The sequence below is a fragment of the Triticum urartu genome, chromosome 4A (genome assembly GCF_056163025.1).
Source record: "Triticum urartu cultivar PI428250 chromosome 4A, HENAU_Tu73, whole genome shotgun sequence".
In the NCBI taxonomy this organism is placed as follows: domain Eukaryota; kingdom Viridiplantae; phylum Streptophyta; class Magnoliopsida; order Poales; family Poaceae; genus Triticum; species Triticum urartu.
This window is the reverse complement of record NC_141876.1, coordinates 616,914,303-616,985,316: the sequence shown is the minus strand read 5'-3', so window position 1 is coordinate 616,985,316 and position 71,014 is coordinate 616,914,303. Positions and strand designations below refer to the sequence as shown.

Sequence of the window (71,014 nt, the reverse complement as noted above, 5' to 3'; positions counted from 1 at the left end):
ACGCATGACACGCAGACCACTGAGGAATCGACACGCACCATTTGGCCATGCAGCTATAGGAAGCTATGTAGAGAAATAAGATAGGTCATCCGGAAACAATGGGCAAAGGCAGATGTTACGATACGAAAATGACAAATACCGCTTTGACAAGTGGCAGCTGCCACGACCCAAACGAATGATACACTGCCCCGTCTCATCTATTATGACGGAGACAGTAGCTTTTAGCAAGGAAAAAAGATAGTACTAACACACCCACCCCCCATTGGCTGATCGTACGGGAGATACGAGAAGAAGAAGCTGATCGTACTAACACCCCCCCCCCATTGGCTGGGTTACAAAGCTGCTCAGCACGATGGGAAAGGAGAATCTAACATTTTCTATGCGGGGTAGAAAATACGAACCTGCCGAACTGTCCATCGTGCCCCATCCATACAGCTATACCCTAGGCGCCATCCTATGCTGCCAACAGCTATACTATAGGCAGGTGCCTCGGAGTATCCATTGTACAAAACCAGGTCGACCAATGGAAAGGAGGCCATCCCAAGAACCAATGGTCGCACGCGAGAGAGACATGACGAGACTAGAGGAACTGAAAACCAACACAAACTGGTAAGCAACACAAGAAGAAAGGAATCCCAAGAAAAGTAAATAATAAATCTAGACAATCTTTTATACAGGCTGTCGCGGACACGCACGCAAGCGCTCAGGACATGTTATAACCACCATTCGGAAGCAGGAAGCAAGCAACCAAGCACACACAACAGCAGACACACTCTTACGTGAATCAACCTTTTTTCGTTTGCGAGAAAAATGGGAGTGATACTGAACATCGAGGTCGGCCTAAACGACCTTGCCTTGGTGACCCCGGTGTTCAAGTGCGCATGCGGCATGCCAGCGGCGAAGAGGGTGTCTTGCTCGGGGAAACATGAAGGGAAGCAGTTCTACCGTTGCGACGTTGGCTATGTGGAGAACAACATAACCGACTTGGACACCGACACGGAGGATCCAAGCTGGGAAAGAGTAATGTTTCATTTTCCCCTAACCCATTCAACAGTTTTTATAGTGGCTTTCTTTTCTATGACGTTTTATACTAATTGTTATCCACTGAAAAACATTTTTCCCAGCACTTGGCATGTGATGTGTGGGTGTTGGCGTAGGTTATAGACCAGTTCACCAAGGATGTTTTTGAAGTGAACAAGCTTTCTGATGCAGACCTCAGGGCATCTCTACTAGGAATCGAAATCGGCAGGTTCACCATGGGAGAAGACTAGGAATGAACGACATCGCACGAATAAATAAGAGTCTTGTGGGAAAGCATTCATTTTCTGTTCCCCTCAGCGGAAACATGTATCATTTTTGCATCTTATTTCATAAGTAGAATTTTTATTCTTCATAAAAATAGAATGTTTTTCTTCACGAGCTTAATTAGCATGGCAATACCAGAATTTCCACATTATCTTTTTCGACATAACCAGTATTATATTTTTTTACACCACATGTACTTTCGAGCGCTTTCAAAAAGCCAAGGATTACACAAAAAGAACAAGTCTCAAACTGATGAGGAATACACGAACACACAACTTTTTTGCGAAAAAACCAAACAAAACGTTCTACACCCAAGTTCACCTGAAGTGCAAAGCATCACAAGCATACATAAAAATTTAAATCGTGCGGTGGACACGCCACTATCGTACTGTTCCTTCTCTTTACCGGAGCCCGCCTGATTTTTCTCGCTGACAGTTGAGAAGTCCCCGTGCACGCCCTGTCAAGGACCAGCACCCTTGGAGACGCAATCGATCGTCACCGTTGAACCTTAAATCGATCTTAAGTAATTGACACCACATCTAATCTATAAGCCAGAGAAGGTGCACCTGACATTCTCCTAATCACAAACGCCGCAAAAGCGGCAGCTGGAGAGGATCAGCCCCCCACCGGGGGGGGAGGGGGATGACTATCTGGTGGTGCTGGGAGGGGAGTTTGTAAACCCTAGCCCGCCAGCCCGCCGTTGTGACATAACTTTTCACAAAGGGGAACCATTTTTAGCGGCACACCATTTTCATGAAGGGGAACGATGCGCGCGGCCTCCAGCCACAGCCGCCATGTACCAAGCCAGATAGAGAACACTAACCATCTGCATCTGAAACAACCATATGTCGGAACCTTTAAATCGATCTAAATGCAGGGTAGAATGCCCCCTCCCCCCCCACACACACACCAAAAACAAGCCCATGTCCCAGGCGAATCCGGAATGGTGGTCGGTTACCATATGTCGGAGGCGCCACCCCCCACCCCAAACCGCCACATCGGACCATATCTACGTGCCCGCAAAATGAGGATGGCTATTTCGCCTACCCTACCATGGAGTCGGCACGCGTGCGGAAAGCTCAGAAATGTAAAACCGGGATGAACGACTAGGAGGAGGGGGAAACGCAACCGAAACCCCCCTCTCTCGCCGATCAACGACAACCACGACGGCCACACGGGCCATGGCAAAATACATCCAAGTAGGATAGAACCCCCCCCCCCCCTCGTGCATGAACGACACAAACCCCGTCGCCCGACGTGCCGGTTCTAGGATAGAAACCTACTACAATGCAAACCAACAAGAGACAATAACTGAACACAGTATGCCAAGTAGTTTGAAACCCGTTTTTAACACGCTAGACTTGGTGTCCAAGAAAGCCGAGGAAGACCAAACAGGGAACCGGGGCGAGAGGGGGCGGTGATGCGTGATCGCACAACAGCAAAAGAAAGATCACCCCAAAGTGCAACCATGATAGGGGGGGGGGGGATTACATAAGCAGCTAAAGTCAAGCATCACGATACAAGAGAATAGTTCAAGGAGCAACACACTGCAAATTAATAGTGTTGGCCACAAATAGAAAAATACCGATAGCAACCCAAAAGTAAACACCAACAGGTCACGCAAGCTAAAGACAGATAGGTAAGCAACAGCGTGACATCCTCGTTTCCACGCGGCAGCAATCACTGGGGCTTGGGAGCGATGGCCCTGCACCTCTTCTTGGCATTGGATGCATCGACACAAGCCTTGTAGTAGCCAATGTTCAGTGGGCTAGTGAGAACCTTGTAAACGAGATCCTTGGTGGTCTGGTACATGCAGAAAGAGTTGGGAGCAGTTGACCCTGACGCGCAATCAACCACGCGAGCGCAAGTAAGTGAGTAGACTCCGCTCGAGTTCCTAAGACACAAACCAAAAAAATCATCAGCCCTGCTAGTAAACATCACTCAAATACTAGGATATAAGAAGATTTTTGTAAAAAACAATGAGGAAAACACACCCTTGGATGTTGATCCCGAGGCAATCATGCGCCAAGGTAGTCCAATGGCCAAAGCCATATAACTTATTATTGTGTATCTGGCAAAGAGCGTCCCTGAGATGTGAGTTTATGGCAAAAGAGGGATTTTTGTGCTTGTCCTCTATGCGCTGGACACTACTACCATACTCCACTGGATCAGCAATGGTAAAATGCGTCTTATAGAAATCCCAAGAATAGCATGCCCAAGAGTTGTTGACTGGCACCACAGCAACAAACTAAAAAAAGATAGAGATATATAAGTGTTTTTTTCAAGAGAAAGAACACGATGGCACACACCGTTTCTACGGAAAAACACACCTCATGGCTTTCGCGGACGTCATACCCAACATTTGCAGTCGAAAGCATCTCAACCAAAGAAGCAACAGAGGTGTTTTTCCCAAGGCAAGCAAGCTGAGTTAAACAAGAAACAAACAAGGTGAGAACAATGAACCAAAAACGTAAGAAGAAACGAAGCAATGGATAGGAAATCTAACAATGTCATCATACCACAAACGAGGCTGATAAGTAATGGCGCGGCGAACGATGAGTTTCCACCCTAACGGCTTCGGCTTGATTAAGGGAACGAGTCACTCCGTCACAAATATTCTTATCAAGGTCAACTTGAAGCATACAAAAATCACTCAAGGCTGTCCCAGAAATACGGACAACAGGATGACCTTTCATCTCAACCCAATACCTACATTTTTTTGTTAAAGACGACGTGATTAAAAGCATGCCATATATGCATTTTTTAAATATTTTTCTTAACATTTTTTACCAACTAAACCGAAACATGTCACATAAATAAGAATGAAAAAAATGAAGAATAAATATTCGTGCATAGATTTTTATGTTGACAGCAAGGTTTTGGGCACGTCATTCACAAGCCACGCAACAGTGATGTTAGCCGTAGTAGACATATGACCATCAAGAGAGAAGCCAGGACGCTCAAAGGCAGAAATCTCAACAGCGCTGCGTTTGAAATTAGCACGGAAAATAGGCAAAGACGAGCCTGGCCCAAAAGATAGCTGATGATTGACTTGGTTGGGTTGGAACGACTGCACGGGCGCCCTACCAGCCAAGATAGCAGCATCAAGCGCAGCCTCAAAGCCCTCAAAACTGTAGATATAAGTAACAAAAAATGTCAATTTTCAATAAGAATAAGAAGGCAGGGAGGAACAACCTAATTTTTCAAGGTGAAAACACACACCTAGTGATAGGGAGCTTGACGACACCACGCGCAACAGAACACGCGGCTTTTGCTTCCATGCACGACCTAAGAAAGTTTGCAGGCGGAGCAGAGCCACCCTTCAGCAGCTTAGCAATCTCGGCAATGTCACTGCTCAGTCTCGACATGGTGGCACGGATATCAGCAATGTCGCCACGGATCTCTAAGATAGCAATCTCGTTGACACCTTCAGAACCCTTAGCAGCAACGATTTCAGGCGCAGACTCACGTAGAGGTGGAACAACAGCATCGACAGGGTCTCCCTACAAATAGTAAAAATATCAGTTTTTGCCAGATAAAGAAGTGATACTAAAAGAAGCAACAGATAAAAACGTCATTGCTAATAGCTAGGGAGCGACGAAAAATCAGTAAAAGGGATGAAAAAGAAGAGAAAAAGACCTCAATATGCTCGCTACCAGTACCGCTAACGGTAGCTAAGGGAGATCCAGCACGGTTCAAATCAGATACCATTTTTTTCACGAGAAGGCGATGAGAGAGAGAGAGGGAGAGCAAGGAAGAAGAGCCGTGGGAGGGGGGAGAGCCGGGGGGAGGATGATGGGGGTAGGACGGGGATGCCTTTTAATAATGGAGCCACCCCCCACCACCACCCTCCCAGGGGGTCGTTTTTTTATTTTTTTGATAAAGGCAACATTACGACCTGCAAGTCAGAGAACCAACAGTTTTCTGGCATACACAAAAAAGAAGTCCGGACAAAATTACTTCAAGCTACACCTCTGGGGGCCACAAGGATAAAAGTATTTTTTAGGGTCAACATTTTTTTTCTTTTTAGAACATTTTTTTTGCACATGCAAAATAGAGGTAGCCAACACAGGAGCATAGAACAACAACTAGTACCTGCTCCAAAGGGACATTCATATCGGTGCTGCTACCAACAGAGACAGGACCAACATTCACACATTCTATGAGATTCTCCAAGGCCTATTTGAGTAAAACAAAGCAAAACAGTTCAGGCTTTCAACATGGACAAACCGCCAGAACCAAAAAATGAATGAACAGTAGTAGCACGGGAAAAACAACCAAAAGAAGTGGAGGAGAAAGAAACCTGGAAAGAACTAGAGTCCATTCCATAGTGTTCCCAGGAAGCAGGTGCATCGCCTGCGCCGGCAGTCTACCAAAAAATGAATGCACTGTTACAGAGAGGCCACCAGCCGGGGGGAGGGAGAATGTGAACTAAATGTGAAGAACAAGAACTAGCAGTTCAAGCAAGGACAAGAATTAAATGAGGTCTAACGAGAAATAAATGCTCAGAGACAAGAGAACTTACTGCATGAGCGATGGCGGCGCGATTGACAACATCGCCAAGACGACAGCCGACATTCACATTGCCAAACATGGTGCCGAAAGAGCAGTCTCCAACTGTGGATGGCAATGGAGCAAGGGCGCTAGTATCGGCAAGGGGAGCGGTTTCCATGATGAGAGCTAGGGGGAGTGAGAATGGAGAACGAAACGGAGCATGCAAACTAGGAGGGAGCTATGAGGAGGCGGAGGGATGCGGATGATGAGTAAAGTGGATATTTGGAAGCAAGCAGAGAAGAAGAAAGCGGGGACAGAGAAGAAAGGGGAGGATGAGACTTTCAAGCAAGGACCCACAGAAAGGTGAACTCAGAGGCAAACGGGCTAGAAGGAACTCTCCGGCACCGGTACAACCGGCCACTTTTTTTCAAAGGAAAATGATAGCAAGGGATGAATGACAGCAACGATTTGACTGATGCTTTTGGAGCAGGTCGGGGAGCAATTGGGCGGCCAAGCAGACTACTACTGGTCGCGCGAAGAGAGACCAGCCAATAAGAAGCTCCTGCAGACGGAAGCCCATACCAGCCATGATGATACAGGCAGCTGACTATTTTTAAACCAGACGACCACGCGAGATACGGCCTAAAAGACATTGGCCAAAGCAAGACTCACGCGACATGCAACAGCTAATAAGAAATGTGAAATAGTACCATCTAGGTTAGTAGCGGCAGTAAAAGGAGCTAGCAGGCCACAGTGTAGGCAACTAGAGAGATGAAATGAAGATATATATTTATATAATATGGGAAAGGACAAATAGGCCTCGTAGGGAACTGTCACGCAACGATAGCAGGCAGGCTTAAACGAGCCAATCAGAGAGCAGCAAAATATATATATACGAGTATATTTTCTTCAATGCATCAACATTGTATTCCAAACGAGAGGAAGGAAAAAAATAGTGCTTACGTACATCACATCTTTTGCGGTTAACTTCCAAAAAAAGGAAAATGATTGCTTTTTTTATGCACCGGAAGAAACTACTACGAAGGCGACAATCGTCGAATGGCGGCCGGGCGGGAAGGGGATGGTTGCTCACAGAAAAGGGTAGGAGGGAGGGCGCGGCCAGACGGCAAGGGTAGGAGGGAGGGCGCGGCCAGAACGACCGGAGGGGGGTGGGTTTATAGTGGCTGATCCACGACTATAATAGCAGGTTTTTTGACCACTACCATTTTTGTGCCACACCTACACCGAAGAAAAATTAGCCTGCAAACAAGACGAGAGAACAATAAACGACTTTGGGGGGTGGGGGGGACGACATATCGTGATAGCAAGGTCGTTGTCAGAATATTGACGAGGGTTGCGCAATGGGACGACATATAGTTGAATCAAGGCTCAACGGGACGACAATGGGGGGGTGCGGGCAGAGCGATCGGGGGGGGGGGAGGGGGGGTGGGGGGAGGGGGATGACATATAGTGATAGCAAGGTCATTGTGACAAGAACGGCGAGGGCGGTGCAACGGGACGACATACAGTTACAGCAAGGCTCATTGGAGACGGACACTAAAGAGAATCAAAGTCAAATGTCGACTGGGGCTACGCAACGGGACGGTATAAAGTTATGGTAAGGGTCGAAGGTGGCAGGTGGGCAAGATCATTCCGGTGGTAGGGAGGCCACGAGCGAGGGGTAGCGGGTGGGGTTATAGTGGGCGACTAGCGACTACAATATTAGGGTTTTTTGACCCCTACCATTTTGCGGCACAGAAGATATTAGGGCATTGGGGGGGTGCGGCAGAGCGATCGGGGGGGTGGGGGAGTGGACGACATATAGTGATAGCAAGGTCGTTGTCAGAAGATTGACGAGGGCGGTGCAATGGGACGACATACAGTTACAACAAGGCTCATTGGAGACGGACACTAAAGAGAATCAAAGTCAAATGGGGCTACGCAATGGACGGTATAAAGTTATGGTAAGGGTCGAAGGTGGCAGGTGGGCGAGATCATTCCTGTGGTAGGGAGGCCACGAGCGAGGGGTAGGGGGTGGGGTTATAGTGGGTGACTCGCGACTACAATATTAGGGTTTTTTCGACCCATACCATTTTTGCGGCACAGAAGATATTAGGATACACACCTACACAAAAGAAGATAAAGCACACAATACAAGGAGTACTGCAAATGACAAAGTCGTCCCGAAAACAATACTTAGCATTAAAAGAGGAAATCCACATTAACGACTAACGCACGCCGCGCGTTGATGAAGTAAACAAGGGGGTAGAGGTGTCAAGTTTCCTTGAAATGGTTGCTGTCAATAGTCATGTAAACCTCGCCAACGCTTGCCAGGTCCATCAAAAAGGGTCTGCACAAAAAAAGATCAATGGAACGAGTCTATACAAACCGAATTTTGAAATAACAAAATTTGATGGAAGCATATCAAAACAAAAAGAAAATCACCTTATGGCCTCCGGAGTGCTAACAAGCAACGAACATATATCATTTATATGGGTTCCGACGTGGCCAGAGCTGCGAGGATAGAACAACACAGAAATTAACACTAGAATGTAACTTTTTCAATAATAAGAATGGTGACAACAGTTTTCAATTCACACCTGCTGGACAACCCACGAAGAGCGTCAAGCACGGCTCGTGATATAGGAGTACCCAGCGACACAGGCTTGCAAATCATGCCAAAAAATTAAGAAACAAACATTAACAAGACCTTTTTTACGAACTGAAAAATGAAAACAAGCATAATTTAGAAAAGGGACGTACAGGAGATGGCGAGGGTGAATCCGGGGCATATGGGTAAACAAATCCGCTTGGCCGTGCGACGGCAATTGGAACAGGATCCAAGTTGGCCACCTTGTTGGTGATAAGAGTTTCAGGAGGCACATTTTTAGCAGAAACAACATTGTTTGGAACAGAAACCTGAACATTTTTTTTCATGAACAAGAAAATCATAAGAACTATATTTTTATAGCAAAATTAGGGGAAACAGTTATAAAATTAGGATTAACAAGATGCGCACTTATTTAATACCTTTAGGCCCATCAGATCAACATGTGCCCTTATAGCACTTAGGAAGTGCAAAGTTATCTCGTTGAAGTCAGTAATCCGCCTGCGAATAGGACGAGAAGAAGAGTTTTATAAAATATCTACCAGCTCCGTTAAAGGGGAATTCTTTTTGTTGTTCAATAAACTTTTTCTAAAAGGGGAAGAGTGAGCATCGAGTAAAGAAAAACATAAAAGAATACGAGTGGTTGCCTACCAACCTGCAGGAGTAAGCGTTAAGTTCAACATTGTTAGACTTCCTATACACACGGCCGACGATCGCCCCATAAGAACCATCACTGCAAAATGAATTTTTAATGGATTTTTAAAACATAATCATTCTTTACATATGGTATTCATCGTTAAAAATGAGAAGAAAAATACCTGATGGAACTAAACTGAGAGCTAAGATTGCCGTCATCAGCAAACCTAAAATAAGGCATTATAAACAAATTAAAAAAATAACGATGTTCTAAATGGTCAGTATATTTACCAAACAGCAGCAGGAAGCGAACCATATAGAACACTTCATAGAGCCGGTGCCATCAGAAATATCAAACGTAGCCTTTTCATCAGAGATGGAGCGGTTCAAGATTCGACCAACTAGCTTAACCTGCCAAAGAGGAAAGCATGAAGGGAATAGGAATGAGGGAACAAGATTTTGTGTGTGTTGTTACTTAGGGAATAATAAAAACACACATTGGAGATGACAGTGTTGTTGACGACCAAACCCAAATGATGGTCGAGAGAAAGACCATCATATATCATCTTAACAGTAAGAGGCATGAGGCTAGAGGACTGCCTCGGAGCTATGTCGTCTCGAACAAGCGGGTGAATCCGATAGGAAACCTAATAACAGGAGGGAAGTTACAAAAGAACAAAAAGGAACTAGTGTAAAGCTTAACATTCATAAAACGATTGAAGCGTAGCAGATACCTGGACGGCAGTCTGGGGGTTTATCACGGGTGCTACATCTCCAAGCTTGGAACAAAACGGTGGGTCATTGCAAGAAGAAGAAGAAGCCATGGGAGACAGAGAGAGAGAGAGTAGGTGGAGTCGGGGTGGGGGCTGGATCCCAAAAGGGATGAAGGGGGAAAATCTAGAGCAATGCGCGCGTGCGTGCTGGGGGAAGGGGTGTTACTGGCTAAAAGCATGTGGTCATATCCTCATACACCACTACTATATAGGAAAATGGAAATCTAGACCATAGGAGGGGGGGGGGCTTATAAGTAAAAACGGCTGATGCCGTCTATATATGAGAACAAAGGGAATAGCAAAGGGGGCTGAGAGAGATAGCAAGGAGCAAGGAAACCACAGAAAGAAACTTCAACCAAAAGTCAAGCTTAGTCAATAACAAGTAGCGAAGGGGGAAGAAGGCGGGCTGATCTTGAGAAAAGGTAAGGATTTCAGCTCGTTTTTTTTCATGGAAACATCCCAAAAGCAGGATGAAATGTTAGTTTATACATATGTCAGGGAAGAAGATGGGAGCAGGAATGATGCCAGCAGCAGCCATGCTACTTACAGCGGCAGCAACGCTGACGGCAAGATCTGTGGGAACAAGCGCTACAATGGCACTCCTCTTGGGGTCCATGACATCTTCAGCTTGCCTACAGATGTGGTACATAATGGAAGCAAGGGAACCGAAGAACACATTCGAAGCAAGACGTCGGCATCGCAGGGTGGCCTGCAGTTTGTTCATGGCGACGACGACTCTATTCTGGACACAGCTGTACATGGAAGCAAAAGTAGGGGAAGGTCTATGGGTTTGTTGTTATGGAATAGCTTCACTAGCAGTAGGGTACACAGTGTACACACACACGAGCCTTGCAAGCGAATACGCTAGTGTAGACGAGCAAGCAGTGGAAGTTGCTAGAGCAAACGATTCATTCTCTGTAGTTTAGCCCAATCAGTAAGAAAAGAGAATGTCCATAGCTTTTTTTTCCCTCTAAGGATGTACTGAATTTGTTATTATCAATGGATACATGGTTTCCCACTGCAAAATTTTATTCAGCTACAAGGAAAACAACTAGTTACCAGATACAAATTTTTCTCAACTCTTAAAAGACTAGTAGTCAATGTCTTGAACGAATTCCTTCGGCGGGCTCCCACGGTTTTCAGCTATATGCATCAACACGTACAAAAGGGACGCCCTGAGCTTAGTGTGGTGCTCAGGGTCAACAGCCAAAGCACCATGCTTCACCCCGTCCCAAGTACGCGAGAACTCCATGGCCTGCACACTCGACTCCGACCTGAAAATTAAGAAACAAAGTTTAGGTAAGGGAAATACACGGAGGAAATATTTGTACAAAAGAAGGAGAGGAAAAAAGCAGAACGAACCACTTGTTAGTCGCTGAAGATGGGAAAGATCGCCTACAACCGGCATCAATGTAAACATAGGACCAACCGTCAACATCAACAAGCCAATCTTCAAAAAAAGTAGAAGAGCATTGAACCAGAGCCAAGTGAAGAACTTGGGCAACCTTTGCATGGCACGACCAAGGATCCGAGCAGGAGGCCATCGAAGGTACTCCGTAAATTGTGATTTGTTTACGCTTCATATCCCAAGCGAAGGCCGTCATGTTTTGAGAAACATGAGCAGCGCAAATAAACTAGCAGATAAAAAAACACATTTAGTAAAGTAGAAACAGTACAGGAAATTTAACGAAACAACCTAACTTTTTACATGAGATTTACCATCTGACAGCGGCTGACATCATATTTTATATGAGGGCCTACGAATTGCTCGCGGAGGGAAGATGATTTAATGTAGTTCTCGTCCGTGAGAACTTTGATCTGAAGGAGAAAATAAATTATATAAAAAAGTTAAGTCGGAAGCAAGGGAGAAAAAGAGAACGGGATAATATGGCAAAAAAATAAATTTTCACTCACAGTGAAAGCAGAGCCAATAAAATGACGCCAACGAAAAGCTGACAAACTGACGTACAACCTAGAGTCTAAAAGGCCGAAAGCACGATACAACAAGTCACATACAATATCTCCCAGTTCTCCGTATGACGAGAACTGCACACGCAACACATCGCCGTTAACCTCAAGCCTGGTAGGGAGGTCGTGGCAGACCCAGCACCTACAAAAAAGATGGTTCTTTTAATGATGATAAGTGACAATGCATCACAGAAAGCAAACAAAAATTACTAGAGTATAAGAGAGCAAAACTAACCCGACTAAAACAGAAGAAGAGCAAGTGACCCATCGATAGAATGCCATAGCAATGGAAATGTCGTGGGAGTATTTCTGAATTCCAAGGACCCAAGGATCGTCACGAAACTTGGCACGACGATATTTACGTTTGGACGGTGGGGGAATAACATTGCCATGTGGGGAAGCATCTAGATTGAGATCAATAGATTCAATAGCACGCTTAGCATTAACAAAAGGTGTGGGAGACAAACGAGACGACTTAAGCTGAATAGGGTGCAAATGCGCGAAGGGGCAGAATCAGTAGTTTTTTTAGGAGGAACAAAGTTGGGTTGAGAAGGCCAATCAGGGGTAAGTTCGAAGGAGGGTGAGCTATCAATAGTATCAGATTCACTTCCTGTGCCTGCAGGAATATATGAGTTTTTTAAATACAAAATAAGAGCAAAAGAACACTAGGAAAATATAGACACGTTTTTTTTAAAGAATGGATGAGTAAGGACAATGACCGGAAACTGGCGTGGTCGACAGAGAGTCGGTAACAGGGGAAGAGCTCGAACCAATCATTGCTCTCATAAGAATATTGGTTTCAGCTTCAATTTGGAGCCGAGCTGAAGTTAGAATTTTCAAGCAACGAGCTCTATGCCTCTTAGCAGCCAGCAGGACATCAAGCTGCAACAACAAATACACACTAAAAAATAAACCAAAACATCGTACAAAATAAAAATGAATATTATTAAACACGTAGACCCACACCTTAACATCATCATAATTTAGTTGATGACAGCTTCCGAGAGAGTGAGCTTGGGAGACACAGACAGATGGAGAGGACGCGGGAGAGAAGGAAGATTTTGCTGACCCGGCAACATAAACGGCACACAGCTTTACGATCGAATTTCCGTCCGGGGAGACAGAAAAATCGGGTAAAACGGTCGAGGGTGCAGCTACCAATGTGTCTGGAGGGACAGACGGGCCTACCGCGTGGGCTTTGCTTTCGAGAATAGTAGAAGGATGTTTGCCAGAACTAGATGGGCCGATGACGTTCTCAGATTGTTTGTCTTTGGCTCCAGTTCTTGACGTATGTTTTTTCTACTGAGTCTTGCCAAGGGTAAGGAGCCAGGAAGGTGTTTCCCTCTTAAATGCAGACAACTCCAACAGGCGAGGCTATAAAAAAGCGGACAAAAGAGAGAGAAAGTGTGTTAAAATTAAAAAGAGAAATTTAACAAGAGAATTAACATAAAACGAAACGCATTTTTGTTAACCTTTGCGGCGCCAAAGATGCGAGTAGGGGTGGACCCTCTCAAACCAACAGTGTCGGCCATTATTAGCTTGGAAATTAAAGGACCATCATAAATAGCAATTCGTGGTCGGACATCTTGACAAGGAGAACTATCGAGGAAGTCCATGCTGTCAAGGTAAAGTATCTGAATTTTTTTCAATATATCAGTAAAAAGCCAATAAACAAACTAAGTTAGCGGTGATGGATTAGATCGTTTTACCTGTAGGAATATAGCAACACCAACAGGAACCTGGACGTCTTGCTTGGCTCTGATTGCACGCCTGGCATCAATGCAAGCAGATACAACAGACTCCAAAAAATAGGACCCCCAGTTGAAAACAGAGATGGGTTCGCTGCTCGCAAGAGCTGGCCAAAAGTTAGTAGAATGAGGAATAGACGAGGAGTCGATCTCAACCAACAAAGCCATGAGATAAACGATAAAGCATTTTATGAAAGTGTCTGGATCAAAGGGTTTCCCATCGGAATTCGTAATAATGGACTCCATGACACGACCGACAGCATCTGCCGGGTTTTCGGCCCCTGCCCTGAAAGACAAATCTTGCCCCAGACGATCATAACCGGACTGAGATTTGTCCAAGGACGAGTCCCAAACTTCTTTACCAGAACATGGAAGACCAAAAACAGTGTTAACGTACTCGGGGAACAGAGAAATACGAACATCGGTAGACAATTTGAGAGAACGTTGCATCACGTCCAGCTTGGAAACAACCCACAGGGTAAAAGAATTATCAACCGCAAGAATATCTATGCCGCACGAGAAAGAACCAAATCCACAAGAAGCGATAACATCCCTATGTTCGTCCGAAAAACGAGATACAAGAGAGTTGAAACCAGATATTGAAGGATATCGAACATCTTCGGAAAGCAAATGAGTAGTAATATTTGGGACGGAGAGATCACGAGCAGAACGCTTAGACTTTGAACGCCAGGCACAAGAAGATTGAGACATGGAGAAAAGAGTGAAGAGACTAAGTACCAAGCCGAGAAGGATAAGATAGAGCCAAGAGATGAAGTGTGAACAACCTACAGGAGCATAGTGCCATATTTAAAGGCAAAGCCAGAGAGGATGGGCTTTTGCCGAGCCGAGGAATTGGTAGTTGGCGGGCGGGAGTGTACAGAACAATTCAAAATTTGAAACAAGAGGGAGACAGCTGTAAGAGATTCTTTTAACATGGTGGACAAAACAAATGGACATTACCCGAAGGACAAAGCACAAAAATTGGAACGGAACGCAGGATAAAGGGATGTTTGTGTACTGATGGGCATGCAACACATGGCGAGTAGGGAAGTTACACATGCGCCTGTAAAAACAGAGGAAGTGATAGGCAACATACCAATACAAGCTTAACTTTATTTTATTAAAACACCCACTCGCCCTAGAGGAAAGTACATCGACAAACTGATAGGAAGCACAACAACAACTGATCAACTTATAAAAAAGAGATGACGACAACTGCCAGTCTAAAACGTGCGCCGGGGGGTGGGGCGGTGATAGGCCACGCAGGGCACCATTTCAAGGGTGAACCCGGCCGTATGATGACTTACGCCCACACGTACTCCTGTTGTGTCCGGTGCAGCCGCAGCTGGTGCACTTGCGCGCTGACGATCCACGAGGCTGAGCAATGTTGTTCAGAGGGCATTTATTAGCGTAGTGCTCCAAAGAACCGCAAGTACGACACTTAGGAGCAGCGTTAGAAACAGGTTGTGTCCCGGGATTCCTGCGCGATCTGCGGGGAGGAGGAGCACCGGCCAGCGGCTTCGTTGGCTTGCGCTTCTTGCGAGCCCCAGGGCTCTCGATGGGCGACTTGAATCTTGTTTTCTTGGGACGCTCACGGGAACGAACACGTGGAGGCGCGAGTACAACACCAATAGCCAAATCAGGAGATGCTTCCAGAGCTGGAGCATCGTCATGTGCGTCCTGATCAGCAATGGTTGAAGGTACAACAGTTATCGCAGAAACGGCCAGCTTTGCACGATTAACATAATCGACTGCAAGCTCAAAAGCTGGACGAGATTTGGTGGCGATGGCAACCAACTCCATGGCAGAAGCATATATAAAGCAATGCATAGCAGCTTTGTCTGACGAATCACCGAGGGCCTGAACATAAGCATCAGACCCGATGGGTATGCCGTCTCGAGCTTCCCTGGTCCACCTCTTCAGCACCAAACCAGATGGGAGTTGAACGACTCCAAGGCCAACAAGAACCTACGATGGGTGAAGTACACAAAATTAGGCAACGAATATGAAGTCTTAAAAAATAAAAAAAGAATTACACGCGGGCAGAGAAACGCACAGCGAGGATGTGACGACAAGGCATGCCTGAATGCTCAAACATCTTGCATGTGCAAAAATAAGTTTCACCAGATTCACTACGAGTGACCTGGAATTCTGTTGTCCCACCATCTGAATAACCTGGACGACTAAGGAGAACAGCAGAAAATATGCCATTCTTCTCATCGTCACGACGGCACACAAAGGAGCCAGCCCGGTATAGCTCCCGATCAAACCGGGAAAAAAGGGCACAAGTGTATATCTTAGCAGCATGCCTTTCTAGGGGGACACCAACGTTCAGGTGGCGCAAGGTCTGAAAGAGGAAAAAACTTCTTCAGATTCTAATTAATATACCAAAAATAGCAAACATAATGATTTTCAGGTTGATACCTGCTTAGTCGCATGTGATTCTTTTGCCTCGTCGGCGACACGGTCCGCGATGAGCCTATTGTACTGCGAAACAAAGTGGTGCATTGGGGACGAAGGAGCAATATACGTCTTCAGAAGATGGTTAGCGCTTTCGCTACGCTGTGTGCTAGTCATCCCAGCACAAAAAGTCTCGGTGAAGTATGGCTTTGCCCACATTTCCCTATTATCATAAGCTCGCTGGAGGAACTCATTATCAGTCAAGGAATAAGAGGATATAAATTCAGCCCAACGCATCTCAAACTCTTCAACAGAAACAATCTCATCGAGCAGGCGATGGAGCTGAGCCTTGAATGCATTATCCTTGGTGTACACAGGGCCCAAAGACTCCTTGGCCTTCTTAAGGACGTGCCACTTGCACCAGCGGTGCCGGGTGTCGGGGTACTCTTGCTCAATGGCAACCCTCATCTGATGGCATTGATCTAAAAAAGTGTACAAAAAATGATCAAACACAGGGCAACAAAATATATAAATTAGATAAAAATATTAAAAAAAGACAAAATACCTGTAAGCACAGTAACAGGTTTCTTCCCACCCATAGAGTGAGCAAAAACCCTGAAGCACCAACGGAAAGCTTCTATGGTCTCTTCGGTGAGAAGAACAGCCCCAAACATAATACTTTGGAAATGGTTATTGACTCCCACAAAAAGCCCGAATGGAAGATTGTACAAATTGGTGCGATAAGTGGTGTCGAAAGTTACAACATCGCCAAAAGCTTCGTAATCAGCACGGCTAGACCCGTGCACCCAAAACAAAGACTTTATACGCCCCTGCTCATCCAAGTCCATCTCAATAACAAGCCCAGGGTCGCTATTCTTCATGTTAGCGAAGATCTCCAAAGTTTTAGACATATCTTCGACTATAGATTCTTGCGCCAAACGGCCGCATAAAGATCTAACAGACTGTCTGCTAAATGGAACATATCCAGTATCGCCGTGCATGGAACCAACAATGGAACAAACATGAGATATTTGGACATTGTTAAGTCTAAGATGGCGCACTAGCTCTCTAGTCATCTGATCTATGCGACTATGGGAGTTCCACTGTCTTTTCTCACCGCAACTAATAGAAAGAGGATGGTTGTGGTCGTCAATAAACTTACGGACATACCAAGAATCATCATCCGCGCGCAACAAGGTCAAGCGCGACAAGCACCCAGTACGAGCGGTACGTGAACAATCGCTAGAGTCCCGACCCTGGTTCAACACAAAATGTGAAAGAAATGAAAAGGCTAGACACAACAAAAATATGTTAAACAAACTAAAGCAAATCCACAGCAGTTGGAAAAAACCTCGCAAGCGCATACGATGTCCTGTCTTGTTTTGCGGCCAGACTTGCCGCATCGACTTCGTCCGTACCGTATCCCGAAGCCCTGCTCCCAGGAAAACATGTTATAGAACTCGTACGCTTCTTCAGCAGACTCAAATACGAACCCCTCAGTAGGCTCGAATATGCAACGCTCGCCACGACCAGAAGCTTCACGCAATGCGCGTTCGACGGCACCATAGTTCCAAGTTGTGGGTAAGCGAGGAACAACTACGCGCCTAGAGGGACAATTAAAAAAATACTAAACGTTATCTAGGTAGAGATAAAAACAATGCTATCCGCTAAAATAACAATCACAGTTGCCCAGGGAGCAAAAAAAATACCTGTCGAGGATGCTCCTGGACTGAAAGGCACCACTAGGATCGGATACAGGAGGAACCATGGGGGCGATCTCGAGTTTGGGACTTGGATGCAGGCGCTGAGCTAGCAATGGATGATTCGAGCTAGCATACAAAGGTGGCGATTATATAGGGGGAGGGAAAACCGAACTTGGCGGGAAGAGTTGGCCGGAAACGTCGCTCCCGCGCAATAAAGGCGCGCACATTACTACTTGGCGCGAAGAGAGGTCGAAGAACACATACGTAATGCAAATGAGGTGGTTGCTGGGGAGAGAAGAAAGGACGACAAGACTACCAGGAAATGAGACAGGATAATGTATGGGACCCATGCAGCCAATGAAGAAAGCTGGTGGCAACATGGTCTGTATAAAATATATGAATTGGACATGCAGGCCAATAAAGTTTCGCCACATGGCAATAGCCATGAAGCTAGCGCTACGATACGTATGGAAACCCATAAGGAGGGGGGCACGCCAATGATGTGTCGACAAGTGGCAGTAGGCATGCAGCCTACATTTTTTACTAGGCATGCGTAGCCCATGCAGAGTACGTGCCTAGTGCCTAGGGGTGTGCACGGACAAGCCAGAGATTCGAACGCGCTTATATTAAAATATAAAGGGGAGACGCATGACATGCGGACCACCGAAAAATCGACACGCACCATTTGGCCATGCAGCTATAGGAAGCTACATAGAGAAATAAGATAGGCCATCCGGAAACATTGGGCAAAGGCAGATGTTACGATACGAAAAATGACAAATACCGCTTTGACAAGTGGCAGCTGGCACGACCCAAAAGAATGATACACTGCCCCGTCTAATCTATTACGACGGAGACAGTAGCGTTTAGCAAAGGAAAACAGATAGTACGCACGCAGCAGCCAACACCGTCAAAGAGAAAATGGGCTAGGCGGCACAGACTAGGCGAGAAAGCAGATGATTTTTTCACAGGCACAGAAAGGTACTATCTTAAAACATAAAAAAAACCGAAGGACTGTGCGAAAAGACGCACTACTTGCAACGCTAATTTCGGCAACACATTTCTTGCAACAGTCATACAATATACAAGCCATAACAGACAAGGTAATGAGATAGAACACGAGATAATATTATTTTTAGAGACAAGCTCTTCGAAACATAACATGTAAATAAAAACATGATACAGATTGCCGAAGCCACATCAGCAGGCACACTTCAGAAACGGAAACAGGATACAAAATGCCGAACCCACAAGCCACATCAGCAGGCGCACATCAGAAACGGTCGTGCTCATACAGCTTGAACGCAGCAGCGTCGCCGCGTGCATAACGAAACTCGCGGTCGACCGTAGACACGCGATGGAAGGACAGTATGACACCGAACGCAGCATGCACTTGCGATTCGAGCATCACGGCGTCCTCGATGCTTCTAGTAGAAACATACATAACACCGGCGGGGCTCTCTGATATGTCGTAGCGCTTGTGGCCGAGCAAAGCCATGAGAGCAGCCGTAGCCATGAAGAGCTTGCCACAAATAGCTGTCTCAGAAGCGAAGTGGAGCCTTAGGAGATTCTGAGCTGGGACAGAATCAACGACGTTGAAGAAGATGCGCAATGATTTGGCTGCATCGACAACGACATCATCGTCCGCAGGGGGGTGAGGGTGACGTAGGAGCGGCAGGGGGACAGGCGCTGAAGGAGTTGACGAGTTCCTTGCCTTCTTAGCTCTAGTCGACCTGCATTAGTGACAAACTATAAAGTTAGCAAAAAAAGGTTGCGTGAAAAACATCTCCAATGGTAGTAAGGACAAACCTGGTGAGAACAACATTGTCTTCATCGCTGTCCATGGGGCGCTGGAGCAACTAAAAAACAAGGAACAAAATTAAGTAAACGATTTTTTTTGTTTGGCGGGGTGAAAATAAAGTGTTCGCACACACGAAGGAAGCAAACCTTCAAAGCTGCTCTAGAGGGAGGGGCCATCTGTGCATGCAAAGAAGAGAAGGAGCGCAAAGAGTGAATGGAAGAGTGTGTGGATTGGGGAGGTTATATAGGGCTAGGGATGGGTAGACTGAATAAACTACCAGCCATATGTGCATCGCTGTCCAGCAACAAATGCATACCAAAAGCCCACAAGCCCAACTACCAGCCCACCATCATGTTCAAGCCCAAGGGGAACTTTACAGGTCAGCTAGTAGCTAGGTTGTGGCAGGAATATGATAGCCTGGCAATCACAGGCGCAGGCAGGACTCTGCCAAAAAGTGCAATGCACGATGGGGCGAATCGAACGGCAGCTGCTGCATGCGTAGCTGCCACCCCTCGGTGCATAGCTACCATCATGCACATAAATTCGCCTCTCTTTATTTGATATATACACAGAAGATCTTTCAATGTCAAAGTCTTCGCTCATGGCCACCTACCGGGAGGTTCAGGCCGCAGTCGCCAATGCCATCGAGTTACATGTCACATCAATATTTGTGGAGTGGGGAATACTCCAAAATAGGTTTTCATTGTACCAAACTTTTATACTTTGATAATTAGTAAACATACAAACATAATTAACATATTTTTGTTCTTAAACAGATAATAATAATTATTATTATAATATAATATGTATTCATTACATCATTTATTTTTCAAACATTTTTAATGATGATAATTAAAAATATATTAAATTTAAACCATGTAAATTATTTACCCCTTTTAGGGACAATACTTTTAGAAGAGCACCCATAAATGCAAGAAAATAAAAATGACAAACTCTTATGCATCCACAAATTAATTTATGACACTTGCGTACAATCATGGCTTCATGGTGTACGTATGTATTTGCATATTATAATGTTCTTAAGTATCTATGGAAAGATAGTGGCTCAACAAATATCTTGGTAGAAGTTTTTAAGTGTACAATTAGATACGACCAAATAGATGGTTTCTAAGGACAACTTATCATCTTAAAAAAAGGGATTAACCCCGGCCTATATCAGATGATCGTAGTTTGGATGATACCCGAGAAGGGAATGTGGCCAGACACTGGACGTCCAAGAGGGTTCACTATCGTGTTAGAGAATGAAGAAGTCCAATTTAATGTTATGAAAAACCAGTCTAATTGCTCAAGGAGAGGGTTTTGTTGCACGTTGGACCATGTGTATGATCTACCTTTAATAGGAAGTTCAATAAAATTCTACTCGCGGACGAAAACATTGAATGTAAACATATCATGCATATCTCCACCAGGCTTGTTATGGTTACAGACGAGCGTGTATAGTTACAATCTCCGAGGAGCAATCAATCTTCTTTGGAAGGGATGTTAATGTCAAAAAGTCATTTGATGAAAGTTTCTATCTGTTTTCCTTGTCATGGACCGTATATGTTAATCAATTTCCAATTATGAGCTGATTGTGTGGATGTAAAATCAATACCCAATGCAAATGGCTCAGAGAGGAACACGCTACCGGTGAAAATGCTACTATTTCAAACCATTACTATACCCCTAGATGCACCTCTAGAAGGATGAACGCAAATTTATCAAGTCGCTTAGGACAAATAGCCTTGAGGGTAGAGGCATCGAACACCTGCATTTTAGTTTCTTGCAAACAAATAATAGAGCAACCACTATCGTTGATTGCATTTGACAGAGCTAAATGTTTCTTGGGGGAATTAAGACCACAAATGTTCCAACAGTGCACAATCCAGTTCTACAAACGTACCATGAGCTAAAGAGATAACACAAGCGATTAGTTTGAAGAGGCGGAGCCTTCCTTCTCCTTGGTGAGCTCATTAACGGATAACCCCTCTGCTGGGATTGCATAGAGCTGTGTGCCAATGGCCTGCATAGCTGGGATTATAGTAGGAGGAGGAACAACATTGTCCTGAGCATCATTGTATTGGCCTTCAGAGATAGAACTGAGTCCAGCAGTAGTTGGCACCAGACGGGGCTTCACCTTAGATTTTCTTGGGCGGGAATCTGTGGGTGGAGTGACACGAAAACCACCGTACTTATTAGCACGATTGCTACTCCTGAGGCTTGATGTATCAATAGGAGCCTGCATTTATCCTTTTGCGCTGCCTATGAGTAACATTCTCAGTCGTTAGACTGTTGGAGCTATGTTCGCGACCTGCAACATACTACCCTAAGCATCATCAGTGAAAAGAGACAAAATCGGTAATTGATGCTTGAACCCCAGTTGCGGACAGCAAAGTGTTGGTTTCCTTGATCACAACCAGGGAGTCAACCACATGCACCGGGTTGACAGTGAGCTCCATATTCAGCTCAGGCAGATCAGTGACCATTGCATTCATGACAATTTCAGTAGCAATGGTTGTCAGGCAAGCATCATTTCGGTTATCCCTTTCGTGGGATTGTGCGAAATTGAGTCTACAACAATGTTGTAAAATTTCATCCTGATTTATCGGTGGAATCTTGGGCAATTTCCGATAAATTGAGACCCTGTCGGATCTGGACGAAAAGCCGCACGAGTTTGAAAGAAAGAGTCCAACGGTCAACTCCGACGTACTTTGAAAGATCCAACCGTTCAGATCCAACGGGAACACGAGATCGAGCGATGATGACAACGAGAGCGGATGCGAAAACAGATGGAGGCCGTGCATAGCACGAGGCATGGATGGCGGCCGCGGCAGAGCAGGCGACACGGATGGCGTCCGAGGAGTGACCCATCGGGTTGGTCAGCCGTGGTCCGGACTTGAGTTTCACTTTGGCATGTCTGGATTATTTGTTAAACGTGATTTATTTTGCTTTGTTACATTGTTGAATTGTGATGAGTCTGTGTTATATGATGGACGTGTATGAATTGCATTGATTTGATTTGAGGAGCGTGGCTGCCCGGCAGGACATTTGAGGAACTGTCCGCTGACGTTTAGGGGGCGTCTGCGTGTTGATGCTCTCAACTCTTAGCAAAGCAAAGAGTATGTTCCTTGCGCCGCCGGTGGTCCTGATTGCCCTGCACCTCCGCAACGGCCTCGTCGCCGGCGTGCACCGGCGCCGTGAACCTCAGCGACTGGCTCGCGGGCAGCGACCCGGGCTGCATTGAAGAGCCAAGAATCGGTCAGGTTCAGGCCGTGATCTCGCCGAGCAGCGGCGCGTGCCCGCAGGGTGTTGGGCGGAATGCCCGCCTCGAGCTCCACCGAGGTCGAGGTCGCCGCCGGCCGGTTGGACGAGCGGGACCGCCAGGCCGGCGAGGCGCATCGGATTCAACTTTCATTCAGGTCAAGTAAAAAAAAAGTTGCTATTTTTAGGGGGGATAATTACTAGTACAAGGAATGAAGCGATTTGCACACGTGTGGATCTGCGGGTCCAGCTTGGCAGCAAAATCCATGGTGCTGCTTGCGCGCCTTATCCTCTCTCGCTCGCTCGCTCGCTACAGCAGCCTCCACTCCTCTCCCCTCCCTCCATAACCATATCACCCGCTCAATCAATCGGCTGCTGTTGCTCACTGCTCTGCTCAGCTCAGCTGGAGTAAAATGTGAAGGGATCCCTGATCGAGCGAACAAGATCTGCCTCACCAATCAAAGAGCATAGGTAGCTGACCTCTGATGAAAACGGATAGGAGAGGAGGAGGAGGGCACTACTGAACCAGACAAACTGTGTTCAGCTGCCTCCTTGGTGCCTGTGAGCTGCTGCTGCTCACTTCTTCTTCCCCGGACATGAATTCCAGCCGGAGCCTGCTCTCGTCGCCGCTCTTCCCCACCTCCTCTCCAAACTTCAGGTCCTCCCCATCCCCCTCCCGCACCTCAGGTACATCATCTACTCATACATACTACTGTAGTTACTACAACCTCCCCTTCTTTCTGCATCTGATAGGCCTGAAGCTCATCTGGTTTGGGCAGTTCCGATGATACATGACAGCACCGGCGGCCGGGCATCCACCGCCTGCCACTACTCGCCATCGCTGGTGGCCGAGGAGCAGCAAGCCCACAGCTCCGTATCCCTCAAGGGCGAAAAGGCCTTGCTGGAGTTCCTGCTGGACATGGTTGGTTGCCTGCCCATCCAACACTTGCTTTCATCTTCAGTCTCTCCTTTTATAAAAGCCTTCTCTTCAATATGCCATCTTGTCTTGCGGCGCTCTATCCTTCCAACCGAGCCTGTGCTCGGGGAGCACTCCTTGGGCCAGTTCTTTTCGGCGATTCTCCCGGAATCGCCCCCCTCTCCAGCTTCTCCCAGAATCACCACTCCATATGTTTTTTACAATCCTAGCTACTTATGATTGTATCATTCATAAACTCTAGACAGATCATTTATTTACATGGTCTTACTCTGCATCACTGTTATTGCTGATTGATTCTGTATTATTATCTGTTTCACCACAGGCTTTGGAGCAGCACACAGAAGGGAAGAGCCTCACCGGCCAAGATGGGGCGGAGGGCGAGTTCGAGAGCTATTTGCGGGGCCTGCAGCGCCAAGTCATTTACCAGCAGGCGTTTGGGTAATCAAAGTCCCTGTTTCTGTTTCCCTGCGCAAACTGATTGATTTGCTACTTATTCTGACCTCAACTGAACCACATTTGATTGGCAGTGAAAAGAACAACTTTACTTGTGCAATCACTTCAACTTCAACGGCGTCAGCGAAATCAGTTTCAAGTTTGGATCTTAATGCAACCTCGGCGACCTTGATGAAGGAGGTGGCATTTTTAGCACATGGATCAGGCACTTCAGCCACCCAGCTGAATGTACCGCCACCGGTTACAACAAGTGTGGAGACCAACCACCTGCATGAGAAACTGCTCAGCAATGGGCAAGTGTTCATTCGGTCTACACGGTTGCTCGAGAGAAGATCGAAGAAACGCAATGTTCCTCGAGCATCAACAAGCAGCACTGATGTTGTCCAGTGCGGTGTCGCCGACTCGAAGAAGAAAGACAGACCAAAGAAGTATGGCCGGGTTCTCGGTCCAGATGAACCCTTCAGGTTGTTCCTACGAGACCGCGAGACGACAGAGTTCTTGACGGCAAAGGAAGAGAGGCACTTGTTCAGTCAGATACAGGCATGTTCTTTTTTCCTTGTACAACACCTTGTACCGCTGTATCCTTGTGTCCTTGATGCCCAGATCAAAAGATATTTCAGCTTTGCTAATTCGAAGACTTCCATGTGCAGAATCTTATGAAACTGGAGGAGGCTCAGCGTAGGCTAGAAGCGCAATGTGGCCGCGAGCCGACGCTTCCCGAGTGGGCTCAGGCCGTAGGAATGAGCTGCAAGGAACTGCAGTCGTCCATACACATCGGAAGGCGCTGCAGGGAGAAGATGGCCCGCTCCAACTTCCGCCTTGTCATACACGTAGCTAGGAAATACCAGGGATATGGCCTTGACATTGAGGACCTAGTTCAGGTTAATTTCACTCTTACATTTTTTTTTCTTTTCCGGAAAGGAGGATCAACTCATTACTGCAAAACCAGGGATATGCATGCCAATATCCTGTTGTAAATGTTTCTTTCCTGTTCTTGCTTTCAGGACGGATGCTGTGGGTTGATGAAGACCTTCGAGAAATTCAATCCAAGCAAGGGATGCAGGTTCCCGACGTACGCGTACTGGTGGATACGCCAAGCAATCAAAAAGTCTATCTTCAAGCATTCGAGACTGATTCGGTTGCCGGTATGACCTGAACTCAGTTCACCTTTGATCTTCTAGTCCTACAATCCATGTTTTGAGAGGGGACAGGTTCATTTTGGTTTGGCGTCACTAACTCCTGAAAATTACAGACTTCCCGATGCAATGGTGTGACCTTGTTTTCCTGTGCAGGAGAGTGTGTATGCACGTCTGAAAAAGGTGGGGAAAGCGAGGCTGGAGTGCATCTTGGAAGGGGAGCAGCCTACTAACCAAAATGTAGCTAGGCGTGCCGGCATCACGATCGAGAAGCTGGCGAAACTCAAAGCGAAGACCAGAAAGCCACGATCAATGCAGGATCAAGTCTGGTCCAACGACGCAGTCACCTTCCAGGTACTAGCAACAAAACACTACGTATAGTATAAAACATACTGTAGATCGTTCCAGGACTGAATCAATTGAGCTGTGATCTTTTCGCCGGTCAAATGAACAAGAACTGAGCTGTAACAATTTATGAACGCTGCAGGAGATCACGGAGGACCCGAACATTGACCCACCGGACCTGGTGGTGGACAGGATAATGATGAGGCAGCAGGTGCGGGAGTTCCTGGGCATCCTGAGCACGAGGGAGAAGGAGATCATCGAGCACCGGTTCGGGATCTACGACGGCGAGCCCAAGACGCTCCACGTGATCGGCGACATGTACGGCCTGTCCAAGGAGCGGATCCGGCAGCTCCAGAACCGGGCGCTGGACAAGCTCAAGAGGAGCGTGTCCACGCAGGGGTTCGACGTCTACTTGGACCTGCTGACCTCGAATGGCTAGGCAGCGCCTCGTTTGCTCTCGGTTCGATTGTTCATACAGAAGGGAACACACATGTATGTATGTATGTATGTATGTATGTATGTAGCCTAAGAAGCTAGAACCCCACTGACATGTGCAAGCCTCCTAGAACTGAAGCAGAGAAACACACACAACACACTTTCAGAGTTTCAGTGGCATGCTTTTTTGCCGGGTGTAAGTAAAAATTTCGCAGCAAAGCTGGTGGTACATACTACATACATACTGATACTGCAATTGATTTCTTGCAACCAAGGACTTGGCTGAATCTGTTGAGTGTGCACACTACCTGTGAGTGGCTAGATACAGCCTTTGTCTTTTGAAGTCAAATGACACACTTTGACCTTTCAGTCTTTGTGTGTCTCAGTCAAATGACACACCTGCTACGGTTGGGGCCACGTTGATTAGATTTCTAGAGGATTTTCTTTTCCTATTAAGTCTGTTTGATTTGTAGGATTGGAATCCTTAGGGAAATCTCAGGCTGCTGCTTTGCACTCCATTTGAAGGGAAATTTGCATCTACTCAAACCTCCTTTTTTACAATTCCTTTGTTTTTCTTGTGACATCAAACACTGTGTAATCCTATAATATTCAAGTGAAGATGCCTTTCTAATACTGTCTTTTTTTTCTATTCCCGCGAATCAAATCTTATCGTGGCGTCTGTGGATGTGCCCTCAGACATCCGAAGGTACTTGTCCCATGAATCTGCAGTCTTGCCATATGCAAGCATTCGCAAAGCAGCCATGCAATTTTTGGTAATGGGATAATCCAATTCTTTTAAGGGCATCCTTCTTCAAGATGAAGTAGTCATCGTAGGTCTTGATGCATTGTAGAGAAGTTCGAACATATTTTTCGTCATCTGAAAGCGCCGGCGAAAATTATCCGCAAATAGGGCATGGAGGCAAAGTAGTCGTCCCTCAGCGTCAAATGTCCCCATGACCTGTTCCGATTTAGCACTTGATCACCTTCATCAATCCCTGGAAACTGAGAACATGCTCTTCTGCATGCCTGCGTCTGCAAGGATTGCCTGCATTATTGTTGTTTCATCCACATAATCCTCCTCATCGGACAACTCAACGCAGTGCTTGTATAGGTATCCCATGTACAAATCCATTGCTTCAAAGAAGGAAGAAATGTTGTCAAAAATTTAGCACGGGCACTTCACTAAACATTTGCCTAGCGCCAAGCTCGGTGACCCTCACGGATGGCATCCACGGGGGTGGATGGGAAGCAGGCCAACGTGCCCATGCCGCCACGACGCTCGCTGACGTGGAAAAGTGGCACCTAGTGCCAAAAAATACATCAAAACTTGAAGGATTTGACAAAAAATTGGGGGGAGGGGGGGGGGGGGCGAAGGAGATTACCTTCCTCTCCATTTGCATATAAAAAATGATGACCAAACGGAGGAGATGTAGGGGAGGAGAGAGGTGCAAGCTCTATTTTTAAGACGAACTGGTGGAGAGGATGGGTGGCGGTCACTTATCTCTCAAGGTCTACCGCCATCGACCATGACGGTAGTGGATAAAGAGGTACCGCCACGACCTTTGGCGGTAACACTTGTCCATGTCAGCTAGCACTGTGACGACGCAGGCACGTTGACCTGCTTCCTATCGCGATTGACCATGATTGTAGATAATGGCATCTTGCAGTGAGGGACGACGACGGTAGCAAAAATGTCAAATCCGTTTTTTTCTAAACAGAGTCAAAACAGTGCTAAACTTTCGCTAAATGATACTACCTCGGTCCTGATTTATTAGTCTCTTTATGACTTGTGTCAAATATTAACCAAAGATTTAAGTAATAAAATGTTAATGCATGCCAAAAAAATTATATAGTTGGATTCGTATTTAGACATAGTTTTTAATGATATATTTTTTAATGACATACAAAATATTTTGTTAGTTAAATTTACGGTCAAATTTTGATACAAAATACAACGAGGACCGATAAAGCACGACGGTCATAGTAAAAACAGTGATTTTGGCCCCGTAGAGGTAGAGGTGCTTCCGCAGCTTTACCCCTGGATTTGTGAGGGAATTACCCACCTTTGCCACCGCAAAAATCTGAATCGGCACCCCCGATGCGCAGCGCCACCGGTCTCGCGATTTAGGGTTTGCTGGCGCCGCCGGCCACCGGCCACCGGCGCGGCCCCTCCTCAACCACCGCCACAGCCCGCCGGAGGAGCTCCACCCACGCCCGCCTCCTCCTCTGTCTTCTCTGTCCGCCGCCCAGCTGCTCTCCACCGGCGCGGCCCCTCGTCGACCACCGCCCCCGGATCCGCCTCGAGCAGCAGGAGCTCCACCTCTGCCCGCATCCGCCATCCCCATCCACCTCGAGCAGCAGGAGTGCGCCTTGAGGCTGCTCTTCCCCTCTCCCCTGTAACCAGCCAGAGGTAAAGAAACAAACTTGCATATGCTGTTTTTATGTTTCTAATTCTTATGAATAAATCCCAGCATTTGGAATACCTATGTGTAGATTCATATGCTGCATAACTTGTGTGTGTGTGTGTGTGTGTGTCCTCAACATGCATTATTTCGTGGTTATGTCGATACACAGCAGCTTGTGTGTGAAACATGTACTACTATTACTTCCTGGTTATGGCAGCAGTGAAGTGTGCGACAATTTACCTTTTATACATGCTTGATTGAAATTTGTGATGTGAAATGGATGTAAAAGGAAAAGGGCAAATTGGGATATGCACACTGCATATAGCCATTTTATGCCAGCATATGCAAAGAAGAGGTTGAAAATCGTAACAGGTCAGGGGGATATTTGAACCGTAGAGGTTATGATAAAAATCTTGTCGAGAAGTTCTTGGCTAGGACAGGGAAACAAATTTCCAAGACTCAATTAAAAAACAAACGGGACATGTTGAAGAGACGGTATAGTAGTATACACAATACATGGTGTTGAAAAGTGCAGCAACTGGGCTAGGTTGGGATGACGTGAAAGGAACTGTTGTAGCCGATGATGACTGGTGGAAGGTTCATCTTAAGACATGTAGTATCTCGTGAGGCCGGTGATGGGGCGCTCCAAAGACCGACCCGACCCCACCCATCACAGCCCCCACAGATCCGATTCAACAAATCCTCATCCATCACAGCCCCCACAGATCCGATTCAGCAGATCCTCATTGAACGCCCACGCCGCCTGCGCCTCTGGTGCCCCGAAGCCGCTAACCCCACGCCGGCTCCTTGACACCCGCCCCACCGCTCCCTCGCCGTATGCTGCACCCTCCGTCCCCGCCAGTCCCAGCCGTCGCCGGCGGCAGCGAAGAAGACGGCCCAGGCGCCCCTGCGCACCCCCCTCCCCTGCCCGCATGTACCACCGAGGGTGAGCTCCACGCCACGCCGGCCGCGACCAGGGCCGACGAGATCGGCGGCGCATCCAGGCAACTCAACGTGAGCTTCCTCCGCCGAGCACTCCTCTCCTCTTCACCAGCCCGCCCGCTTCTCAGATCTCGTCTCCCGTCCTTTCACTCACAAACCCTAGATAGGAGATCGGGCCTATCGTTGATTTAACGAGTTTATGCATCGTATTTTGTGGGATCTCCACAAGGATAAGCATCGTGTGAGATGTCGAAAGGAATAGGGAGTTTGGCAATCTATAGCTTGCTCCCTGTGTCGCGCGTGTCGGTCACTCCCTGTGGGGAGCTCGAATATGTTAACTGCAACAGTTATTGAAAGCAATTGGATTGTGTTTTTACCCTATAAATAGAAACTTCTTGCTCATTCATCTGTGAGTGGAATGGCGTAACTTCTTAAGGCTTTGGAACTAGAATGGCAGAATACTGGTTGTGGAATTTAAAATGACAATGATAGACTCCCATTGTTGTAGTATTGTTCAATTATCACATCTTGTACTCCGATTTGGAATTAAGAATGACAACCATAGAATCCCACTATTTTCAGATAACTTAGTGTGATCCCATTTCTTTCATCTAGTTTCTTCATTTGTTCTTCTGTTCTATATATGGGATTACATCATTACTCTTTGTATGACAGGCAGCAGGCCATGTTGCAGATTTCACCTTGTACTGTACAGGCAGGAACACTGGTGATTTTATAAAGGCAGTATCCTTGCCTTCTACACTGAATATGTGGACCAACATTTTCAAAATTGTAAGTTTAACACCCCCCGCGCGCCCCCACGTGGGTTCTGTTGAATTGTGACCCCATTTCATTGTATTTCATTGTACTGCGAACTGCAAACTCTAGTGTTTCTATTATTGCAACTTGCAAGTTCTCGATGCGTTATACTCCCGACATCCTTTTTATTAGGTGTATTTCCTTTTTACCCCTGTTGGTGCCAATTCCAGCCGTCCTGAATTGGAGGATCATTAATTAGCTGCCAGTAATTACCCCTCTAACCTACATTGTATAACCAGGGGCATTTCTGTCCCAAATTATCCTCAAATCAGTGCTTTGGTTACCGTGTTAAAAAGTTACACCTAATAAAAAGGAACGGATGGAGTATCATCCTTTGCAAACGACTTTTGATCTATGCCCACCATGATGATGGTGTGAAAAAGTGAACAAAATGTAGTACGGCAACTGCTCTGATGCATTTTTTTCTCGGGCACGCAGGAGAGCTGCGCATCATTTCATTAAGAATAAGGAGGAAAATAGTACAAGGAAGAGGGAGAAAAAACCCTCTCACCCCACACCCAACAACACTCAGCATACCCTGAAAGAAACTATTCAGCGCAGTTTGCCCAATAGGGATAATATTTCTGCATGGGTCATTTTTGTGGGATCTTCCACAGATTATTTCTCACTGCTATCTTTGCGACTTACAAATGACCTTTTCTCTCTCTTCAATTTCTGTAATGGTTTGTAGCTTTTTTTTATGAAGTAGAAGTAGAACTTGGAACTGATTGCAAAGTTGGGAAGTTAGGAGAGCTAGTGAACCACCCTCCTCACACATGACAAACTACAGCACAGGAGAGGCATTACCTGCCACACTTCCAAACTGCGAATGGTGTTCCATTTCATATCTGTAGGTTTCTGCTAGAGCTTAAGAGTGTGGAAGCGAGATATTTTTGACCTACTTAGTCTGCCACAGCTTGCTATGAGATTAGTCTGTAGATTATTCAGATAGGCTTTCTTTGGTTTAGTCTTAATTCTTATGTATATATTTCGTGCTTGCAGGGGGAGCTTCAGACTGTATCATGGTTTCAATTTCTTCCTGTTGAACCAGATTATAGCGCTACTTCTGATAGAAGGTGTTAATTGTACCCTCCATATGCCGTTTTTGTGCTGTCCTTTAGTTGCTTGTTGCCACTTGTTATTTTTGTTCTGATGCATGTGTTCTTTTTTGTGATCCCTGTTCCTCGTCCAGTTCAAAAGCCGAGCAGAAAGATGCTCTTAATAGCACTGTGCTGTCAGCGTATCTTCGCTTGCAGAATGAAGGTTTCTTAAGTACTTGGACAAATTCTTTTGTTGGTCCTTGGGATCCATCTCAAGGAGAGCATAACCCTGGTAATAATCATGTGCACTACCTGCATCCATCTTTCTTTCTACCTATGTCTAGCCTATGCATATTTATGCCAAACTTTTTTTTTTGTAACAATGACAGATGAGAAGATCAAGCTCTGGTTGTTTCTTTCTGGCCGTCACTCGTCAGTACCTGAAATGACCCAGCCCGCTGTAGCTAAATTAAGAGGTTGATTGTTGTTGATATTTGTTATTGCATGGAGTCTTAGACTGTCTACTTTGCTTATTTATTTGCTTGTTTCTACTGCTTATTCTGTTTTGCAGTTGTTTCAAGTGGTTTATGGGTGGCTCCAGGCAACTCGGAAGAGGTTGCAGCTGCACTCTGTCAGGCCTTAAGAAATTCTTTGGAGAGGTATCATTATACCTGTTATAGTATGAATCTGTAATTTATAATTTGCTGTCTCATTGATGAATTTCCAATCTGACAATTTCTCTTGCACAGAGCACTAAGAGGGCTTTCCTATGCAAGATTTGGTGATGTATTTACAAAATACAACACCCCTACAAGAAATCAAAACAGCTTTAGGTTCGTGACTAAGTTGCTATGCCTTTATCTATTTATTTTGTATTCTTTGTTAACTAGTTTCTTACAATCTTTGTTCAGCAACTTATGCAACGTGTCTGTTAAAGTTCAAATGTTGTGCACTACAATAGATAGTGTATGGTATATTGGGATAGAGTGAAGTTGGTCATCATTCCTGTGTTTGAAGGAATGAAAAGGCCCCTGCCCATCTAGTGATACAAAACTTTGTTTAAACAATAACCGAATTGTCAACATAGGGTTTCAACTTAATAGATTCTTTTTTCTTTCTGCTATAGTGGATTCGAAAATAGCCGCATCCCTTGTTTTTGCCAATCTGTATATGATGACGAGAATGTAATGATAATATTCAGATACTTGTTGGCCATTTATTGTGTATACAAGCATTGCAGTGGGGCCTGCATGAATTTGTATCCTCTGACATACTCCCTCCGTCCCAAAATAAGTGTCTCTCGAGATGACTCAGTAGGCTGACCTTTCTTGACTTCTAGTAATTGGATGTTGAAGCAGAAGTCCATATCAACTTGCGATAATGCTACAACATCACAGGCTCGCAATCATTCCTCTTTGATCGCGGGTGAAATAAGTAATGTCAGTGTGACATGGAGGATACAGATGTGGCTGGCCATGTAGTTTCATTGTTTTCTGTTTGTTTTCCAAGGACAACTTTGCTTTTCTTGATTTCCGTTCCATTTAATTTTGTTATCATTGTGTTATAGGCGAGCACAACCTACAGTAGAATTTGTCTTCGCGGCCACTGAGGAAGCAATCTTTGTGCATGTTATTATATCTGCAAGGTCAGTTCTTATTATGTCCCGTCATATCGTCGGCTTTCTTCAGTTTATTTAGTGCCAGTGGTCTTACTTTAAATGGTTTATTCTGTTAGATATATGCGGAACCTATCTAGTGATGATATAGAGAAAGTTCTCACACACATTCCCCGTTCTGTTGGTGAAGGTCTTCCAGGTACTGTTTCATTCACTAATTCTATCTTTACATATCTTGCTGTATTGACATCCTTAGAAAATCTACCGTCTTGTCTGCTGGAAAAAGATAATATCTTTGTGCTATTCACAATTCTGATCTGACATGATTTTCTTGTGGTAGGGGAACTTGAAAAAGTCCTTGGGATATCTGATTTACCAATAGGGACTGCCCACTGTTTTATCTTACTTTTTAGTTCTTTATAAGGTGGATTAAAAGATGACAAGCGGATCTCATTTAGATTGGGGAGCCATTCAGTAATATGGTGTTTTTGAAATTTCATCTTTATAAATAGAACTTCACGAGAGGCGGTATGCTAGCTTATGGCATACATTTTGATTTAGTTTTCCAATTGTTCAACTTTTATCGATGGTCCTTTTGTATCATACTGTTATTTAAAGGGATCCCTTATAGTTAACAAACATGACTACATTGGTTATTTTGACAGTTAGAACCTTCTAAGTAATGACGCTGCTGGTGATAGTTCTGTTCTGTATTTGTCTTAGTCTGTGTGCTATGACGTTGACAAAATGGGCCGAAGCACAGCCATATAGTGGTTTATATTCTTGGGAGTCATCATTTCTGCCATATAGTGGTTTATATTCTTGGGAGTCATCATCATGAATCAGGCTGAAATATAAAATAGTTCTCTAAATAGTCAAACTAACTTCACTGTGCATTCTATTTCTATGACCAAGCTCATGATAACTTTGCTTTTGTCAGTTTCTTCATCGTTTATGTAAATTATGTTTGCCTTTTTTGGGATGAAAGTTACTCCCTCTGTCCCATAATGTAAGAGCGTTTTTTACACTACACTAGTGTCAGAAACGCTCTTATATTATGGGACGGAGGGAGTTTGTTTTATATCATGCATATTCAAATTCATGGTCTGTTTAATTGAATGCTGCAGTTATTGTCGCTCCTAGTGGAATGCTGGGTAGGCTTGTTGGCTGTTGCCCAAGTGACCTTGCGAGACAAGTATATTCAAGGTATTTCAGAACTCAAAACTCAAATTGACTTATATGCTAAGCTTTTTTTTTTTGGCATTCTATGCCTGTTGATATGACCTCTCACTGATGAGTTAGACACTTAGACCTGCTTGCACCTCTTGGGTGTTACCTCACCTGTCAGTGAGATCCTGTGTTTCTTTTATAAGGATATTCATATGCAGAGCAGTTGATTATGACACTTAGTTCTCATGGTAACTTTCTGTAAACATTTCAGCAAATTATCGGCACCTAATCTACCAGGTTTCACTCAACCCACCATCTGCCAGCTGAGAGGTCAAAGTTACTATGTTGAAGTTGCCCTTGGCTTTCCACCTGCCTCAACTGACAAAACTTCTGAATCGGAAAATAATCAGATTAGGAAAGAATTAGATTCAGTGAACGACCCTCATTTAGGTGCTGATGGGCAGCAAAAGTTAGAATCTGCTGATGGCCTTCCAGTTCTTGAAAGGACATTCATATACCCACCTGAGGCTGTCATGGTACCAATGGTCCATCAGGCATTTGTTCGATTTTCTAGTAAAAGGTAATAGTCTTGCTCTAATGATCTTGTTATATTTGGAGAGTGCATGGTTTAAATTATGTTGCCCGCAGAATGTGGTCACAGGACTGGATGGGTAGTTCACCATGGGAGGCTTGGCCATTCTGGAACTTCTCTCCGTCTTCTTACTTCCGGAACAGGTCAGTCTGGCATACATTGTTTTTTCTATCAATCAATGACTCTGGAACAGCTCATAAGTCAAAACGTTGGAGACCAACTTCAAATGCTGTTATCTACAATGAACTCTGTAAAATGTAGAAAGAACAGCATTGAAATGCTGTTTTGATGTTATCCTATATCTGTCGGAACTAAATAGTGGAATGCAAGATCTAAAAAATAACAAGAAATATTTTTCTTCAGAGGAATACATGAAATTCTGATTATTTTTTCGATATGTTAGACATAGAAACACCCTCCTACTTTCTGAGCTAGGTGTGGACATAGAACAACTAGGTAAATCTTGCCATTTTTCAGAACTTAGAAATTTAAATTGCTGAGCATGCGCAAACTATCATTTCTTTAGAAGGGTAAAATAATTGGAACATAAAGTATGTTGCCTACCACCTTGCTGTAAATTGTAATATCACGTACCCATGTTCCTTACAGTAACTCCTTTCTGGCTTGCTCTCATTTGAGGGCCAGAACTTCTCTTGAACTGGAGAAAAACAGCACCAAGGACCGTTTCAGTTGATGCCTAACAGTGTCCTAGCATGCCAAATATTTTTGCCTAACAGGCTAGCTTGTGGCCAAGAAAAGTGGAGCCATAACCTAGCCTAACATGCCATAACTTATGTTCTTATGACGTCATTTTTGGCATGTCTAGCTGTGGTTATGAGATACTTTTCTAATTTGGCTAAGAAAAGTGTGGCACATTGTTGCAAATTTTGGCTTCCAACCAAACAGGCTGTAAGTGTTGTTTTAAAGGCACTTATTTTGTAATCAAGGCTCTGAAGTCTCAACTGCCACATTCCCGCACAAAAAAAGACCTAGAAGAATTGGCAGCTAAGTTTATCCAAAAAAATTAGAGTTACTGCTTCATTCCCACAAAATAAGAAGACCTAGAAGAATTGTCAACTAATTTTATCCAAATTTTTTGAGGTTCTAAGGCTCAGCTTGCGGTTGTGGTACTGTGCTAAGCTGGACTAAACTCTTTGTTAAGGATCACCATCCACGCAGCACATCCGGAGTCTCTATGCAATATAACATGTTTTGTTGCCATGGTTCATTGTACCCAAAAGTTACTTGCAGGAATTACATAGATTCAATCGTGCACATGGATCATAATCTCTGGGTGCAACTAAAGAGTTGATCTGTATTATTACATGAGATTTTTTCAGTACTTAGTACATCATGATTGCAAATTTGTTTTGTCTGGTTTCTCCTGCATTAATTGTTTTGTTCTGTTAGCAGCTCTTTCTTTGGATCTTCACGTGGACTTGGTGTGAACTCTAATTTTCTAAGACTAAGAAGACAAAGGAATAGCAACTCCAATGGCATGGCTAGTAGTATCAGTAGTGTCAGTAGCACTTCTAATGGAAGTGAGCATGCAATTGCTGCTAAAGGTGGTGATCTTTTAGCAGATGCTGACTCTGCAGCATGCCGTCAGTCTGATCTGCCATTGAACAATGACATTGCTGGTAGCAAGGTGGTACTGTGTTCTTTTCCTCTTAATTTACAAACTTGTTCCATATTGAAGTAGTTTTTTTTTCTCAAGAATTGCATTTTAATATATGTTTGTTAGTACAACACTACTTTTTCCTCTTCTCAGTAGCTGCTAACTTGTAGTGGTAGTACAATGCTTTGCTACATCATTCTTGTGATAACAGAAGACTGTTATGCCACTATTGACATACGAACATGCTTATCGACTTATTTCTAGTTAGTTATACGCGTGAAATATGAGTCAATTTTTGTGTAAATGAATGATATGCTGTAAGTAAAACAATGATCAGCTATGAGTAGCTGCATCCTTTTTTCCTACAGAAAACTAAGTATGTATACTACTGCATAAAATATTTTGTCATCTTCACTCCTCAGTGAGGCTTACATGTGAAATAGAGGCTACGGGAATATGACTTGCTGAACAAATATGTGCATAGTTTATCTTTGGAAGTGCATAACACGTTACGTAGCAAATAATCTAAGTCTAAGCATTGATGGTGATAAAATGGAGCAACATCTTGATAGAAACTGATAATTGAATGCTGGCAGAAATTTCATTACATGGAAGAACACATGCTATACAGTTCATGCCATCTTGTGCATAGAATTATTTGCGTAAACTATCAGAACACTAAATTTCATTGCATAGAAGGTTAATTTGTGAGCATATATCAATCTGTTGATGCTAAAATACCACAAAACCAAAATTTCTTGCCGCATTACATGCATGAAGTTCTATTCTGGTGAATAATCTCCATATATACATGTTACACTGTTTGTGTTACTAACTCATTTTGCTATGTTAATGCTTGATAGCATTACCGCACAATCACATTATTGTGTACAATTCTACGTCAGCGTTGTGCTGAAGAAGTCTTGACGTTTTGTATTCGTTCAATTAGGTATCCAAGCGCTCTCGTTCTGAAATAACAGAAGTTTCTTCTCATGCTGGCAAAGAAGTAAACATGCAAGGTACAAATGGTCAGGGGGGATGTTCTTGGGGCTGGGGTGAAGAGGGGGTTGTGATGGACATCGATATACTTCTCTCAGAGTTTGGAGATTTTAGTGACTTCTTTCAAGAGGATGAGTTAGATTTTGGTGAGGTAGGTACCCCATCATCCTCGTAGTAGTTATTTGTAGATGAAGCAAGGTTACAACATTTAGAGAGACTATGCTTGGTCTTGTATGAGAAGCTCTGTGATAATGATGAACTCATTATGCATATGACAGCAATAATATGACTGTTCGGAATCTGTAGTACTTATGAAATATTTAATTCCGTTAAATACATCACTAGTTGTATTCTGCAACTTAATATATTGTATTGACTTCGTTGCATTTCATGCTCCTGCAATGCTGTGCATTTTTTAACAAAAGGTTGCTATTGTTGCCGCTGCTTGTTTAGGTTTCTAGATTGTAGCCAATAACTTCACTTCTGCTTTCTCGAGCTTTTAGACTGTAATCAAGGGTCATTTATTGACTTAGTCACATATTTCATGCGTTGAAACATGTTGCTTTTGATATCACCAAAAGCTTGTGAAAGAATTTTCTCCTACTGTGCAACTTCTTCATTTTAACCTTCTACCCTGTCTACTAGCCATGAAATGTGGAATTCTCTGCTTGTTGGATCTAAACAATGAGCACAATGCAGAACCCTTCTTTAAATGTAAATAACCTACTACCTTTTCTGGACATGCAAATAGAAAACTGTATGACGATGATATTTGTGTTTTAGGATCACTTCTTTCTGACTTACCTGCTATCTATAATCCTGATGTTCCATTTTATGTAGCCTCCAGGTACTGCTGAATCACATGCTTTAGTACCCCCTGCTTCGGAATATGGAGACATGCCATTCATAGATAGTCCATCCATAGCTATGGATATACCTGAGCAAAGACTTTCTCCTGTTGGTTTCACATCTATGGAGGCATTTAACCACCATACAATGTCACCTATTCAGGATGTTGCTTCTAAAGTTCAGGAGCCTCTCAAAGAAATTGCATCACCTGCAGGGTCCCAGTCCTTAGTATTATCATCTAGTAGATCTGATTTTCTCACCAGAGCTGAAGCTACACTCACGTTTGCACCAGAATATGCAGCTGTTGAAATTTCCAGTTGTGAGATGCCGACAACACTGTTTACAAACCCCTACTTGCCCCGATCGAAAAAAAGAGGGAGTTGCGGTTTTAGCTCAAGAGTTTATTCATATGATGTCACACAAAGTTCTAAAGTTGAGTCTGCAGGAGACAAGTCTGAGAAGTCTGATAAACTAACAGCAGCTAATCTTTCACGTGATGTTGGTCGATCGAGCTTATACACACTTGTGCAAGGTAGGAAAAAGGAGAGTGAGAAGAGCTTAAACAATGCAGACGAACAATCATGCAAGGGAGAAACATCAAGACCTGTTTCTGGTGAAACTTCGTTTAGTTCTTCTCTGACTTTGCAAAAGAAGAGTGATAACATGCTTAATGTTGGGTATTTCCTCCTATCTATGAAGACCGCGCTTGCAACTGAAATTGAGTGCATCACATTTCAGGCTGCCATGTGCAGAATAAGGCATTCACTAGTGTCTCTGAGAACCAAAGCATCTGCTGAGTTAAAAAGTGCTTTGTCCAGTGCTATGCAGACAGAGAGCAGTAGTAACTCGGATCTTGTCCCCAAATATGACATGAAAAGGAAAGAAAGTATGCCAGCTAGGCTGTCTAGTGATGTTGACCATGAAATGTATGATAGGTCCCGATTGGAAAACGTGGGAGTTTGGAGGTCTGTTGTGGTACCTAAAGGGGCAAAACCCCTTGATTCTTTGTCCGCTAAAACATTTTCTGGCACAAGCCCATCTGTACAAAGACAACCTATTGTGGAACTCCTCAGTGCCATGGCTCTGCTAGTTCAGCAATCTACTTCATTTGTTGATATCGCACTTGATATGGATGATGGAGATGGTTCTTTTTTCTGGCTCTCCTTGGATGAGCAGAGGAGACGCGGATTTTCTTGTGATCCTTCTATGGTTCATGCTGGCTGTGGTGGACTTTTAGGAACATGTCATTCCAAGGATTGTGCTGGTGTTGATTTAGTTGATCCACTTTCTGCAGAGGTAAAAATCTGATGCTCTGTTTTTCTTGCCATTTCTACTTATCCATGCATCATTTCTCCATGTCCTTTTCTGGATACAGGTTTCGGAATCATCCATGATTGGCTTGTTGCAGTCGGACATAAAATCAGCTCTTAAAACAGCGTTTGCAAACATGGATGGCCCATTATCAGTAATCGATTGGTGCAGGGGTCGAAGTACTATAGCAGAATCTGCTGCCATGGGAGATGCATACTCTTTCCATTATACTACTGGTGATATTCGAGAGACTTCAAATTCTGTACCCATTGGTGGAGATGCAATGAGCCCACCCCAGTCTAGCAGTGATCGAGGTATTCCTGCTGCCATATCTCTCAACTTGTCTTTAACTTCTTTATTATGTTACAAGTATAATATTGCCAGAAGGAGCAAGCCATGATTTATCTAGGGGAGATCGAATATCAATGCAGGCACTTCAGAGGAGCATCATAAGGAATATCACCGTGTTAGACCAACCATCGCTGTCCTCCCTTCACCATCTCTTCTTGTTGGGTAGCAGACTTGTTTCCCTGAAAATATTTATTAAATGAGCTAACATTTAATTGTCTGCACAAGTTACTGATGTAAGTACTGAAATTGCAGTTACCAGGATGATTGGTTGAAGACCTCTGCTAATTGCCTCAAGTTGTGGGAGAAGGCTCCTTTGGAACCTTACGCTTCGGCCAAGCCTGTAAGGCATATTTTATTTTACCTTTTGATATATCAACTGCCTGAAAGCATATTTGTAGTGTCGTTCTGGATCCATAAAAGCAACATGTTATGGAATCGGTAAATATTTTTTGTAATGCAAGTATTCCATATCATGAGGTCAAACTGTTGCCTTGTGACCATGAGGTCACGGGTTCGAGTTCTGGAAACAGCCTCTTGCAGAAATTCCGAAGTGGTCGGATCCTGCACAAGCGGGAGCTACGTGCACCGGCCTGCCCTTTAAGTATTCCATATCAGGATATAGCACAACACAACACAATTGCAAATTGGCCCTAAGTTCTATAGCCATTCTTGAATCTAGATTACTACGTGTTTCTTTGTTTTGGTTACTCTGGAAAGAGTTTTACAGTTTTGGGATTCGTAAATTTCTCATTTGTTCGCTCTTTCAGGTTACTTACTATGCACTGTGCCCTGATATCGATATGCTTACTTCTGCAGCCACTGATTTTTTCATGCAGCTTGGAACAGGTAAGTGTCTATAACGTTGCTTCTTCTCTATAGCCAGCAATGATCAGTGCTAATTAGCAGTAATTAATGTTGATCAATAAGGTAGGACTCGAGTTCATAAACTTAAAATCTTGATAGCTATTGATTATTTTCTACACTTATGCCTGCAAAGTGTCTATGAATCCAATGAACATCATTAGTTCACTGTGTTGGCTGTATGACAATGAGACATGTACAGAGATTTAGGCCTAATGCCACCTTTCCTACCTTTGTATTTACTATTTGTGCAAGCTATACGTTTCGTTCAGAGGCAATATTTACAGCCAGTCATTATGCTTTCAAGATAACACTTCTACAAATTATATGGCTTCATGGATGCAATATAATTGATTTCGTTCTATTTGATCACAACATTGTAATAGATACAAACAACCAAAATAATATAACAATGTTTTGTCATTACTAGGGTAACTTGTCAGTTAGTCATAGTTTAGCAATTCATAATCTCCATATAATTATTCTAATTCATTGTGTTTCAGAGTTTGTTCCTTACTTCTATCTATTTTGCATTCTTATAGTTTATGAAGTTTGCAAACTGGGTACTCATTCGCCACAACACAGTGGGGGGCAAATAGAACAATCTCCTGGGAAACATCTGCCTTCAGGACTTGTTCTTGTTGAGTGCCCTGATCAATTGAAGTCTAGTGGCAGCCACTCAGTTTCTATCAGTTCAGTAACTGAATACTTTCAGGCTCTTTCAAAAAGTTGGAGTGTGAAAAGTTTTTTATCATCTCTGGCAAGGATAATTAAGGATATAAAGCTTACTTTAAACATTTCAACAAATCAGAAAGAGAGCAGTAACATACCTTGCACTGTAAGGCCTTTTACCTTTTCTTCCTTCTCCACTTCTTTGATCCAAGGGACTTACAAAACAATGGCTGCATGTCTCACTTCTTGTATTGTTCTGTGATGATACTCTGCATGGTTTATATTCTTGTATTCTTCTTGTTATTTTGCTCTTCTCTGATCAGTATTTCTTTTTCCTCTTCTTTTTTATGAGCGCAGAGAAGCCCACTGAAATAAATATTTTTATACATACTTGTACAAAAGGAATTGGCAAACAAGAAATACATATTAGTAGTCAACTTATTGTAGGATGTTTATTTAATCAGATATGATAATTTACTTATCATTGTTGTTTTGTACTACCTCTGTAACTTGTTGTAAGACGTTTTTAGAGTCTATGACAGTGTCAAAAACGTCTTATATTAAGTTACAGAGGGTGTATATGATTTGTTACTTTGTAGACATGTTGCTTCTGTTATTCGCATTCTGTCCAAATACAACTTTCCTATTTTCTTGATCCAACTGAGGCTCTTGTCATGGTATATATCATTATTTGTTTTCTCTTATGACAACTGTAGGATGCCTTTATTATTCTGCACTTAATACTAATAAGTGCCACCATTGCAGTATACTTCACATATATATGTCGCCAATTCTTTTGGAGATATATTTTAACTCAATTTTTAAGTTTTTGGATGCAGAAATGATCCAACAGTTCAATTCTATTCACTTGAATTTACAAAAAAAAAAGATCACATGCTCTGGACTTCTAATCATTCAGTTATATGCATGATGGCCTCTAGGTGGATGAATTGATATATCTTTCATGCTTTGCCTGAAGTAGTGCTGTGCCACAAAAATAAACTTTAAGTTGGTATTTTCCCCAAAATCGCAATGCTAATCTATTTTAACACCCACGGTCCATTATGTACGCAGGTAGTTTATGTGGTCTGCCCATTTCCTGAACCATCTGCAGTCCTACAGACACTGGTAGAAAGTTCTGTTGCCCTTGGGTCTATCTTATCGTCAGAGAGAGAAAGGAAATCATTCCTATATACTCAGGTCGCCAAAGCTCTAAACAGCAGTGCTTCTGCTGATGAAGCATCAGCATCCAATGTTGTAATGCTCTCTGGGTTCAGTATACCAAAGCTTGTCTTGCAGATTGTTACTGTTGAAACTTTACTGAGACTCCATAAACCAAATGAGCTTGCTGCTTTCAAGGACATAGCTTTCACTGTGTACAATAAGGCTCGACGGATCCCACGGTTTGTTTCCACGAGTGACATGTTCCAGTCACCTACTTATATGAGTAGGCCTCAGTCCACGATGATGCATACAGCATCTCCTGGTCCTACCCTTTGGAAAGAATGTCTAGCTCCTCGGATGTCTGGACAAACTCTCTCTAGAGAAACAGAGTTCGATGCATCCATGAGGTCAGTATCATGGGACAACTCATGGCAACCTGGCCGTGCTGTAGGATTGCCTGATCCAAGCAAAATCCTGGAATTATGTGCTCAGGATGACAGGAAGTATGCCTTTGAGCCGCTTTTCATTCTGGCAGAGCCTGGGGCTGTTGATTACAATGATACAATGGAATCTTCAAGATTTGGAGTTGATGCAAGTAGCAGCAGGGTTTACAGCTCAATCTCAGGTGGCACTGATAGTGGAGCAAGCCCGCTACTTGAAGGGTCTGAGAATGAGAGTGCTGCGAGTCTTCATTGCTGTTATGGCTGGACCGAGGACTGGCGATGGTTAGTATGCATCTGGACAGATTCTAGAGGAGAGCTATTAGACAGCTTAATATTTCCTTTTGGTGGTATCAGTAGCCGCCAGGACACTACAGTTCTCCAAAGCCTATTCATTCAAATTCTGCAGCAGGGTTGTCAAATAATGTCATCTTCACCAGAGGCTAGCAATACGAGATCAAGAGATGTAGTAATAACCCGTATTGGAGGTTTCCTTGAACTTGAAATCCAGGGTACTAACAAATTTTATCATTAACTCTGTACTTTTCATTCGATAGGCCATAATGTGTTGTTATCTATGTGTTTTGTAATGTCTACGTATTGTTTATGCAGAATGGCAAAAGGCAATATACTCTTTTGGTGGTAACGAGGTAAAGAAGTGGCCTGTGCAGCTACGGCGATCTATACCTGATGGTATTCCGTCAAATTCTAATGGACCAACACTCGAGCAACAAGATATGGGCTTAATCCAGGACAGAAGCATGCCTTCCTCACCAAGTACGTTATACAGCCCCCATTCAAAATCTAGCTTCACGAAAGGTCAGCCAGGCAACAAAAAGCAGAGCCTAGTGGAACAAACTGGAATGGACAGTTCAAGGGGTTCATTGCACTTGGTTCGTAGCATCAGTTTAGTTACAGTTTCGCAAGATAGCTCATTGCATCTTGCATGCCAAGCAGATCTGCCGGCGACCAGACCTACTTCTGGTGAGTACTGTCTGTCTGCGTATGTTACTGTATGTTATTATTATCTCCACCTACAAGTGAGTACTTTATTTAGTGTGGCGATTTTTAAAGTAAATGATCATCACTAAAGGATACAAATACATTGTATCATTATTTGTTTTGAATCTTGATCGTGCCAAGTGTGCCAGTCAAGTAAAGGATCATCATGCTTTTAAGGAAATCCATTGTCAAGGACAGTGTCATACTACTATTTATTAATGTTCCTTTTCCCCGTCTCTTCTCTTACAGGTGAAGGGAATCAAAGCAGCAGCACTGGGGCATCTAGTTACTTAGATGGGTTTGCCCCAGTCAAATCCATCGGGTCAATGTCTGCATCGTATCTTCTGGTTCCATCACCAAGTATGCGATATCTTTCCCCTGCGACATTACAACTTCCAACATGCCTTACATCGGAATCCCCGCCACTTGCCCACCTATTGCACAGCAAAGGGACAGCAACTCCCTTGGCAATGGGTTATGTCGTCTCCAAAGCTGTCCCACCAGTAAGAAAGCAACTCACCAAGGAGGACAGCAGGCACTCGGTTCTCTCTGTTAGCATCGTTGATTACTACGGAGGCACTGTCCAAGACAAGATGAGCAGAGGGAGCAAGCAGGCTGTAAGGCATGAAACATCAGGCCGTGATTACGAAATGGACATGCACAATGTGTTGGAAGCGGTGGCTGCCGAGCTCCACTCCCTTTCGTGGATGACAGTGAGCCCGGTGTACATGGAAAGGCGCAGCGCTCTCCCCTTCCACTGTGATATGGTTCTGAGGTTGAGGAGACTTCTCCACTACGCAGATCGACATCTTTCTCAGCTAACAGACAAGGGGGATGTTAGCTAGCTTATTGAGGTGATAGACATGATGGAAACTAGCTGTTTGTCTTACACAGGAAAAAAAAACAAGGTCTAGATGCTGCTTGAACCTAAGTGCCTGTCAATGTGTATCTAGATTAGGTAGGCAGGTGAATGGTGCGTTGATGAGCCCGGTTTTGCTTTTTGATAGCAAGAGTGCTAATTTCTTGGGTTGAGGATGTATGTAATAGCAATACCTCTCCCTGTAATGTGTAATCGTTGTAACATTGTAGAACTGGTAACTCAGTCGTATTTGTTGTTCATCGGCTTGAGGTTTCATGTTGCTGCTGGCACCTTTTATTGTTCGCAATTTTTGCGAGTTAAGGCGTTGGAGATTCCCTAAGGCCTTGTACAATGGGAGATGCTTAGAGGGATGCTTAGAAAAATAAACCAAGATTTTCTGAAGCACCGGTGCCTATTTCTACAGAAGAGACGCTTAGTTAAGCGCCTACCCTGTATAAATAAGCACCAGTGCTTAAAAAAATCTGGTTTATTTCTCTAAGCACCTCCCTCAAGCATCTCCCATTGTACAAGGCCTAAGTGGGTGGCAGCTGCAGGAGCTACCGGAATCTCTCGCCAACTCACTCTAGTTGCTTGAGTGTGAATGAAGGAGGGCAGGGAGAAATCAGTTAAGATGACAGGCTTCTATTTTCTTTCTCTTTGTCCGGTTATTGCCTCTTTCCAGTGCTTTTGAAAAGCGATGATCCAAAATGCTTTCGAAAATAACACTTTTGGAGCATTGATTTTGTTTGTTCTTCCATATTTTTCGTGAATGTCATCAGATGCTGAAACTTTACAAGCTATCATAACATTTGTCAATTTTGTTACAAAAAAAATTCATACTTTTTTTACTGTCTTTCATTATTTTTATTGATTTTACTGTTCATCCAAGCTCACATGAGCTGCTTAACCGCATCTTGCCCTTAGGGGCTAATTAACCTAGAATTGAAACCGAGAAACACAGAAGATCTTCTTTTTTACTGCCTGGCCGTGTAAGTAAAATTTCCTTGGCAGCAATTGCAAGCTGGTGGTACATACACATACTCATGTGGCAGCTTTCTTATAAACCAAATTATAGTAGTATTTCACATGTCTTGTTGGCTGGTCAGGTCAGGTACAACTGTATCAGGCAGGCAGTGGGTGGTCCTTGTCACTAGCACACACTGGTTGGATGCATCCTTGGTTTATTGTACTGCAGCCAAGTGAAGTTTGTTGAGGGACCATCTTTGTCTGTGTGAGTGTGAAAGTTCTTTTCTACTCCTGAGCTCAAAATGAGCTTAGATGAAGAGTAAAATTGAATAAAAATGAATAATTTGTTTGTGTGGCAAACCTTGACAAATGTTTTGTATGCTGGACAAATTTTATCAAGAAATGACACTCGTGGAAGTCATGGTAAAAAGCCAAAATCAGCACACCAAAATGCTTTCAAAAATACAGTACTAGCATTTTTGAAGCATCAAATTTTTTTTTTGTCATGACTTATATGGATGTCCTTTCATGATAAATTTTTACAAGCACACAAAACATTTGTCAAAGTTTACCAAAAAAAAAACCTGGATTGGTTTTATGCTTTTTGTCTAATTTTTTTAATTGGTGGTATGTTAATGATGTCTTAATTGTGGTGGTTTTATGCTTTTTATACTCATCTGAATCTGGCCATAGAAGCTGAGCAGGATCACACAAGAATAGAATAGTGGAGATGATGAAAGCAGAAGCAGTAGCAGAGCATTCATTCATTTCATGATATCCGGGGAATGCGGATGTTGGCAGACACAGATTACAGAGCAAAGTCATCATCATCATCATCATCAAACTTGAAGCAAATGCAATTTTTTTCTTAAAAAAATGAAACTATAGAGGCTATGGTTCAGAGACTCTGTGTTTGGCTCGACGGCCTTGAAAAAATTATGAAAGGCGTTGTGGAGAAATCTCTTCTTCCCCGAGCCACGGCTGGGCACTATCGATATCTCTTCCTCACGTGTTGGGTACATTACATTGCCGTAGGGAAGAAGAAATGAGCACGGATGTATGTAGGTAGATGTAATGTAACCACTACACTAGACTAGACTTGGAATTGTACGCACACATCCATAATAATAAGAAAAGAAGAAGCAAGAAATTGAAGCAGAGAGCAATTCAGTGGCATCCTTTTTTGCCTTTTGTATGCAAGTAAAATTTCCTTGCCAGCAATTGCAATTCCTTCCTTGTAACCAAGTACTGGTGTGTTGTACATAGGACTCCCTTCCCTCTGTATCAAAATATAAGACGGTAAGTAGTATTCCTTCCGTTCTGAAATACTTGTCGGAGAGATGGATAAAACTGGATATATCTATAGCTAAAATACGTCTAGATTCATCCATTTTTCCGACAAATATTTTCGGAGTATTTGACACGTCGTTTTTGGCTCGTCACTTGAGGTAGTAGGACAAGACAGACCGTGGGTAGCATCAAGAGATTGGCAAACACAGATTACCGCGCATGCAAACCCATCATCATCAATTCGATTCAAATCAAGTACGTACACTTGTATGGAGTAGCATCAATGTTTGCGACCTGTCCTTGGGAAGCAAATGCATATGCATGCCCATTATTACAGTATATTTTTGGTAGTATTGCTCCCGCAAAAGAAATTTTTTTTTTTTGGTAGTATAGAATTTATACATATCTCTCCCTTAACTTATTTTACGAGGGCTCCGTGTCCTCTAAGAAGTACTCCCCCCGTCCCAAAATTCTTGTCTTAGATTTAACTAAATACGGATGAATCAAGTCACGTTTTAGTATTAGATACATCCGTATCTAGACAAATTTAAGACAAGAATTTTGGGACGGAGGGAGTATACAACATATACTCAGTCCACTGGGCTCACCAAACACAACAAACGATTTCACCAATTCTCTTATATCTAATCTTCTCACATGGTATCCACAAAGTTCCTGATCAAGCTCCACCACTGCTTCGGCACAGTGCCGCCCCCGAGGAGGTCGATCTTCACCGGGGACTATGCAACCCGTAGCTATGGTTCATCCACTGGTCTTGTTGATCGGCTTCCCTGGAGTCTTTACTCTGATTCATTGATTAAGATGTTTTTTTTTCTAATCGGTGTTTCTTTAGGTTTTCCAATCTAAGATGGTTTTTGTCGCCCATCGAACCTTCGCGCGCCTCTACCTTGACATTCACATCAGCTGCACTGGCCTCTTCTTCGACTGTGAGGCTTGGTTTGGCATGCGGCGAGGGGATGCACGACATTCTCTGTCCGCGCGTCGTCGCCCAGCTACGACCGGGACTCCACACTGTTTGACCAATCTGATCAGTCGTTTGCGCACGACTCCACAAGTCCCTTGAAGATTGTCACCAAGCACAGGCGCACCTCCATCGATTGAGAAACGGATTGTCGCTGCATCGCCCCTTCGGGCCGCACCGTCGCTGCCACGAGCTCCTTCCCGCCGTTTAATCAGCACAAGGGCTGCTGCTACCTTGGTCCTTCGGGCCGCAATGCTGCTGCACGTGGTCCACCTCACCGTGCCCGCGTGTCGAGGCCTACATTGGCATTCGCCGTGCCGCCTCCCTAGGCGTAGGATCGCCACCATCCCCGTGTGTCGAGGCCTACCTTGACATTCGCCGTGCAGCCTCCCTAGGCGTAGGATCGCCACCATCCCCGTGTGTCGAGGCCTACCTTGACATTCGCTGTGCAGCCTCCCTAGGCATAGGATCGCCACAATCCCCGCATGTCGAGGCCTACCTTGGCATTCGTCGTGCCGCCTTCCTAGGCACAGGATCGTCACCATCCGCGCACGGTCTTTGTCACGCTACTGGGTTCTTCCTCGCCTACTTCAAGCACCATCGCCGCGCTTCTACAGGAAACCGGTGTGGCCTCTTCAGACTACTTTTGAATCCGCCGACCACACATTTATCTTCTTCCAGCACATGCTCATCTCCAGCGTCGTCACCTCTTCCCCGACCACTTCATCTACTTCGTTAACCATGGGCAATATCGACACCTTCTACCCACTTATGGTTTTGCACCGCCACTCTCTTGGAGACCTCCTCCGTGGGTCCCTCCAATGCGTACAATCTGTGACGGTCCCCGTCTGCACATGCCCGGTACTAGAAACACCGACGTGTGCCTTCATCCCTCGTGCTTGGCAAACCCGATGCGGCGCCTCGTCCGCAACGGCTGCGACAACATCATTTTTGGCATCAACACCATCCTTGACGACTGCCTCGACTGTGTCTCTGTTTTCTCGTGGCGCATCCTTGGCATTGCGCGCAAGCTACACTACCTCACTGCCCGAGCGACCTCGACAGTTCCGACTCTAGCCACCTCCACCGATCGAGAAACGGGTTGTCCCTGCATCACCCCTTCAGGGCGCACCGTCACTGTCACGAGCTCCTTCCTGCCGTTTCATCGACACAAGGGCTGCTGCTATGTCGGCCCTTCGAGCCGCAATGCCGCCGCACGTGGTCCACCTCACCATCCCCGCGCGTTGAGGCCTACCTTGGCATTCGCCGTGCCGCCTCCCTAGGCATAGGACCGCCATCGTCCGCGCATGGTCTTTGTCACGTTGCTGCGTTCTTCCTCACCTACTTCGAGCACCATCGTCGCACTTCTACAGGAAACCGGTGTGGCCTCTTTAGACTACTTTTGATTCCGCCGACCACACCTTCGTCTTCTTCCAGCACATGCTCATCTCCAGCGTCGTCGCCTCTTCCCCGATCACTTCATCTACTTTGGTAACCATGGGCGACACCTTCTACCCACTTGTGGTTTTGCACTACCACTCTCTTGGAGACCTCCTCCGCGGGTCCCTCCAACATGGCGTACAATTCGTGATGGTCCTCGTCTGCGCATGCTCGATACTAGCAACACCGACGTGTGTCTTCGTCCCTTGTGCTTGGCAAACCCGATGCGGCGCTTCGTTTGCAATGAGTGCGACAACATCATTTTCGGCATCAACACCCCCCTTGACGACTGCCTCGACCGTGTCCCTGTTTTATTCGGGGCGCATCCCCGGCATTGCGCGCAGGCTATACTGCTTCACACTCTCGGTTATCTCGACAAAGGCAGAAAGGGTTACCTCCATTGCCTGAGCAACCTCGACAGTTCCCACTCCAGCCACAACATCGGCGACACATCTCGACAAAGGCAGAAAGGGTTACCTTCATTGTTTGTTGTGTGGTGGTATTGGAGACTATTGGTGTGACTTGGTGTTGTTGCTTGTTTGCTAATGGTGCTTAATTAAAGTGAGCAGCTCCAGGTGATGGGCCATCCCATCATTGCGCCAAATGGCACACTTTAAACCTTTCAGTCTTGCTGTCTTAGGATCCCTTTAATCCTTTGACTGCCATGGTTACATTTAAAAAACAATGAGAAGTAATCTACTGGCACCGGAGTAGGAGTAGTACAGATGGAATGTACTTGATGCACACATGTGGCTATCATGGAGATCTGCACCGCACACATGCACATGCGTGTGGGTGATTAGTTACTCCCTAGTGTTACCACTACTAGATTAAAAATTGTTTTAGATGCTTAAGCTGGTCCTAGAGTTGCAGTGTCTGTCTGGTCTGAATCTGGCTGGATCTGCCGGTAGAATAATACTAGGATCAGACAAGAATAGAATACTCGATCGAACCGGTACTTGTCCATCCAGCGCACACGTCTCGTTCATTTCATCATGATATCCGGGGAGATTGGCAAACACAGATCACGGAGCAAAGCCATCATCATCAATTCGATTCAAGTACAGTGTTCAAAAAAATTATAATTCGATTCAAGTACAGTACTCACTCGAACAGCACTGCTGACACTGAGGAGAAAGCGACGCGGCTGGAGTAGTAGCATGAGGGCATCAGTGTGACTTGTCCTTGAGAAGCAAATGCATATGCATCCCATCACTGGAAACAAGGGCATCTCCGCCGCGGACCCTGAACCGCCCGCGACCATCCACGCCGCACAATCCAAACTGGTTATGATATCCAACACGGTCTTGTATGCGGGCCGGTTGGAACGTCCTTTTTCCCCGCAAGCCAAGAGCAAATTAAGAGGAGGGCGGGAGGCTTTGCCGGAGGCAAGCGACTAACAAACTTGGCCCACTCAAAATCCCTTTTCCTTGCCCGCGCACTTTCACGTCAGAGCGTCAGCTCCGCATTCATATCGGCCCAGAGCAGACGCGACCGCTCGCTGAAGCCGGCATTGAAGCGGCTCGCTGGCCAAAAGCACCGCCCTTCGCATGCCTTCTCGCCGCATTAAAACAACACTCGTCTGCCCGCCTACTTCCATCAAACCAGGGCTTGTGCTAATGAACCTACTCCGGCGCTTCGAGCGCCACACGCCCGTCCCTGGAGCAGCCGGCATTAAACACCTCTTCGACTGGCGCCTCACATCCACCCGCTATATAAACGTGGCTAGGCGCCGGGCGAGAACCACACCTCACCTCTGCTCTCCATCTCCTCCTTGTACCACACCCGCCATGGCCTCCGACTCCAATGTCTTGTGGGTCGGCCTTTCCGGCAAGCAGAAGAAGGAGCTCTCCGGCATTGTAGTGGCCTGAGTTGCCTGGCAAGCTAGTCAGATACAGGCTGGTTTGCTGGCGCCACCACCCTCGCCAAACCGTCCTCGTCCATCTAGGTTGGCGAACGCCGCTTCCCAGCAAATCCGGCACGAGGGATGGTGGCGACGCGTTCGATAGATGGAGAAAGAAGCCATGTTCGCGAAGGTTGATGCGGCGGCAGATGAATTTGACTGGTGCACTGACGACGACGTCGCCAACTCTACATTGGTCGTGCCCTGGTGGTAGGATGGCGAAGCCGGTATGTCCGCGACCACCGCAGACAGTGATGAAAAGTAGACCATGGAAGGCCACCGTCGCTTGGGGTCCGAGGAAGGCCACCGCCATTGCCTCGCCAGGTTACAAAGCCGGTGACTTGCCCGGTGAGTGGGGGCGTAGGCCACGGCGACCGTCTTCCCCCACCCAAAAACCAACCCTGGTGCATGCTTCATGGCGGCGGATGGAGCCTACTCTTCCCCTCCCGTTGAAGCATATCCCTCCGAGCCTCCCGACAGTCCGATGAGTCGGCTGCCGAACATGGGAAAGACATGATGTGGGAATGGAGGATCCGCCGCGTCCGACATTAGACTAGTTTTAGCCTAATCCGTGATGGTGTCGGCCATGTCGAAGCCCGCAGACGCCAAATCTGCCTCCTTCACCTTCACCGGTTCATCCTCCTATATTGTCGTGTCCTCCTCCTCCTGCTCCGGCACCGGCTGCGGGCGAATCTGGAGGCAGGCCGGCAACGATCTTAGCATTGCGCCTGACCCGGATCCCCTCTAGCATCTGCAACCGCTGCTCCTCACTGAGCATGGCTTGGGTGGTAATCCTATGGTGGGACCATGGTTAGCGGTTGACGGCAACCGGATTGAAGGTGGTGGTGCAGAGGGGAGGACGGGCTAGGGTTGGGATGCCGCCGTCCGACTGAACCAGCCGGGCTTGTTCCCTTGGGCGACACGCCGGAGCAGCGCCACATGGCGCCATGAATGCATCCTCACATAAGACCGAAGGAGGCGCTCGTCGGACCGACGGTTTCTGCGTCTGTCCACATGGGCCCTTGCGGCGAGTCCAAACGTGGCAGGCGCGTCCAGGCGTCCCATATCCGCCCAGATATAGGCTAGGTATGAGGAGGGGAAAATATCAGGTGGTCCCATCCTTGGAGGGGAAAATCTCTCGCTCTTCGAGACTTTGAGTGTGAAGGAAGGAAAGAAGGGGATGGGAGGAAGCTTCTTTTATTTGGTGTGGTCCTTTCTCCCTTTTGCCGCCCACGTTTGAACTTGTTTGGAGGGTAAACTGAATTCTTTTCCCTCGCACATAGTACAAGATGAAAAGCAAAGGGGAAAAAGAACAACTCCTCCTCCTACTAAGAATAATTAAGCAGGGGTGGATTAAATTTGTTGATTGTTTTGTTTGGTACCAGACCCAGAGGTATTGGTGGTGTTTCTTGTTTCTCTCGTCTCGTGTTGGTGTCGCCAGACGGCCAGAGTCGCGTCGTCTTCCTCGGGCCTCGTGACCGCCACTCTCTCTACCTACCGCTCTACGCCACTCCACTCCACTCCCGAGCCGAGGCGACGTCCGTCTCCTCCATTTCCGCCAGCTGGGCCATCACATGCTCACTCTCCCTCTCTCCCCTCCCACTCCACTCCTGCTCTGCTGTCCTGCAGCTCGGCTCAGGCGCTCAGCTAGGCAGCTACTCTCTCTTCAGCGGAGAGGAGCAGAGCAGCAGCACTCCATTAAAGACAGCGAGCAGAGCACCACCGAGGAAAGTCCTCTCTTTATCTTTAAACAAAGCGACAAAGGGAGCCCCAAAGCCGAAAGCCAAAGCGGCAATGGCGTCCTCCTAGATTCCAGACCACAGCAACAGAGCAAAGCAAATCAAAGCCAAGCAGAGCAGAGAGATTTCCCACCCTCACTCATCTCCAGTCTCTCTCTCTGTCTTCTTGGCCATGGAGGCGCCGTCGTCGGACCAGTACCGCTCCAGCTCCTCCTCGGCGGGCAGCCCCTCCGCCCCGGCCGGCGGCGCGGGCCGGCGCTACTACTTCCCGAGGCCGGGCCGGCCCGTCTCCTTCGAGGACTCGCCCGACTGGGGGGACGACATCACCGTCGACGCCGCCGCCCACGCAGCGGACTCCTCCTCCTCCATCCACCTCGCCTCCGCCTCCGCCGCCAGCAGCGCCTACCCGTCCCCGTCCCCCTCCCTCCCGGGGCCCTCCGCGTCCGCGTCCGGCTCCGGATTCCGGGAGCGCAAGGTGGCCGGCGCCGCGCTCGTCTGGAAGGAGCTCAGCGTCTCCGTCCGGGACGGCCGCCGCCCCGGCCGCGTCGTCAGGGGCTCCAGCGGCTACGCGCTGCCCGGCACGCTCACCGTCGTCATGGGCCCCGCCCGCTCCGGCAAATCCACCCTCCTCCGGGCCATAGCAGGTTACAGATTCTTGCCTCGCCCTCACTCCACTCTGCTGCTTTCACTGAATTTGAGCTTCTGTCACTGACTGATGTCACACTCCACTCCGCTCCACTCCACTCCGCTAGTAACTGAATTTGAGCTCACTAACTGATGCCACTCTCCCACTAACTGCTCTGCTCTCAGGGAGGCTGCGCGGCGCCGAGCGGATGTACGGCGACGTCTTCGTCAATGGCGTCAAGTCACCCTTGCCATATGGATCATATGTAAGCTCCCCTTTCTTCCTCACACAAACTACTACTCTGCTGCTACATGTCTGAACTTAGTCGCCGGTTCACATCTGAAAGTTGCACAATCGTGTTGAAAAATGTATGCTCTGTTAAATCAAACATCCTCAGACTAGTGTCAACTTATGCCTCATATATATTTGTCAAATTTCATTGCTTTGATGGCCATTTAGAGCCTCCACTTGTCACATTCATCACTACTCCGCATGCTCAAAGCGTCATGTTTCAAGTTCAGTGTCGCGTGTAAGTGATCGATTTGATTGTGTCACGCCAAACAACTGAATATCTATCACTATATGGATCATGTGTAAGCTATCTCTTCCTCACACAAACCATTACGTACTAGTCTACTTACTACTCTGCTGCCTCCGAATTCTGGTGCTTCAAGTCTGAACCTACTTGAGTTGCCCCCATGCACATCTGAAGAAAGAAATGCACATGTCTGATGGAAAGTGTGTGTCTTCTGTTAAATCAAATTTAACTGAATTATCTATGACCAACTACTTCCATGTATGCCGCTTCATTTGTCCACCGTTCCATCAGTTCATACATTTACGTTGCTAAAATAAAATGTTGATTTTGCTATTGATGATAGCACTGCCATACCATGGATTGTTTATGTCCTGTTCCTTGGAGCGCTTGTAGGGGTATGTTGACCGGGACGATGTGCTAATCGAATCTCTCACAGTACGGGAGATGCTGTACTACTCAGCGCTCTTGCAGCTCCCGAGCGTCTTCTCTTCCAAGAAGTCATTTGTGGAAGATGCTATCGCGGCCATGTCGTTGGGTGACCATGCTGACAAACTCATTGGTGGACACTGCTTTACAAAGAGGCTTCCAACTGGCGAGAGGAGGCGGGTCAGCATTGCAAGGGAGCTTGTGATGAGGCCACATGTTTTGTTCATCGATGAGCCTCTGTACCACCTCGACAGGTTATTTCTCCTCTCCATAATTATATTTAACTCTTCGAATTCTTACTAAAAACAGTACCTGTTGCGTATGTGTGTGCTTTTGTCTTGCAATCAGAGACAAAACTCACTGCTAAGCATGAGATTATTGTGTTTCATGTATAATGGGTGTTAACACAATTAATGCAGCCTTGATTATGGCTTATGTCTTTGCACATTACATATAAACTGCAGATTAAATTGATCCATGTAACTAATTTCTCTTCTTGTTTCTTGTGATGTAGTGTTTCTGCACTCCTCTTGATGGTAACACTGAAGAAACTTGCAAGCACTGGGTGCACAGTCATCTTCACAATGTATCAAAGCAGCACGGAGGTTTTTGGACTTTTCGATCGGATTTGCTTGCTTTCAAATGGGAATACCCTCTTCTTTGGGGAAACATTGGCTTGCCTGCAGGTGAATGTGTGTTTCTCTGCAGTATTAATTATTAACTCTGCTCAATACCAATTTAAATTTACCACGAGTGAAACGACGGTATCCAGTTACGTGAACAGGGTTAACTTCATATTTTTTTAGACGAGATACAAGGGTCGTCTTTAGCTACTCGAAGATGGCATGAGTTGTTAATCGAGTCCAAGTTGCATTGTTAGGAACAAAACTATATATTCGTGACAACAGTTTCTCTTTTCTTGTATGATCCTTGTTGCTGCAGCTTTATTCCTGTTGTAGATGGCTTTCTGTACTCTTTACCTGGCCTTGTTCTGTTGTAGCACTTCTCAAATGCTGGGTTTCCATGTCCAATCATGCAAAGTCCATCTGACCACTTCTTGAGGGCAATCAATACCGACTTTGACAGAATCATAGCAATGTGCAAGAATCTGCAGGTATCTTTTGGTTTTATTTTGACATCAATTTTGATTTTATCTTCAGTCCAACAATGTACTTTTGCTGCGAGAGATAAAAACCTTTGTAGTTATTAACAGGATGATCAAGGGGATTTCTCATCAGTGAGCATGGACACTGCTGTGGCAATCCGGACACTAGAAGCAACATACAAATCATCGGCTGAAGCTGCCGCTGTTGAATTGATGATTGCAAAATTGATTGAGAAGGTACTACTGCTTTACACCCTAGAGTAATGAAAATGCCATCTATGTCACCCCTTCCACAAACACAGAATTGATACTAATGTTCTTGTCACCGATCATAGAGTAGGAATTCTACAATCAACCATGTTAGATTGAGAAATAGGACACTGCAATATCCATGATAGTGAATAAACTATTGTCTACATGGTGTGATGCAGGAAGGTCCTTACTTGAAAAGTAAAGGCAGAGCCAGTGATGCAGCGAGAATTGGAATTCTCACTTGGAGATCATTGCTAATTATGTCAAGAGACTGGAAGTACTTCTGGAGCAGGCTTGTCTTGTATATGCTTCTTGCTCTCTCAATCGGCACCATATTTATCGACATTGGTCATTCATTATCATCTGTAGTGGTTAGTCTCACTACAGTATTATGTTCCGATTTACTTGATAATTTTATTTCTTAACTGTATTTACGATTTGATGTTCAATGTTCACTTTGTTTTGACAGGTTAGGATTTCTGCGATATTTGTGTTTGTTTCATTTCTCGTCCTTTTAAGTGTTTGTGGTGTACCTGCGCATATTGATGAGATCAAGGTAGTTTTTTTAATTTCCTTCCTAATAAATTTTATTTGTAAAAAATATGATTTATTGCTGAATGATGTCTTCCTATTCATCGTAGACTTCGTTGGTGATAAACAATAAGTACCAAAATCACAGCAATATTAGGTACTAACATTTAATTCCTTCTATGCAGATATATTCCCATGAGGATTCAAATCGGCATTCTGGGACATTGGTTTTCCTACTAGGCCACTTCCTATCCAGCATCCCCTTCCTATTTCTGGTGTCTATTTCGTCGTCGTTGGTTTTCTACTTCCTGATAGGCCTCAGGAATGAGTTCAGCTTCCTTATGTACTTTATAATCACCATCTTCATGTGCTTGTTGGCGAATGAAGCACTTATGATGATTGTTGCGTACATCTGGCTCGAGACTTACAAGTGCACCTTAACCCTGATTTGCTTATATGTGAGCTTCCATCTTGGGCTTCTTTCAAGTGGGCACAAATATTTTATGAACTAACATTAAATAACCATGGTTACTTCAGGTTATCATGATGCTGGTGGCTGGGTATTTTCGGATCCGAGACGCAATACCAGTGGCCGTGTGGAACTATCCGCTGTCCTACATTTCGTTCCATACATACGCCGTCCAGGTAAGTTATACATGACCATCTCATGTAACCTACATAAACCCTATCTTGCTTCAACCGGGTCAGGCGTGCTAACGACCAGTGCTGCTGCAGGGCTTGGTCGAGAACGAGTATGTCGATACATCATTTGCAGTCGGGGCCACAAGGACAATACCCGGCGTGCAGGCTGTCCGAGGCTCGTATGGCATTTCATCATCGGCAGGCGCCAAGTGGATGAACCTCCTTGTTTTGCTCCTGATGGCGATCGGCTACCGGGTCGTCTTGTATGTTTTGCTTCGTCTAGATGTGAGGAGACATGTGAGGCTTGGCAGGCGCTCTTGCTGGCCCAGCATCCACACTAGTGCAGCTCCAAAGTGAGTTTGCCCTGAGCTATTGGAAGACGTTTTTTTTTGGGTGTATACATGTGTGATTCCTTGCTAGGTAGGCATATCTGACGCACGGAAAGTAGAAGAGAAACAGAGAGAGAGGAAATTGGAGGAACAGGTGTGTGTAACATAACATATATATACTGTATGTATGGGAGCTGAAGGAATGGATCATGAGTTGGTTATGTGCTTTTCTTGTCCATTTTTTGGCACTAATTATTGCTTCCTTCGCCTTTGTTTATTGTCCACAAGTTTTCTCTCCTTGGTTGGATCCGTCGATATTGACGGCCGAGTAGCAATCTCCTCTTGGAAGGTGTTATCTTCGAGGTGTTTCCCAATTTCAGTAGGTTTATGGCATTGTAGATGAAGCTGAATGTAGCTGGACATTCAGGCCAGAGATGAAGCTTGACATTAAATCCATTGCTGCTTCAAATTTCTGAATCTAGCTGGACTGCAGGAGACGGTGGATGTTTGAGTCAAGGAAAGAAAGGTAGAGAACAATCTCACTAACAGAAAATCAGTGACATATATACTATACAAAAGATGAGAAAATGTTATCCCAAACGAAAATAAATAAATCATATGGACGATGCTATACAAGATACTTCCATTTCAACCAAGAACATACTCTACAGTCTACACTAGTAGTATAAAAGTTAGGAACCATCCAAGAAAATCAAACCCAAGGATTCATGAATTTGTTTTTGATGTCAATCCTCGCTTACATATACTACTAGTTAATTAATATAACCCCCCATTCGACACAAACTCGATAGATATTCATTACCAAGTGCATAGTTTTTGCAATATATACTTGCACATGCAACCTGGGCATACATGCATCAGCAAACGATACATACGCTTGGGCTTGGACATGCAACCTGGACATACATGCATCAGCAAACGATAGACAACATACATAGTGCATTGCCATACTGTTGTGCTACTCTAGTTCAAAAGTTGAAATAATTCAATCTTGTTACTTGGCAGATTCTTCCCCATGCCAATAAAAAACATGAACAACGCAGAGGCTTCACGGTCCTGAGAATGTCTCGGTATATAAGCTCAGTAAGCCTAAGGTTGTTGCACTTGAAATGCACCAGGTCCTGATTCCTGAGAATATGACTGGCGGCGTTGTTTCACCTCCTCTGTAGTTTGGAAATCCGAGACCTATTGAACAACACAGACACACAGGAATCAACATCACACAATGTATTGAATAGTTATGGTGATAGTTGATGAAATAAGTAGCAGTAGCACCTTGCAAGCAAAGGCACAAACTGAGCTTCTGCAGGTTAGGTGAGTTGCAGAGGTATTGGCGCAGCCCAAGAAAGTCATGGCTAATACGGCACTCATCCAGGAACAAGGTTCTCAGGTTCTCAAACTTAAATGGAGGAAGATACGCATGACTCTCATCGAGCAACAACTGAAACCCAGATAGATAGATAGATAGATAGATAGATAGATAGATAGTCATTTTGTTATGTTTGAATGCCTCCAGACAAATTAAGGAATGAAAGTGGGTATCAAGGCATACCGTGACATCCAAATGCGACAAGTACAGGCAGGGTTGTCACATTAGACAGCGCGCCAAGAATGCCCAAATGGTGATTCATTTCATCGAAGCAGCACAGCTTAATCGACGCATCCATAAGAGACGGCATGCTATGTGGTTGAGTTGTATCAACGATGTGATGCGAGGCGGAGAAGAACAAGAGCAGGGGCCTGAAAACTTCATCACTGTCATCATCCTCATCCGCCGCCATGTCCGTGTAGTTGCCATTGATGACCAATGTCTTGAGTGAGGAGGAAGCCATCTTGGTATTGCCGGAGAGAAAGAAGCAGCATTGTTGGAGCTCAACTTCCTCCAGAGTCCAGAGCAGGGCAGCCGGAGCTGCTGATGTGGCTCGCAAGATCATTCAGATCCAAAAACAGGCCTGAAAGAGTTAGGGAGAAATATCTCTTGCCTTGTATTGATCGTTACAGAGTACATCATATATACATGGAAGGAGCCCTACAAAATAGGCACGCAGGCCCTGGCATGCGGTGATCCTGATTTACAGGAGAGTTACACCAAACGTGAACGTTACAGTATATACATGCTAGTCTAACATAAAGATGCAACCTTTTGAGCCCGCGAGGCCATGCATCTCGACCTATGTCGAGGCGGAGCCAACCGATAACTGTGGCCCCGTGCAGCCGGAGCTCTTGCAGGATCGTCAAGTCATGGCGGCGCAGGAGGTTGGCCGTGAAGTCGCCAATACGGTGGCTTGCATGTCCACGGCCACGGCCGATGTCGAGCCGCGGCACGGTGCGCCACCTCGTGGACAGCACGTACGTCTGCACCGTCTGCTGGGCCTTGAGGCGGGAGAGGATGGCGCGGAGGTGGTCGTCCGGCAGCGCGCTCAGCCGGTCATCGCCCGCATCACCGCCGTCGTCTGGACGCTTCGGCTCGGCGGAGGCGTCGGTGGAGCCAGGCATTTCCATTGTTCTGGATTGGTGCGCCAAGTAATCTGCTGGGTGTGGCTGCGCCGCCGCCGCCATGACTGTGGAGAAAGATTCGGGGGTGAGGAGAAAGACCGACGAGAGATATCCTAATCGGCTTATTATTACTGGATCCCCCGATTGGAATTGAACTAGTTGGCCCAACAGCGCGCGGGAAAATGTGCAATGTTCCCAAAATAATTAACCATGGGTCCAAAAAAAAGAATTTTCCACGGTAAAATTTTTGTAAGAGCTCAAAAACAAAATTTGCATGGTTACATTTGCCATGTTGCAAAAAACTTTTTTTTGCACGGTGGGTCCATAAAGTAAAATTTCCATGGCCCGTAAAAGTAAATTTGCCAAAGTCACATGGCAACCATAAGGTACATTTGCCGTCTTCCGTAAAGTAAATTTTCCATGTTGGGAAAACCTAGTGCCACAAAAATATAGCTATCGTTTGCCATGGTTTGGAACAAGAATAATGTTTTGAAATTGTCATGTGACCGTAAGAAAATAAATTCAAAGTTGCCATGTGCATCTGACGAAATTCGTAGAGTTGCCATGAGCATTAAAATATGTTCTAACAATTGGCATGAACAAGCCGTTCGGGGCTCGTACGACATATCATCGTCGAGAGGCGCCAAGTGGATGAACCTCCTTTGTTTTGCCCCTGATGGCGTGCGCTTACTGGGTCATCTTGTACGTTTTGCTTCGTCTAGAAGTGAGGAGACATGAGAGCCTTGGCAGGCGCTCTTGCTGCCCAGACGCATTGACCGTTAAGTAATGACCTCCTCTATGTAACTTACATAAACCCTATGCCCATCTTGCTTCGACCAGATCAGGCATGCTCACGAGCAATGTTGCTGCAGGGATTGGTCGAGAAGGAGTATGTCGATACATCATTTGCAGTCGGGGCCACGAGGACGATACCCGGCGTGCAGGCTGTCCGAGACTCGTATGGCATATCATCGTCGACATGTGCCAAGTGGATGAATCTCCTTGTGTTTGTTCCCGATGGCGATAGGATACCGGGTCTTCTTGTACGTTTTGCTTCGTCTAGATGTGAGGAGACATGTGAGGCTTGGCAAGCGCTTCTGCTGGCCCAGCATCCACACTTTTTTTGAGCTCCAAAGTGAGTTAGCCCTGAGCTGCAGAGTATGCTGATGTTTTAAGAAGACCTTTTGTGTGTGTGTGTGTGTGTGTGTGACTGTTTATATGCATGTATACATGTGTGATTCCTTCCTAGGTAGGCATATTTGACGCATGCAAAGTAGAAGAGAAACAGTGAGGGAGAGAACTGGAGAAACAGATGTGCAACATATATGCTGTATGTATCATGGTTAATTTGGGAACTAGAGAAATGAATCATGATTTGGTTATGTGTTTTTTCTTGTCCATTTTTTGACACTAATTATTGCTTCTTTCGCCTTGTTGTCTCTCACAAGTTTTCTCTTCCTGGTTCGGTCGCCACATTGATGGTTGAGTAGCAATCCCCTCTTGATGGTGTTGCCTTTGAGTGTCGTAGATGATGGGGCTCGGGCACGTGTGGGGCTGTGCCAATATGCATTTTCCATGTCAGTAGGTTTATGGCATTGTAGATGATGCTGAATGTAGTCATTCAGGCCAGAGATGGAGCCTGACATTAAATTCATTGCCGCTTCTAATTTCTGAATGTAGCTAGAGACAGTGGATGTTGGAGTCAAGGCAAGAAATGTTCTAACCTTGTAACTGTATAGGTGGACAATGACAACAATCTCATAGACAGAAAATCAGTGCCATACACTATGAGCAAAAGATGAGACAATGTCATCGCAAATGAAAATAATAATATCATATGGACGATGGTATACAAGACACTCCCACTTCAACCAAAGAACCAATCTACACTAGTATAGAAGTAACGAGCCAGTGAAGCCCAACCATCCGATAAATCAAACCCAAGGATTCATGAATTTATTTTTTATGCCAATCCTCACTTAACCCTCCATTCGACACAACTCAATAGATATTTATTACAAAGTGCATGGTTTGTGCAATATATATTTGCAGATGGCGAGGTACTAATAAAAAATGTAAAGCGGATAGATGATACATATGGTTAGACATGCAACCTGGGCATCTTCTAATCGGCACTTCAGTGAGTTAGACCTTGCTTTTTTTTGAGAGAGAACTGAGTTCGATTTTGTTGTTTGGCAGATTCCTCGACGTGCCCATGAAAAACTTGACCAATAAATGGACAGAAGTGTCACTGTCTTGGTATATGATTTTTTTGAAATGGTCAAGGGGGGAGGGGGGTGGAGGCTCCCCACCTGAATATATTTGAAAAGCTATCAAGTGTTACGAGATTACATGGTACACGATGAGAGGAAGTCACTCCACAAGCCGGCGTGCCCCTTTAGAGTTTCATACTTGAGCCTATGAGTCCAGATAACTAGATCATCTAGAATAGCTTTAACAGTAGTAGGAGCGTCTATCTCAAGGCTTTGGAAAACTTTCATGTTCCTGGCATCCCAAATCTTCCAAGGAATGAGGAGGAACATGAAAGAACTCACCGAAGTAGGCAGAGCATCCAGAAGTGGTGAGCGAAAGAGCATGCCGATCATAGATGAGAGTGGCGTGATGCCTGTGGCCTGCCATATTCTGCAGGCAGCCGGGCAGGAGAAGAAAAGGTGCTCGCGGTCCTCCACTACATGCGAGCATCTCGGGCAAATCTCCGTGTCAAGGATATTCTTCTTGTGCAAGTTCCTCCTAGTGTTGGGACGGTCTAGGTAAAGAAGCCAATCGAAGATCATCAATTTCTTCGACAACTTGGAGTCCCAAATAACGCGAGCAATGGGTCCAAGAGCTGCTCATTGAATGTCGCGGATGCTCCCCTAGTGGAGAAGGCATCGCCGTGAAGGTGATTTTTGGGTACATGCTACTTCCATTATAATTTGCAAGAAAAAATAATGACACAAATATTGTAAAAATACCAATGTCAAAAATTCAATTTCTAATCTAGAAGATTCTACAAATATGGTTACCCAATCACATACTAGATATCGATATTAAGATATTTGTTTGACGCTACAATTTAGAGAGATCATGATACTTAAAAATGTGAAAATGTAAACAAACATACTTGCACATACACAAAAAGATAGACTTCATAATATATTGTTTATGGCGTTATACTAATTTAATGGGGATGTATGTTACAGAATACAAATTAAATCTAGCACAACGAGAAGCTTATTTTGCAACGTACATACGAGTTGTATAACAAAGAACAACGTAGTTACCATATTTAACAAACAAAATTATGTGGTTAATAGCTTTAGCTAAATTAATTATAAGACCGTAGCATCATAAAATTAATTTATATAGAAGTATAAATGTTCAGTATAAATTAGATTTATTTTAATTTTTCATGGGCACAAATTGGCTTTTGTCGCTGCTTCTGAGTTCTATTTGGTTGCAAAAATATTTGTACTTCAAACTTTGCTTACAAGGATTCAATTTTACTTTGTGTCTACAACTGAGTTCTCTGCATACTAGCAACAACATAGCTCCAACACATCTTACTATATGTAGCTTGTTAGGTCTATAGGAATAAAACCATATCGTTAATAACAATTTGTAGAGATATGAAATGATATGTAAACACAAACAAACGCCCCACCAATGGACAACAATGTAAAAATAAGCACGGTATATCGATTGAGCAGTCCAGAACTGCGCACGCTTACAATTGGTTTGGTGACCGAGTTGCCCATACACATGTATACGAATTCCCTCTTTCTATTATTCTTACCATTTCTGTTACATAAAATTGGTATGTACCCTTTCATCCAAATGGTGATCTTGATTTGTAATTAAGGACAAAAGTGTAAACGTTTCATTAGGATTTATAATTGTCTAGAATTCATAATACACCACAATATGGTATTTTTTGGTTAGTGAATATTATTGATTTCTAAATCTGACATTCATCTAGTAATCAAACACTTAAGTTTTCACATCACATATATGCTCATGTATGCAGTTGAGGCAGCCCCATGCCCCGCACCACAAGATGAGGCATGTGTGCTTGTGATGTGTGTGTGTGTGGGGGGGGGGATGCGTCGTTTAACGCGGTGCTACTGCTTTGGTGGCCTTGATGGCGGAGAGCTTGTGTTGTGGCTATGGAGGTAGACTCCCTTACTGACGAGGGACATCATGGGCTCCACCTGCGCCCTCTTGCCGTCAGGCTGCTGGTCGGTCGGGTTCCTGCGACAACTGGAACTACTAGTGACAACAACAATTTGTTTGAATCACCTTTCACTTAGCAATACTTCTCGTGGGTTTGATTCCCAAGTGATGTTTTTGCAAGGGCACATGGTGTTGTAGTACTTTCATGGTAAGTAAGTGTCGAATACCATAGTGAATGGATAGGATAACACTACCAACCCCACAACTAAGTTGTCATCTACGCAATTATGATTGCACCCAAACCGTAGTTTGGAATAGTCTATTCTATTAGTTGCTAATGGAACAATAATAAAAGGGGGTTTAACTGGTCTACAAACTAGGACAAAACATAAACTAAACTAGAACACAAAGTAAAGGGGGTTGTAACTTGTAGGATTGAATAGAGCAAAATGCGGTGTCTAAGATTTCAGTATCACTAGTACTAGAGGGGTGACTAAGTGGCAGCAATATACTAGTATTAGAATCAATACTCCTTAGACGATTAAACGGTCTCCTATGGTTTGCATTCACACCAACTCTCACTCCTAGGTAACTAGACACAACATTGTGTCATGGTCACTCATGACTGTCAATAATACACAATGGAGCCAAAGGATGACATAATCTCACCTATCTAACTAGTGTACGTGCAAGTGCTCATAAGATCATATGCCTCACATAGCATTACGTACAACACAAAAAAGTGTAAGTACTATATGATGCTGCAAAGACTAATATTTCATATTAGATCATACTTCGACCTAGAACCAGATCAATTACTCAAATATAGATGAATAGACACACAAAGAGGAATAATTCGTTGATATCATCAACATGTTCTCACAAATTTCAAGTGCGAGGACGGAGATGGATATGGGCACAAGCACACATGACCTATGGCCGCCACCCGGTGATGGTGGCGGCACCTCCTTCTCCTCCTCTTGTGTGGCCTTCATGGTGGTGGCAATGGAGGGTGAGGCCTCCCTCTAGATGAGATGGGAGAGCTTCCCGACGGCTGCATGGAGTTGTGTGTGATGAGTGGATTTTATTCATAAATTTCAGAGTATATTTTAGTTCCAAAATCCCTCGTATCATATCCATCTAGCACTTATTCATGTCCCTAATGCAAAATTTATGATTCACGTTCATATGATTCGCGTTCGGTACTTTGATAATTTGATATGTGGGTGGACCGGTGTTTGGATACTGTCCTTACTTGGACAAGCATCCCACTTATGATTAACCTCTATTGCAAGCATCCGCAACTACAACAAAAGTATTAAAGTAAACCTAACCATATCATGAAACATATGGATCCAAATCAGCCCCTTACGAAGCAACGCATAAACTAGGGTTTAATCTTCTGTCACTCTAGCAACCCATCATCTACTTATTACTTCCCAATGCCTTCCTCTAGGTCCAAATAATGGCGAAGTGTTATGTAGTCGGCGTTCACATAACACCACTAGAGGAAAGACAACATACATCTCATCAAAATATCGAACGAATACCAAATTCACATGACTACTAATAGCAAGACTTCTCCCATGTCCTCAGGAACAAACGTAACTACTCACAAAGCATATTCATGTTCATAATCAGAGGGGTATTAATGTGCATATAGGATCTGAACATATGATCTTCCACCAAATAAACCAACTAGCATCAACTACAAGGAGTAATTAACGCTACTAGCAACCTACTAGTACCAACCCCGGACTTGGAGACAAGAATTGGATACAAGAGATGAACTAGGGTTTTGAGAGGAGATGGTGCTGGTGAAGATGTTGATGGAGATTGCCCTCTCCCGATGAGAGGAGCGTTGGTGATGACGATGGCGACGATTTCCCCCTACTGGAGGGAAGTTTCCCCGGCAGAACAGCTCCGCCGGAGCCCTAGATTGGTTCCGCCAAGGTTCCGCCTCGTGGCGACGGAGTTTCGTCCGAGAAGATGGCTTATGATTTTTTCCTCATGGAAAGACTCCATATAGCAGAAGATGGCCATCAGAGGGCCACTAGGGGGCCCACGAGGTAGGGGGGCGCGCCCAGGGGAGTAGGGCGCGCCCCCACCCTCGTGGGCAGGGTGTGGCCCCCTGGTGAACTTCTTGCGCTCAGTATTTTTTATATATTCTGAAAACATCTTCCGTGAAGTTTCAAGACTTTTGGAGCTGTGCAGAATAGGTCTCTAATATTTGCTCCTTTTCCAGCCCAGAATCCAAGCTGCCGACATTCTCCATCTTTATGTAAACCTTGTAAAATAAGAGAGAATAGGCATAAGTATTGTGACATAATGTGTAATAACAACCCATAATGCAATAAATATCGATATAAAAGCATGATGCAAAATGGACGTATCAACTCCCCCAAGCTTAGACCTCGCTTATCCTCAAGCGAAAGCCGACATCAAAAAATATGTCCACATGTTTAGAGATAGAGGTGTCGATAAAAATAAAATACGGACATGAGGGCATCATGATCATTCTTAGAACAACAACTTATATAATTCTTGCATATGATTTCTTATGCTAGAGTAATAATTCAATCACAATTTCAAGTATGAATCGTAAACTTCATTGAAAACTAAGAAACTATAATCTCAGTCATTGGAGCAATTGCAATTTATCGTAACATAGGAAAGAGTCAATGTATAAGAGCTTTTCAGCAAGTCCACATACTCAACTATCATATAGTCTTTCACAATTGCTGACACTCACGCAATACTTATGGGTATGGAGTTTTAATCGGACACAGAGAAAGATAGAGGCTTATAGTTTTGCCTCCCAACGTTTTACCTCAAGGGTAATGTCAACAATAATGGTTCATGAAAACTCACATCCAATTAGCCATATATACCCGGATCTTTCCAACATACTGTGCTTGCCAAAGGATAAAATGTAAAAAGGAAGGGTGAAGATCACCATGACTCTTATGCAAGGTAGGAGATAAAAGTAAAAGACAGGCCCTTCGCAGAGGGAAGCAGAGGTTGTCATGCGCTTTTATGGTTGGATGCACAAAATCTTAATGCGAAAGAACGTCACTTTATATTGCCACTTGTGATATGGACCTTTATTATGCAGTCTGTCGCTTTTGTTTCTTCCATATCACACGATCGTATAAATCTTATTTTCTCCCACACTAATAAGTCATACATATTTAGAGAGCAATTTTTATTGCTTGCACCGATGACAACTTACTTGAAGGATCTTACTCAATCCATAGGTAGGTATGGTGGACTCTCATGGCAAAACTGGTTTAAGGGTATTTGGAAGCACAAGCAGTATCTCTACTTGGTGCGATGAATTTGGCTAGCATGATGGGGAAAGGCAAGCTCAACCATGTTGGATGATCCATCACAATATAATTTATCTCAGATGTAAGAAAACATAACCCATTACGTTGTCTTCCTTGTCCGACGTCAACTCTTTAGCATGTCATATTTTAATGAGTGCTCACAATCATAAAAGATGTCCAAGATAGTATATTTATATGTGAAAACCTCTCTTTCTTTATTACTTCCTATTAATTGCAACGATGACCAAAACTATGTTTGTCAACTCTCAACAACATTTATTCATCATACTTTTTCTATGTGAGCTCATTACTCTCCATAAGATCCATATGATCTCTTTGTTTCCTTTTTTATTTATTTCTCTTTTCTTTTATTCACTTAGGATCATGGCAAAATAATCAAGCCCTTGACTCAAAACTAATCTTTATTATATATAGCTCACGGACTCGATTACATAGAAGGATCATAAAGCAAAACTCAAAACTAGATCATGCCATAGACTTTATTCTACTAGATCAAGATATTACCAAAAGGATCGAACTAAGAAAAACGGTAAAGATAAAAGTGATGGTGATACGATACCGGGGCACTCCCCCAAGCTTGGCAGTTGCCAAGGGGAGTGCCCATACCAAATACTCAATTCTTATTTGTTGGTGGAGAAGGTGATGGTTTTGTTGATGGCGTAGGCTTGTCTTCCTTCTTCCAAGGCATAGGCTCATCATCATAGAAGGATGACCGAGTCTCCTGAAACCTCAAATCTGCAGCCAAACTCATCCTCTTGAATCTATATTCATACTCACACTTTTGATTTTGCAGGTCATAGATCTGGGCTTGGAGGTGCTCGATTTTCTCATGAAGCTTGAAGATGGCCTCCCCAATGTCCTTGACGTCCAGCTTGTGGTTGTTGATGAACTCCGTGATCATAATGTGATTGGAATCGAGTCCACGCTCCACCATCTCCTGACACCTGAAAACATCTTGCTCCAATGCCTCGAGCCTTGCCTCCGTGCTTCCGGTCTTCCTTGGTCCTTCAACATCGCGGATGTGCAACAACCCCTCACGCATCTCAATAGTTTGAGGGTGTTGCAGCACCTCCGCGAGGTAGGGGTTGATGACCTTCTTGAAGAACTGGTCCTTGGGGGCACTTGAAGATGACATGACGTCCTGGATCTGTCAAAAAACAGCTCAAAACACAAACAGAGGATAATTGCGTGATACGGGAGTCAAACCCCCCCGGAGATTATATAATGAATTTTTACCGACCAAAATACGTGTTGTGTAAGAAAACAGAGTCCAGAGAGCGCACGAGGTGCCCACGAGGTAGGAGGGCACACCCAGTAGGGTAGGGCGCGCCCTCTACCCTCGTGGAGACCTCGTGTCCTTCCTGGACTGCTTCTTATTTTTCTATTTTTCTAAATATTCCAAAACGGAGAAATATTGCCTTGAAAACTGTTTTGGAGTCGGTTTACTTACTGTACCACATACCTATTCCTTTTCGGAGTCTGAAATGTTCCGGAAAGTGTCCCTTATGTATTCCTCCGGGGTTACGGTTTCAATAACATTGATTTCAACATTTATGGGATTACCTGAGATATAATGTTTAATTCTTTGACCATTCACCACCTTCGGATTTGTGCCTTCGAAGTTGTTGATTTTTATGGCATCGGAACGATAGACCTCCTCGATAACGTAAGGACCTTCCCATTTAGAGAGAAGTTTTCCTGCAAAAAATCTTAAACGAGAGTTGTATAGCAATACATAATCACCTACATTAAACTCACGCTTTTGTATCCTTTTATCATGCCATCTTTTAACTTTTTCTTTAAAGAACTTGGCATTTTCGTAGGCTTGGGTTCTCCATCCATCGAGTGAGCTAATATCAAATAACCTATTCTCACCGGCAAGTTTAAAATCATAATTGAGCTCTTTAATAGCCCAATATGCCTTGTGTTCTAATTCGAGAGGTAAGTGGCATGCTTTTCCATAGACCATTTTATACGGAAACATACCCATAGGATTTTTATATGCAGTTCTATAGGCCCGTAATGCATCATCAAGTTTCTTGGACCAATTCTTTCTAGACCTATTGACAGTCTTTTGCAAAATTAATTTGAGCTCTCTATTACTCAATTCTACTTGACCACTAGACTGAGGGTGATAAGGGGATGCAATTCTATGATTAACATCATACTTAGCAAGCATTTTATGGAAAGCACCATGAATAAAATGTGAACCACCATCAGTCATTAAATATCTAGGGACTCCAAATCTTGGAAAAATAACTTCTTTAAGCATTTTAATAGAAGTGTTATGATCAGCACTACTAGTTGGAATAGCTTCTACCCACTTAGTAACGTAATCAAAAGCAACTAGAATATGTGTATATCCATTAGAGGCAGGAAAAGGTCCCATATAATCAAAGCCCCAAACATCAAATGGTTCAATAACGAGTGAATAGTTCATAGGCATTTCTTGACGTCTACTAATATTACCAATTCTTTGACATTCATCACAAGATAAGACAAACTTACAGGCATCCTTGAAGAGAGTAGGCCATTAAAAACCAGATTGCAATACCTTATGTGCAGTTCTATCTCCAGCATGGTGTCCTCCATAAGCTTCGGAGTGACACTTGCGTAGGATCTGTTCCTATTCATGCTCAGGTACACAATGTCTAATAACACCATCTACTCCTTCTTTATAAAGATGTGGGTCATCCCAAAAGTAATGCCTCAAATCATAGAATAACTTTTTCTTTTGCTGGTATGTGAAACTAGGTGGTATGAATTTGGCAACAATGTAATTAGCATAATCAACATACCATGGAGCAGTATGAGAAGCATTTATGACATTTAATTTCTCATCAGGAAAGCTATCATCAATAGGTAGTGGGTCATCAAGCACATTTTCTAACCTAGACAAGTTGTTTGCAATGGGGTTCTCAGCTCCCTTTCTATCAACAATATGTAAGTCAAATTCTTGTAGCAAGAGAACCCATCTAATAAGTCTAGGTTTAGCATCTTTCTTTTCCATAATATATTTAATAGCAGCATGATCTGTGTGAATAGTTACTTTAGAATCAACAATATAAGTCTGAACTTATCACAAGCAAATACAACTGCTAAGAATTCTTTTTCAGTAGTAGCATAATTTCTTTGAGCATTGTCTAGGGTTTTACTAGCATATTGAATAACGTTTAATTTCTTATCAACTCTTTTCCCTAGAACAGCACCTACAACATAATCACTAGCATCACACATAATTTCAAAGGATAAATTCCAATCAGGTGGCTGAACAATAGGTGCAGAGATCAATGCTTTCTTAAGTATTTCAAATGCTTCTACACAATCATCATCAAAGACAAATGGTATATCTTTTTGTAATAAATTAGTCAGAGGCCGAGAAATTTTTGAGAAGTCCTTAATGAACCTCCTATAAAATCCGGCGGGACCAAGGAAACTTCCTATACCTTTGATGTCCTTGGGGCCTGGCATCTTTTCAATAGCATCAACCTTGG

At 44.4% G+C, this 71,014-nt stretch overlaps 4 protein-coding genes across 7 annotated transcripts; 3 read left to right on the top strand and 1 right to left on the bottom strand.

Moving 5' to 3' along the window:
- Positions 1–14,807: 14,807 nt before the first annotated feature.
- LOC147977430 (protein FAR1-RELATED SEQUENCE 5-like) lies at positions 14,808–17,397 on the bottom strand. Its single transcript, XM_087521167.1, has 5 exons — positions 17,284–17,397; positions 16,498–17,188; positions 15,957–16,414; positions 15,589–15,879; positions 14,808–15,500 (listed from the first exon to the last, which is right to left on the bottom strand). Exons 1-5 carry the CDS (start codon positions 17,380–17,382, stop codon positions 14,808–14,810), a joined length of 2,232 nt encoding a protein of 743 aa, XP_087377293.1. The 5' UTR covers positions 17,383–17,397.
- A 5,627-nt stretch (positions 17,398–23,024) lies between these two features.
- Positions 23,025–26,292, top strand: SIGF (RNApolymerase sigma-subunit F). 3 transcript variants are annotated; one of them, XM_048713356.2, is made up of 8 exons: positions 23,025–23,355; positions 23,451–23,619; positions 23,957–24,072; positions 24,162–24,627; positions 24,738–24,968; positions 25,092–25,232; positions 25,380–25,577; positions 25,711–26,292. In XM_048713356.2, the coding sequence occupies exons 1-8, from the start codon at positions 23,294–23,296 to the stop codon at positions 26,005–26,007; spliced, it is 1,680 nt and encodes a 559-aa protein (XP_048569313.2). In that variant the 5' UTR covers positions 23,025–23,293; the 3' UTR covers positions 26,008–26,292. The 3 variants fall into 3 exon arrangements, with proteins under 3 accessions (XP_048569313.2, XP_048569310.2, XP_048569311.2); XM_048713353.2 differs by having other exon boundaries at positions 23,025–23,384; positions 23,459–23,619; XM_048713354.2 differs by having other exon boundaries at positions 23,026–23,384; positions 23,477–23,619.
- A 1,766-nt stretch (positions 26,293–28,058) lies between these two features.
- LOC125550373 (mediator of RNA polymerase II transcription subunit 13) lies at positions 28,059–44,988 on the top strand. Of its 2 annotated transcripts, none has more exons than XM_048713357.2 (23): positions 28,059–28,413; positions 30,026–30,142; positions 31,172–31,245; positions 31,362–31,501; positions 31,599–31,685; positions 31,781–31,868; positions 31,959–32,042; positions 32,777–32,854; positions 32,944–33,023; positions 33,952–34,030; positions 34,266–34,574; positions 34,643–34,729; positions 36,000–36,234; positions 37,154–37,354; positions 38,044–39,348; positions 39,428–39,677; positions 39,795–39,876; positions 39,967–40,054; positions 40,482–40,560; positions 41,118–41,413; positions 42,322–43,363; positions 43,464–43,835; positions 44,103–44,988. In XM_048713357.2, exons 2-23 carry the CDS (start codon positions 30,119–30,121, stop codon positions 44,696–44,698), a joined length of 5,676 nt encoding a protein of 1,891 aa, XP_048569314.2. In that variant the 5' UTR covers positions 28,059–28,413; positions 30,026–30,118; the 3' UTR covers positions 44,699–44,988. The 2 variants fall into 2 exon arrangements, with proteins under 2 accessions (XP_048569314.2, XP_087375447.1); XM_087519321.1 differs by lacking the exon at positions 28,059–28,413 and adding an exon at positions 29,070–29,422.
- A 7,942-nt stretch (positions 44,989–52,930) lies between these two features.
- ABCG3 (ABC-2 type transporter family protein) lies at positions 52,931–57,701 on the top strand. Its single transcript, XM_048713358.2, has 11 exons — positions 52,931–53,676; positions 53,843–53,922; positions 54,589–54,875; positions 55,136–55,307; positions 55,622–55,735; positions 55,835–55,963; positions 56,158–56,349; positions 56,448–56,534; positions 56,695–56,967; positions 57,047–57,154; positions 57,245–57,701. Exons 1-11 carry the CDS (start codon positions 53,205–53,207, stop codon positions 57,506–57,508), a joined length of 2,178 nt encoding a protein of 725 aa, XP_048569315.2. The 5' UTR covers positions 52,931–53,204; the 3' UTR covers positions 57,509–57,701.
- Positions 57,702–71,014: the final 13,313 nt, after the last annotated feature.

Excerpts from the sequence above, each read along its gene's own strand:
- LOC125550373 (XM_087519321.1), top strand. The coding sequence starts at position 29,246 with ATGCTGCACCCTCCGTCCCCGCCAGTCCCAGCCGTCGCCGGCGGCAGC. Across the intron at positions 34,730-35,999 it reads TCTTCTTACTTCCGGAACAG|CTCTTTCTTTGGATCTTCAC; the intron begins GTCAGTCTGGCA and ends TTCTGTTAGCAG. Across the intron at positions 36,235-37,153 it reads ATGACATTGCTGGTAGCAAG|GTATCCAAGCGCTCTCGTTC; the intron begins GTGGTACTGTGT and ends TCGTTCAATTAG.
- LOC147977430 (XM_087521167.1), bottom strand. The coding sequence starts at position 17,382 with ATGTTTTCCTGGGAGCAGGGCTTCGGGATACGGTACGGACGAAGTCGA. Across the intron at positions 17,189-17,283 it reads ACATCGTATGCGCTTGCGAG|GGTCGGGACTCTAGCGATTG; the intron begins GTTTTTTCCAAC and ends GTGTTGAACCAG. Across the intron at positions 15,880-15,956 it reads AATCACATGCGACTAAGCAG|ACCTTGCGCCACCTGAACGT; the intron begins GTATCAACCTGA and ends TTCCTCTTTCAG.
- SIGF (XM_048713353.2), top strand. The coding sequence starts at position 23,294 with ATGAATTCCAGCCGGAGCCTGCTCTCGTCGCCGCTCTTCCCCACCTCC. Across the intron at positions 23,385-23,458 it reads ATCCCCCTCCCGCACCTCAG|CTCATCTGGTTTGGGCAGTT; the intron begins GTACATCATCTA and ends ATAGGCCTGAAG. Across the intron at positions 23,620-23,956 it reads TGGAGTTCCTGCTGGACATG|GCTTTGGAGCAGCACACAGA; the intron begins GTTGGTTGCCTG and ends GTTTCACCACAG.
- ABCG3 (XM_048713358.2), top strand. The coding sequence starts at position 53,205 with ATGGAGGCGCCGTCGTCGGACCAGTACCGCTCCAGCTCCTCCTCGGCG. Across the intron at positions 53,677-53,842 it reads CCTCCTCCGGGCCATAGCAG|GGAGGCTGCGCGGCGCCGAG; the intron begins GTTACAGATTCT and ends CTCTGCTCTCAG. Across the intron at positions 56,350-56,447 it reads ATTCATTATCATCTGTAGTG|GTTAGGATTTCTGCGATATT; the intron begins GTTAGTCTCACT and ends TTGTTTTGACAG.